General features: G+C 38.3%; 4 protein-coding genes and 1 pseudogene across 4 annotated transcripts; 4 read left to right on the forward strand and 1 right to left on the reverse strand.

Moving 5' to 3' along the window:
* Positions 1-955: 955 nt before the first annotated feature.
* LOC100663014 (olfactory receptor 52E8) lies at positions 956-2,131 on the forward strand. Its single transcript, XM_003423393.4, has one exon. The coding sequence runs from the start codon at positions 1,067-1,069 to the stop codon at positions 2,129-2,131; it is 1,065 nt and encodes a 354-aa protein (XP_003423441.4). The 5' UTR covers positions 956-1,066.
* Positions 2,132-12,157: 10,026 nt separating this feature from the next.
* LOC100662453 (olfactory receptor 52E8-like) lies at positions 12,158-13,239 on the forward strand (annotated as a pseudogene).
* Positions 13,240-20,908: 7,669 nt separating this feature from the next.
* LOC100662728 (olfactory receptor 52E8-like) lies at positions 20,909-22,054 on the forward strand. Its single transcript, XM_010602492.3, has one exon. It carries the CDS (start codon positions 21,113-21,115, stop codon positions 22,052-22,054), a length of 942 nt encoding a protein of 313 aa, XP_010600794.2. The 5' UTR covers positions 20,909-21,112.
* Positions 22,055-49,056: 27,002 nt separating this feature from the next.
* LOC135231984 (olfactory receptor 52E8-like) lies at positions 49,057-50,569 on the forward strand. Its single transcript, XM_064289230.1, has one exon. The coding sequence runs from the start codon at positions 49,152-49,154 to the stop codon at positions 50,142-50,144; it is 993 nt and encodes a 330-aa protein (XP_064145300.1). The 5' UTR covers positions 49,057-49,151; the 3' UTR covers positions 50,145-50,569.
* A 20,098-nt stretch (positions 50,570-70,667) lies between these two features.
* LOC135231985 (olfactory receptor 52E5-like) lies at positions 70,668-71,486 on the reverse strand. Its single transcript, XM_064289231.1, has one exon. The coding sequence runs from the start codon at positions 71,428-71,430 to the stop codon at positions 70,669-70,671; it is 762 nt and encodes a 253-aa protein (XP_064145301.1). The 5' UTR covers positions 71,431-71,486; the 3' UTR covers position 70,668.
* Positions 71,487-72,089: the final 603 nt, after the last annotated feature.

Raw genomic sequence — 72,089 nt, forward strand, 5'->3', positions numbered from 1 at the left:
AATTTGAATCAAACTGTGCAGCTGCACACATCACATTTGACCACTTTTATATTTTCTGTAGAACTAGTTTTACCCACAAAGTTTCCCAGTAATGATTTCTCCGAAGTTTGTTTCTAATTTACTGTAAATTCAGAATTTCCATAGAGTCTGGATAAGTGCTGTAAAACAAAATCACTTAATAGTTCTTTCTGTGTTGCTAAAGAGGGAGCATCCATAAAGACACTAAGATCTGGGATAGAGTCTTTGTAGGAAGTAAATTGTAGGGTATCTAAAGTGCTTCCTCCTCTCATCATACAAGGCTAACATACTATTTGAAAATTATCTAGCTCAGAAAATTTAACCCCTCCCTCTGTAGCTTGTCCTTCTTTGGACACTATCTTTACTAGATGTATTTCCTGTGGCGTGTCTAAGAGATAGACTTATCTAGATTAAAATAATCTCTCAACATATGTTTCATCATAACAGCAAAATACTCTTTGTCAAGCATCTCACTTTCCTTGTCTTTATCCATTTTTCAAATCTAATGGATATGATTTTTTTTTTTCAAAAACCAGTTGTGATGAGACCTAAATTGTTTAATGTCTGAAACACTACTTTGAAATTAGTTGTTGTCTTGCCTTCTCTTACTGAAATCCTGTATTTATGGAACTTTTAAAATTGAGAACATTTATGTGGTATTCAATAACACACACACAATAAGCACATACAGAAAGTGTTAAACACATTAAATTTTTAGGATTTTACATTCTCAAATAGAGGGATCATTGGCATTATAAATACCCAAGAAATTATCATGCTTATTAACCAAAAATGTGTTTAAAAATACCAAAAATACAGACTCTGTATCTTTATTTCCCATTTATTTCTGGATACACTCCTGACTGTAAATTTCCATCTGGCTGATAGATATTCTTCTCTGGTCTCTTTTTCATGCCCAATCTTGCTGGTAGGGAAAGTGGCAGTAGAGTGAGGCTGACTCTATTCTTGGTGTTGACTAATGATCAGGTGGGTCTAGCATAATTTAACAAGAGTGTTTTAACTCCTTTTTGAATGGGAATGATGGAAGATGACCATGTTATTTTGTATTTTAAAAGGAATCTGGAAAAAAGAAGGAAGTGGAGCAAGAATCACTAATTGGAAGCCAAGAACTGTCTCTGGCATGCCAGAACATCTAATTTGGGCAGGAAGAATGTCAGTGCTTAATGACACCCAGTTTTATCCTCCTTCATTCCTCCTAGTGGGGATCCCAGGGCTAGAAGACGTGCACATCTGGATTGGATTTCCATTTTTATTTGTGTATCTCGTTGGGCTCCTGGGGAATGCTGTTGTTCTGTTTGTGATCCAGACTGAGAACAGCCTCCATGAGCCCATGTACTACTTCCTGGCCATGTTGGACTCCATTGACCTGGGCCTCTCCACAGCCACCATCCCCAAAATGCTGGGCATCTTCTGGTTTAGCCTCAGGGATATATCTTTTGGATGTTGCCTTTCCCAGATGTTCTTCATCCACTTCTTCACTGCCATGGAAAGCATTGTGCTTGTAGCTATGGCCTTTGACCGCTACATTGCCATTTGTAAACCTCTTCGGTACACCATGATCCTCACCAGCAAAATCATCAGCATCTTTGCAGGCATTGCTATCCTGAGAAGCCTGTACATGGTGCTTCCACTAGTGTTTCTCCTCCTTAGGCTGCCCTTCTGTGGGCACCATATCATCCCTCATAGCTACTGTGAGCACATGGGCATTGCCCATCTGGCCTGTGCCAGCATCAAAATGAACATTATGTTTGGCCTAGGCAACATTACCCTCTTAATATTGGATGTGCTTCTTATTGTCCTGTCCTATGTCAGGATCCTCTATGCTGTTTTCCACTTGTCTTCTTGGGAAGCCAGGCTTAAAGCTCTTAATACCTGTGGCTCGCATATTGTTGTTATCTTAGCCTTTTTTATGCCAGCATTTTTCTCTTTTTTAACACATCGTTTTGGTCACAATGTTCCCCAATATATCCACGTCTTCTCAGCCAGTTTGTATGTGGTTGTGCCCCCAGCCCTCAACCCTGTAATCTATGGGGTCAGGACTAAACAGATTAGGAAACGAGTGCTCCGGATTTTCTTCAAGAAAGAGAGCTAACCAGACAACGCAATGGAGGGTCTATCTTAGAACTCATATTTCTTCCATTATTAAAGGTAGAATTATCTACTGCATAAGCTGTGGCTGCTAACCAAAAGGTCGGCAGTTCAAATCCACCAGGTGCTCCTGGGAAACTCTATGGGGCAGTTCTGCTCTCTCCTATGGAGGTCACTGAGTCAGAATCCATGCGATGGCAACGGGTTTGGTTTTTTTTTTTTTTTGGAACGTATTAAAAAGTAGGAAGACAAAGGGGAATAATGGGACTAATAATATTATTTATCCATCAATTTAAACTTTTGTCTTTAAGTTTAATAACAAGAATATTAGTGTTGATTTTTTTCTTTTTTATACTATACTTTAGATGCATATTTACAGAGCAAACTAGCATCTCATTAACAATTAATACATATCTTTTTTGTGACAAGGGTTGCCAACCCTACGACATGTCAGCACCGTCCTCTTCTCTACCTTCAGTTCCCCACTACCAGTTTTCTGTGCCTTTCTGCCTTCTCGTCCTCGTCCCCTGGGCTGGTTAGTGTTGATTTTATAATTTATCTTAAAAAAAGACACTGTTTTTACAAGCACTATAGTTCTATGAAGTATACACTATTTTCCCCACTTTTTAGATATATGTATGTCTATATATATTCATATTTAGACAAGTTAAATTATTTCTTCAAATTCCATTATTAGTAACAAAGGGAAATTTAAGCCAAATATTAAATTTCTTTGCTGTTATGTGTGTGTACACATATATGAGTTTCTAATTGAGTAGATTCCCTAAAGTGGAAATTAGGTCATGTACTATGCATGAGCTCATCTTTGGTAGATACTGTAAAATGGTGTTCCAAGTTGTTTATCTCAATTTATACTGCCATCAGCAGGTGTGACAGTTCTAGTTGCTTCATAATCTCACCAACACTTGTATTATTATTCTATTTAATTTGGAAAGTCTTGGAGTGTGTGCATGTGTGGGTATGTGTATAGTAGTAGTAATAGTAGCTCATGGTTTTAATTTGCATTTTCCTGATAAACAAAGAAATTTAATACCATTTCATATGCCTATTGGCAATGGGGTTGTTCTTTTTTTTCCTTTTGAAGGGCTTATTCAATATTGTGTTTTTTCTATTGATTTTTAGGAATTTGAAAGTTGTATATATATGTTTATTTGAATAGATGTATGGATACACACACACAATATGTATGTATTCCCCCACTATAAACTTGACTTTTTACTCTCTTTGTGCTGTCTTTTCATGAACAGTAGTGTGTTATTTTAACATTTATTTATTTTTTGGTTAATTGCTTTTTCATCCTGTTTAAGAAATCTGTGCCTATTTCCAATATACATATACAATATACCTGTAATAGATATTTTGGATAAGGTGGACAGTAGAAGTCATGATTTAAATGTTAAATTATCCCAGCATTTATTGGAAAGAGCTTCCTTATACAAATGCACTGCTGTGGCACTTTCATAATAAGTCAACTGACCTTTTATGAAAAGGTCTGTTCCTTGATTCTCTAGTCGTTTATATTATTTGCCTACTCAGCAACACTATACAATTAGAAATTGTGTACCTTTACAATATGTGTTGACATATGATCATGTAAATCCTACAATCTTTCTTTTCTTTTTCAATATTATCTTTACTGGATCTTCTTAGTTCTTTGATTTTCTAAGTACGAATTATAGAGTCAGCTCGACAGGGCATACATAGTGCATATACACACACATGCACACAGCTTGCTGATATTTTGATAGGGTTTGTTTGAACCTATTGATATAATTAACCTTCATACTATGTTTAGCTTTCAAATCCCTAAATAAGGAAAATCTTTATTTCATTAAGTCTCCTTTAAAAAGGATTAATAAATCACCTGATATTTGAAAAGGGAGCAAAGATAAGCCAATGGAGCAAGGATAGTCTTTTCAACAAATGGTTTTGAAAAAACTGGACATCAACATGCACGAAAACTAAATGTAGACACTGACTTTTATACCTCTCACAAAAATTAATTCAAAATGGATTATGATGTAAATGTAAAATGCAAAACTATGCAACTTCTAGAAGATAGGACAAAATCTGAGTGATCTTGGTTTGATGATAACTTTTAAGATACAACCCTAAAGCACAATTCATGAGAAGAATAAAAAAATTGATAAGTTGTACTTCATTAAGATTAAAACCTTCTGTTCTGTAAAAGACACTGTTAAGAGAGTGAAAAAACAAATCACAGACTGAGACAAAATATTTGCAAGACACATATCTGATAAAGGACTTGTATCCAAAAAAAGAACAAGAAAAAAATACTTATGTATGAGCTCTTAAACAATTAAAAAGTGGGCAAAAGATCTGAATAGGCAGATCTATAGAGAGTAAATAAACATGTTAAAAGAAGGTGTATAGATGGTAAATAAACATATCAAAAGACGCTCAACATCATAAGTCCTTAAACCAAGAACAAACAAACAAGAAAAAAACAAACCCATTGCCGTAGAGACCATTTCAACTCATAGGGACCCTATAGGAAAGAGTAGAACAGCCCCATAGAGTTTCCAAGGAGCTCCTGGTGGATTGGAACTGCCAACCTTTTGGCTAGCAGCCATAGCTCTTAACTACTACTCCACCGGGGTTTCCCATAAGTCCTTGGGAATTGTGAATTAAAACAACGATGAGATACCACTACACACCTATTACCAAAATAACAGCAATAACAAGAATCCAAACCCATTGCCATTGAGTCGATTCCAACTAATGGCTAAAATCCAAAATGCTGATAACACCAAATGCCGGTGAGGATGTGGAGGAATAGGAAGTCTCATTCATTGTTGGTGAGATTGCAAAATGGTACAGCCACTTGGAAGGCAGCCTGGCAATTTCTTACAAAGCTAAACATAGGCTTACCATACATGCAACAATTGCGCTACTAGGTATTTACCCCCAACAAGTTGAAAAAGTTGGTTCATGAATGTATATGCAAGCTTTATTAGTAATTGCCAAAAATTGGAAGCAACTAAGATGCCCTTCAATAGGTAAATGAATAAACACATTGTGGTACACCCATTCAATGGAATACCATTCAGTGATAAATAAGAGATGAGACATCAAGCATCAAAAACAGATGAAGACCTTTATTGCTAAGTGAAAGAAGCCAGTTGAGAAGGCTACATACTGTTATGATTCCAACTATATGACATCTTGGAAAAGGCAAAAATATACAGAGAGTAAAAAGATCAGTGGTTTCCAGGGGATTCTGGGGGAGGGAGGAAAAACGAATAGGTGGAGCACAAGGGATTTTAAGACAGCGAAACTGTTCTGTATGATTATGCACCTGTCAAAATCCATAGGACTGGACAACAGAGTGAACACTAATGTAAACTATAGACCTTAGTTAATAAGAATTTATCGGCACTGGTTCATCTATTTATAAAATTAACCACACTGACCCAAGATGTACAGGGGAAACTGTAGTGGGAGAAAGGGTATACGGGAACTCTCTATACTTTCTCCTCGGTTTTTCTGTAAACCAAAACTGTTCTAAAAAATGAGGCTATTATTTAAAAAGAAAAATATATATATATACACATACACATTTTTTAAAGGCAAAGAAAAAATGCAGTGTAGTAGAGTTTTGATGTTACTTGGAGCTCTTGCATATTTCCTTTAGATATTTGATGTTTTTCTCTTTATTCTAAATTGTATCATTTGAAAATGTTTATATTCTAATTTTTTATTTCTACATAGAAATTCAATGGATTCTTGTATTTTGACTTTATATGTAGGGACCTTACAAATTCTAATAATTTCTCTGCTAATTATATATATTAATTACCTCCTATGTGAAAAATGACAGTATTATTTCCTCCTTTCAAATCTTTATTCCTCTTACTTTTTGATGTATTCCTCTTGTCTTTAAAAAGAGCTATGATGTCTAGTAAAATTAAGAATGCAAATGGTTGTTGTAATTACTGTCTGTATCTCATTTCTCCTCTTCAGAGAGAATATTTCAAAGAATTAGCAGCCATGATGCTTGCTGTAGCTGTTTTAGGGGCATTGGTCCTACACAGGTTTTCTGTTTCTTCCTGTGTCATTTGGTTGAGCTCACTTCCCTAAAAATTAGTTGTTTTATGTCAAATTGCAAATACACTTAAAATCAGTGATTTGTAGAAACTTACTATTTTTTAATGTATGATAGCATTAATTATTCATCTCTTCAGGATTGATATTGCTAAGTTTTAAAAAGTTTTTCTGGAACCTGATACTGTTTCTCGTTGAGTATTTCTATTACGTTTGCTCTTTACTTCATTAAGCAATTTGATTCTCTTTGTTATTCTTACTACCTTTTGTGTTTCAGTTTACTGTTTTTTCCTATTAACTAGAACGGCTACTTAGATAACTTATTTTCATCATTTTTTCTATCCTAATGTTTGCACTGAAAGGTATACTATTTTTTTTTTTTTTAATATATGAATAGCTGTGGCTGTATCACGCAAGATTTTTGGGACAAATACTTTCTGAATACCTTATACTTGAACTCTCACCAGTGAGGTATAAGTAAACTTTTCTTTCACATAAACCTGATGAGGACACCATGTTAAGAAGGGGATAGTGATTAATATTGTGATGTCCAAGAAAAAGTGAAAAAAACTTCTTTAAAGAGTCAGTGTGTATTGAGTTATGAAAACATATGGCCCATAAATAGGTATTGAGGAGAGAGCAGGTGGTAAGAAATATTTTCTATTGTGGTTAGATCCCTCCCTCTGGATTTATTTTACTATTTATTCATTAAAGAAATATTAATCATGCAATTGTTATTTTTCAGACTGTTCTAACAACTGGGAATACAACCTTGAAAAAGGTAGTCACAGTCCCTGCTCCCATGCACCTAATATGCACATAGAAATGAGAGAAAAAAGAAATGAATACAGATATAATTTTAGGTAGGTGGGAATGTTATGAAGCAAAATAAAGCTGGCTAAGGGAAGAGAGTTGGGAGGATGACCATTTTAAATGGAGAGGTCAGGGAAGGTTTCTTTGCAGCAGAGGAATTTGAGGAGGACCTGAATAAAGTGAGGGAGCGAGGCTTTAGCATGAATTGGGCAATTGTGTTCTAGGTGTGTGACTGGCAAAAACATAATCCCTGGGACAAGAATGAGTTTAAAATATTTGAGAAAGAACCCCAAATATCATGTGCCTGGAGTGGAATAAGTGATGAAGTAAGTGGCAAGAAATATCTTTGAAGACTACTTCAAGGGCAAGCAAACCATCTTAAGAAGTTTGGACTGGATAACGTGCAGATTAAGTGAAAGGGGTAAATACATGAGTGGAGATTGAGTCCACTGAATAACTGTATTAGAGATTCTGTTTAAATTGTAAACTTGAATGTCCTAAATATTTGCAAGGATTAAGAACAGGGTCTGTAATGGTCTATAAAAGTAGATAAATACTTTAAGATATGGGACTGAAAGTGAGAGAGGGAGGGAAAGAGGGAGAAAGAGAGAGATTGTGGAGGTGGGGGGAAAGAGAGGGACATTGCTTGGATAAAGGTAATGAAGAAGATGGGATAGGTTAGGATCAAAGCCAATACATCAGGTGTTCACCAGAAATTTTGAAATTTCACTTGGAAAACAGAAATCATAAAATTCTATTAGTGTTGATAAAGGAATGGATTATGTGTACAAAATAATCAATAAAATATTCTTGCCCAGTAGTCTCAATGCAGAGAGAGAGATTTCTAAAGAGAATTCTCCAGTGCCAATTAATGGAACTATCAAGGGCTCAAAGACATTATTGTCTCCCACCCCAGGGGAAGTAAGGCTTTAGCAAAAGTATAAATACATTCTCTTCAGCATATTAAATGGTGTGCTGGAGAGAGAAGCTAAGCCATGTTTTCAAAGCGCTACTTTCCAGAGATTTAGAGATGAACGTAAGTCATATTGAGGGTAAGCTGTGGAAAACAGCAGGAGTGATTGGGAAAGGGCTTATGACAAGCTAGTATGAAGAAAAAGAGAGGACAATTCAAAGTATGAAGAGGGAGGAAGGAGATGAACCAACTGATCCTCTATCAATCAGTTAAGATACTTTTCTAAGCCTGTATACATATTTCTAAACCTTGTAAATGGGTGAATAGCAAAATGACTGCCTTCTCCAATTTTCTAGAACTGTACCAGGTACAGTAAAGATGATCAATAAATATGTTTTTAAATGAATAAATTTGTCAATAAATGAATCATGGAAAATGGCCTGGAGGGATAGGCTTTTGTAAAAATAGGACCCAGGACTAGGGTGATGAAGCAGCTAACAAAGGAAGTGAGAATAACAGACTGGCCATGAGATTGGTGATTAGGCAGAGGTGAGATGAGAAGGGGCATATTATATTTTCTCCTTACCTTCATCAGATACAGGATATGCGATGAGCTGTGTATGTATGTTCTGTTGAAGTGGTTAGACTTAAGTAGAGACAGAGAATGCCAATTTGAGAAAATAGCTGCTGGATATGTCTGTTTAGGGCTTATTTATGGGCTGGGAGGAGCTGGGACTCAGTCATATCTCCAAATCCAGCACATGCTGGAGGACATATGAATACATGTTGCAATAAGTGCTTGTCTGCTAACCATAGATCATGGGTTCTAACCCATCAGCCGCTCTGTGGGAGAATAATGTGGCAGTCTGTGTCTGTAAAGATTACAGTCTTGGAAACCCTGTGGGGCAGTCCTACTATAGAGTAGCTATGAATTGGAATCCACTTGATGACAATGGGTTTGTTTTTTTTTTAAACACATATTTAGACTACCCTTGGTAATACATGGTTAATCACTGGACTGATAACTAAAGACAGAGGATCTATCTCACAGGAGAAATATACACAATTTGTTTCTGGAAAATTCTACAGCCTTGGAAACACTGTGGGACAGTTCTAATCTGTCCTATAGGGTTGCTATGAGTCAGAATTGACTGGAAGGCAACGGGATACATATACAAGTCCCTGGGTGGTGCAAATGGTTAATGAACTCGGCTGCTAACCCGAAACATTGGAGCTTCAAGTCCACCCAGAGGCACCTCAGAAGAAAGGCCTGGCAATCCATTTCTGAAAAATCCAACTATTAAAAACCTTATGGAGCACAGCTCTACTTTGATACACATGGGGTTTTGGTAAGTCAGAATTGACTTGATGACAACTGATGGTGGTAATGGTACAGACATATAGAATGATTGAGTGGCTGGTTGCTTTGAGCAGTGTGTATGGACTCGGAAATTATGTTGTTCTAGAGAGGAGGAAAATCCCACTTTTGAAAACCCTCCTGGTAAATTCTCAAGGATAAGTGGGAGAAATTGATTTTCTTGTGATGTAGACATGTGTTCTTTTTCTGACTTTATGCTGTATGCAGCCGCTAAGAGTGACTGAAATACCAGACACTTAAGAATCTGTTCATGAACCTATTGACACTGGAAAAGGTCACAGAACAGACAACAGTTCCAGAATTCTGTCCCGGCTGCCCAGTGTGGTTCCTTTTCTCACTTTTGCCTTGCTCCTCTCTCCACCTTGAATAAAATTCCTTTTCTTCTTTTTCTAAATAATTGCTTGTCTAACCTCCTCCATGGAATTTATCTTGACCCATCTCTACCCTTACATAATTTCATGCAAGGTAGTATTCAGATTTCTTCTTTGCAACTTCATCTCCCTCACTACACAGTGGTCTTCTTGAGGATAGGACAGGTCTTATGCAAATTTGTATTCAGATTGCCTAATCACGGCTGTCACATGAACAACCAAACCAGTAGCTGTTGAGTGGATTCCGACTCCTATAAAACCCATGTGTGCACAATAGAACCCTGTTCCATAGGGTTTTTGAGGCTGTGACCTTTTATAAGCAGATTGCCAGGCCTTTCTTCCAAGCTACCTCTGGGTGGGTTTGGACCACCAACCTTTTGGTTAGTAACCAACCACTTAGTTGTTTGCACTACCTAGGGACTTCTTACATGGAAACCAAAAAAAAAAAAAAAAAACCCAAACCCAGTGCCGCCAAGTCAATTCCAACTCATAGCGACCCTATAAGACAGAGTAGAACTGCCCCATAGAGTTTCCAAGGAGCGCCTGGAGGATTCGAACTGCCGATCCTTTGGTTAGCAGCCGTAGCACTTAACTACTATGCCACCAGTGTTGCTCTTAAATATTCAATAATATGAATTGTGAAAGGGAAACCTCCGCATCCCTTGTGTATTCTTCGCTAATCAAACGATCTACAGAATTTAACCCAAATTATGGAGCCCTGGTGGTACAGTGGTTCAGAGCTCAGCTGCTAACCAAAAGATCAGCGGTTCCAATCTACCAGCTGCTCTTTGGAAAACCTGTGAGGAAGTTCTACTCTGTTCTACAGTGTGGCTATGAGTCATAATCAAGTGGATGCCAATAAAAAAAAAAAAAGTTATATAAATGTGTATGAATATGTATATATTTTTATCCATTCTGAGAGAATGTCCCAAATTATCTTTCATTTTTGTTACCCTCCCAAGTGCTAAAATGAGTACAGTTGTTTGCCAGGCACTTGCCTTGATTTTAAGGTAGAGTATACTCACCTTCATATACATTTGTCTCTGATGGGTGCCGCCTAAGTCTGTTGAGACATCCAAGTGTTCCTAAATTTAAAGCTTTTGAACAATTGCAAAGATCACATTCAATCACTTCTACCTTTTCTGTAGAATTAGTTTTACCCCAAATTGCCCAGTAATAAAAAAAAATAAGTAAATAAATTCACTCTAAACAAATTCAGAAATTTCTATAGCTCAGATGAGTGCTATAAAATAAAATCACTTAACAATACTTTTTTCTGTGTTACTGAAGGAAAGATATTCATAAATACCATTTCAAAATCCATTGCCATCAAACCAATTTCAATTCATAGCCACTCTATAGGACAGAGTAGAACTGCCCCATAGGTCTTCCAAGGAGTGGCTGGTGAATTGGAACTGCCGACCTTTTGGTTAGCAGTCTTAGCTCTTAACCACTGTGCCAGTAGCCCAGGAAATAATCTTAGTAAGAACTAAACTGTAGAGTATCTAAAGTGCTTCTGCCTTCTACCCATCATGTGAGGCTAAGATAATATTTAAAAATTGTCTAGCTCAGAAAATGTAGTACTTCCCTCCTCCTTAGCTGGACCATCCCTGGACAGTTTCTCTACTGGAGGTGTTTCCTTATGGGGCATATAAAACCTAGGCTTGTACAGAGTAAACTAATTTCTCAACCCATGTCCCTTCATAACTTTAAAATATTCTTTGTCAAACGTCTCACTCTCCTTGTCTTTATTTTTCATATCTAATTGATAAATTTGCTTTTTTTGCCTTTTTTTTTCTGAACCCTGACTTTGAAATTAATTGCTGTCCTGCCTCTTCCTACATATTAATTTAATGAACTTTTAAAAAGTTGAGAACATTTATGTGGTAGACCCTTTTCAAGCATATGAATAAACAAAGATTTAGGTGTCTTTGCACTTAGAATCAGACTATCTAGTATTCAGTTACACACACTCAAAATACACGCACATGCACACACACACAAAGTGTTAAACACATCACATTTCAAGGTTATCAGGTACTCAAAGAGGTGAATGTAAATGTCCAAGATATCACCATTCACATTAGCAAAAATGACTTCAAAGTTACTAGATACACAGATTCTAGACATTTATTTTCCCCATTTATTTCTGGTTACACTCCTGGTTATGAATTTAAATCTGGAAGACATACCTTTGTCTCCACTCCTTTTTTCATGTCCAATCTTTCCAAGAAGAGAAAACACCAGACGGAGGCTGATTCTATCCCTGGTACCGTTTGAAGCTTAGGTAAGACTAGCAGAACTTAAGGAGACTATTTTAACTCTTTCCTGAATGGAAACAAAGGACGATTATAATGTTATGTCTCATTTTACCAGGAATCTGGATGAAGGGAAAAATGGAGCAAGAATTACTACTGAGAAGTCAGTAACTAGCTCTGGCACATGAAACTTCTAATTTTGACAGGAAGAATGTCAATGCCTAATGACACCCAGTTCCATCCTTCTTCATTCATCCTAGTGGGCATCCCAGGGCTAGAAGACGTGCACATCTGGATTGGGGTCCCCTTTTTATTTGTGTATCTTGTTGCGCTCCTGGGGAATGCTGTTGTTCTGTTTGTGATCCAGACTGAGAACAGTCTCCATGAGCCCATGTACTATTTCCTGGCCATGTTGGACTCCATCGACCTGGGCCTTTCCACAACCACCATCCCCAAAATGCTGGGCATCTTCTGGTTTAGCCTCAGGGATACATCTTTTAGAGGCTGTCTTTCCCAGATGTTCTTCATCTACTTTTTTACAGTTATGGAGAGTGTTGTTCTTGTGGCTATGGCTTTTGACCGCTACATTGCCATTTGCAAACCCCTTCGGAACACCATGATCCTCACCAGCAAAATCATCAGCATCACTGCAGGCGTTGCTATCCTGAGGAGCCTGTACATGGTGCTTCCAATAGTGTTTCTCCTCCTTAGGCTGCCCTTCTGTGGGCACCATATCATCCCTCATAGCTACTGTGAGCACATGGGCATTGCCCGTCTGGCCTGTACCAGCATCAAAGTGAATATTGCATTTGGCCTTGGCAACATTTCTCTCCTATTATTGGATGTGTTCCTTATTGCTCTGTCCTATGTCAAGATTCTGCATGTTGTTTTCCACCTGCCATCCTGGGAGTCTCGGCTCAAGGCTCTTAACACCTGTGGCTCTCACATTGGTGTTATCTTAGCGTTTTTCACACCAGCATTTTTCTCTTTTTTGACACACCATTTTGGCCACAATGTCTCCTGATACATCCATATTTTCTTGGCCAACTTGTACGTGGTTGTACCCCCAGCCCTCAATCCTATAATCTATGGGGTCAGGACCAAGCAGATTCGAGAGCGAATGCTAAGGATTTTCTTTAAAAAAGACTGATAAATAGTCAGAGGCCATGGATGGGTCTGTATTAAAATTCATGTTTTTTTTTTTTTTTTCTACATGTTAAAAGTGATGTTTTCTACTCTGTAACACAAAGGAAAATAGGAAAGCATTGAAGAATACTGAGACTAATAACATTTTTTCTTGCTTTTTGGGAGCTGGCATAGTGAGATATCCACATTTAAAAAGATAAATTTAAATCCTTACCTCATGCTGTATAGAAAATTTAACTCCAAATGTATCAGAGACCCAAATATAAGAAAAAATTTTGAAGGAAAACATAGGAGAAAATATTCATAACCTTTGATCAGGCAAAGATTTCATAGATACAATAACAACTGCAAGGAAATTAAAGAGAAATCATAAAATAGACTTTATCAAAATTAAAAACTATTGTGTTTCAAAACACTACTTTAAGCAAATGGAAAAAGTAATATTCGGACTGAGAGAACACATTCACAAGTCCTCTAAATGATAAAGGACTTGTATCCACAATATATAAAGTCTTACAACTCAGTTATAAGTGACACATTACCTGACTGAAAAATGGACAAAATGTTTGTATATTCATGTCGTCAAAGAGGATATACATCTAGTCGAAGAACACATAAAATGATACTCCACACAATTAGTCTTTAGGGAAATGTATATTAAAATCACAATAAGAAACTTTTTTACACCCACTAGAAGCCCTGGTAGTGCAACAGTAAAGTGCTGAATCAACTCAACAGTACCCAACAACAACAACAGGAATACTATAACCAAAATAGAACAAGTGTTAGTGTGGATGTGAAGTATCTGGAACCCTCATACAGTGCTGCTTTGGAAAACATTTTTGAAGTTTTTCAAAAGTCAAACATAAATTACTGTATGGCCCAACAATCCCATTCCTAGCTATTTTCCTATAAGAAATGAAAATATATGTCCACCCAAAGACTTGTCATGAATGTCATAGGAGCATTATTTTTAGTAGCCAAAAAGTGTAATCAATCCAAATGTCCATCAACTGGTGAATAAATAGACATATAATGGAATAATTTACAGCAATAAAAAGGAATAAACTACTGTTACATGCTACACAATGATTGCGCTTCAGAAACATTATTCATGTGAAAGATGCTGAACATAAAGACCACATGTTGTATCTTTTCCTTTTTATAAAATATTTCCAAATGCAAATCTATAGAGATAGTAAGTCAGTGGTTGCCGGAGGCTTGGGGTGGATGGAATTAAGAATAGACTGCAAGTGGAGACCACAGATACCTTGGGATGATTAAATTGTTCTAAAATTCGATTCTGGCAATGATTTCTTAAACCTTTAATTTTACTAAAAATCATTGAATTGCACCATTAAAATAGCTGAATTTTATGGTATATGAATTTTACCTCAATAAAACTGTTAAAAATAGATGATCAGGAAGATGAGTTCTGCTCTCTCTATGAAATGTCATGATTCCTTGCTCAGTTTCTCTATCTAAGCCAGTTTTTAGCTTTAAAACCCATTGGTTAAGGAAAAGTCCGGATCCTTATGTGAACGGACCCTGCCACCCTACGGCAAATATATTCAGTAATGATTTTCCCAGTCTTTCTCTAAAGAAACCTACCACCATTTTTTTGGTTAATCATGCATTAAGGAACAAGGAATAGAAGGAACTTTTGAAGAATTTTGGACACAAGGTGTAAACTGATGTTACTACTGAATGTATTAACTCTCTCTCTTCCACATGAGAGTAAAGGGTGTATAAAGAAACCAAAACAAAACTCATTGCTGTCGAGCCATTTTCAACTCATAGTGGCCCTGTGTGTTACAGAGTAGAACTGCATCATGAGTTTTCTTGGCTGTAATCGTTATGGAAGCAGATTTCCAGGCTTTTCTTTCATGGTGCCTATGGATGGGTTCAAACCACCAAAAATTACTAATCAAGAGCACCACTCAGGAACCAAGGGGTATATAAAATCAAAAAACCATTGCTAGTGAGACGATTCTGACTCATAGCAACCCTATAGGACAGAGTTGAATTAATTATCCCATTGAGTTTCCGAGGCTGTAATCTTTACAGGAACAAACTGCCACATCATTCTTCTGTGGAGTGGCTGGTGGATTCGAATCACCCACCTTTAGGTTAGCAGCCCAGTGCTTTAACCACTATGCCACCAGGGCTCCTTTAGGGGTATGTAACTCATTGCCATTGAGTCGGTTCCAATTTATAGTGACGGGGCCTAGGAAATACATGAAGGTCTGGCCCTGATTCAGCTCAGAGAGGATACAATAGATCTGGGGACAAGTCTGATAATAATTTTCAAATTTGACATTTCAAATTTATTATTGGGATAAATATATTGGTAGCTGGTGAAACCTTCATATGATTTCCTGAATTGTGGTGGATTGTCTTAAGCAAGACCAGGTAGACGCCTCTGACAGTGCACCTTCTCTTGTCCCATTCAAAGTAGTAAATCAAAGCAATACTACATTGTAGGGGTGGTGGTTCCCGTCATATGCCCATTTAATTCACCAGTCTGACCTTAAAAAGTCTAAATGGGTATTGATCAGTTACAGAAGACTTCTGAAAATCTAACCAAATAACTTCAATTGTGGAAAGACAAATGGTTGTATTTAATGATGCATATGAACTCATGTACAGGAAAGAATTGCCTGATTGTTTGATAAAGGCTTCAAAGGAGAAATATTAGTCAAGATCTGGGCAAGAACGTCTGGTGAAGAGTCATATGGATAGACCTACAGGAGCGGACATTAAATCTCGAGGTCTTTGTTTTGCAACTTGCCAGTAACAAAGACAATGAGCTTGCAATATGTCACCATCATGCAAAGAAACTTATCATCCGCCTCCACCCTGGGAGAAAAGGAAACAGTTAATCTTTTGTGTATGTAGTTTTAAGATATTTTCTTAGCGGTTACCTGGGACTCACAATAATATCCTAAATCTACAACAATTTAGTTGGAATTGATACCAGTTTAGTTTCAATATCATATAAAATCTCTGCTCCTACATAACTCCGTCTCCCCCCTTTATGTTGTTCCTGTCACAGAGTACACACACCACACACACACATTGTATACCCATTAACATAGATTTATAATCTTTGTTGTATGCATTTGTCTTTTGAATTATGTGGGAAAAAAAGAGTTAGAAAACAAAATAAAATAATACTGACTTTTATATTTACCTATATATCCACTTTTACTGAAGTTTTTTGTTTCTTTATATGGTTTTGGGTTACTGTGTAATGTCCTCTCATTTCATCCTCTCATTTCACTCCCTTTAGCATTTCTTATGGAGGCATATCTATTAGCAAAGAACTTCCTCTACCTTTTTTATTTGGAAATACCATAACTTCTCCTTGATTTTTTGAAAGATAGTTTTGCTGGGTATAGCATTCTGGCTTGATTTTTTTTTTTTTTTTTTCTTTTTCTTCCAGCACTTTAAAAATATCCCACTCCCTTCTGGCCTCCATAGTTTCTGATGAAAAATCTATTGTTAATGTAACTTTCCAAGGGTTTTTATTATGCTCCATCCTCCTTGGTATGTCCTGAACACTAATCTTTGTCTTGTTAGCACCTTAAGACAGCCATCACTAAAATGCTCTGTTTTTTGTCTGCTTTCTCCACTTGCCCTATACAGATTAAGAATTAGGAAATGGCTCTAGGAGAAGAGTGGTATAGATGTTTGGTTTCACTTCTTTGTGCCTGTTTTCACTCTGGGATCTTGGTTCTTCAAGTACAGGCTAAAAAAGCCCCTAAGTGCATTTTTTTCCATCTAGCACTGATAATTTGACAAAACTCTGCACGTTTCCCTGCTTCTGAGTGATTTACCACTGCCCTGGTCCTCAGCTTTTTTCTCTGTTCTTACAGTCATTAAATATCTGGGGGTAAAATGGGAAGTATAAAATTAGGCTTCTCTTAGTGAGTTTCCTTCTCTCTAGGAGGTTGGCCCCTCCCATCTTTGTTGCTTTAGCAAATCTTTCACCTAAATAGTTCAAAAGCAATAGGGCAAAAGGATTATAGATATATCAAGATTTAAGCTATGACAGAGATGATTTATTAAAAAAATAGGAAGGGAAGATTGATACAGCAGGTCATTGAAGAAGATGGCAGAGAACTATCTTAACAGCCCAGGTGTTAACCAGGATCGTAGGCTTTTAATCTGGAAAGCAGAAAATGCACAGTCTCTTTTTGGGTGGGAAAGAGTAGATGATTCTTGCCTTTTAGCTCCAGTGTATGATGGGAAGTTTCTTAGGAGAACTCTCCAGTGAATATCAGTCTTTGCCAGAAACCCAGGGAGACCATAGTCCCCATCCTAGTGGTTGCAGGGCTGCAGGACCAATATAAATGCCTATTCCTCGGTTAAGAAAGAAAGTGTAATCCCAGAGAGATTCCAGATGATGTTTTCAAAGCCCAACCTCTCAGAGAAATTTGGAAATCAAGGTAAGGCTGTGTTATTCTGGTTGAGTGGTGGGAGATAGCTTGGAGATGGAGAACGAGTTCACACTAAGCTAGAATAGAGAGAAGGTGGACAAGTAAGTGTATAATTGAGATTTGGGGGGGAAAAAGGAAGAGCACAGGCAAGATTTAAGCATGGCAAATTTTATACCCACAGACTACCATAGCTACATAAAAGTTTCTACCTATGCATGTATTTCTTTGTGTCCATAATCCCACACATGCAGCCATAGGTGAGATGCAGAAGAAAATTATGTACAAATCAGGTATTTTTTCTCTTCTTATACCAAACTCAGTGCCATTGAATTGATTTTGATTCAGAGTGACCCTATATATACTAGAGGCTAAATGTGACCATTGAGAGATCAAAGACTATGTTTCCTCTGTACTTAGCACATTGCCTGGCCTAATATATGAGATCAACAAGTATGTTTTTAAATAAAGGAATTCATGAATGAATGAATTGTGGAGGATGTTCATGAATGTTCGTAGTGGTTTTTTTTTTTTTTTGCTTTTGCTGCTTGTTTTTAATAGAAGCAAATACAAAGGTGAGAAGCAAACACTAAGGTGAGGAGGCAGCTGAGAAATGGAATAATGTGCAAGAGTTAAGATAGTTTCATAGCAGCATCTATCATGAGACTAGGAATTAGAAAGATGTCAGATATAAAGGTGTATAACAGGGTTTTTCAACCTTGGCATGGCACTACGGACATTTTTGGGCCAGATAGTTCTTTGTCCTGGATGGCTATCCTATGAATTGTAGGATGTTTAGCAGCATCCCTGGCCTCTGCCCAGTAGATTCTAGCAGCACTTTCCCCCAGTTTTGACAACTAAAAATATCCCCAGGCATTGCCAAATGTCCCCCGGGGGAAAAATTGCTCTGGTTGAAATTCTCTTCTTATCTTCATCATTTACAGCACATAAGATGGTGTTTTGCACTTAGGTCAAAGGGTGTGTGTGGTGGGATGCTGCAGAATATGGTAGAGTAACAAGATGAAGAATTGAAAAAATGACTATTTGGAGTAAGTTATTTTCAGGACTTTAGGACATTGGAAGTTGTGGTCTCATGGAGAAGAAGCTATGTCTCAGGCTCATCACTATACCTGGCAGAGACTGGAGGATACATGAATATATGTTGCTAGAATAGATGTGTATATACTTTTGGAATGAATAAATAATTGGCTGCTTCGCACACTGTTGATCAAGTGGGAAATATGGCTATTTTGGTACTCAGAAGGGAACCAATTCTGGGGACCCCTCCTAGAAAATCATCAGGTAGAATAGGACGGTCTTCTTTGTTTTGGAATTTTAGAAAAAAATATATATTTCTATGACCTCAGGTGCTAGGCAGGTATTGAGGGTGATCTAGATACTCTTCAATATCCAGAATCTGGAGAAGGTTGTATAGAGGGCCATAGAGTTCAGGTCCTAGATGGCAAAACAATGAGCTTACCCTACAAAGTAAAGCCACTGATAATTTTTCTTCCTATTCTCCATTCATACGTGCTCTTCTCTCCACCTTGAATAAACTTCTCATACTTCTTTCTCTAGAAAAACTATAGTTAAATCTTTGATTTATTTTACCTCCTCCATGAAGCTTTTTGTTTTTGTCCTAACTCCATACCCACAATTTTTTCTGTATTTTTTTTATCATAACACAATATTTTATTCAAATTAACTTGTGAGAATATGAGCAAAGTCTTATTTAAATTTTCTATTCAAATTCCTTAAGTGAAGGCCTAGTACATATCAAGAAGTAAATAAATATTTGCTAAAATGAACTGTGAATGGTCCTTCCCCACCTCTCTTATTGATCCTTTTATATCTGACAGTTTTCTGGTACAGAACTGAGAAAAGAAATCAATTTTTCCTATAATATCTCTTTCTCTGCCTCAGCAACTGCTTTACTGTTTTTGATATACTGTCCCAAATTATTTCTCATTTCTGCCATGCTTCATAGGCCCCAGATACACCACATTCTTTGCTAGAGGTTGATCTTATCTGGAGTTAAAGAAAGGCATGATGCCATTTCTATGTATCCATCTCCAATGGGTGGCATTCAAATATGAACTACCCTAATTTCCAGGGATCTTCAGAGCCTATCACTTCTACACAGTTTGCAAAATCAATTCAACTAAGGCATAGCTACCCAATAATGAAAGCCTCAAGATATTAATTCACAATAAATATATTCCACATTTGACACTCAAGCTAGTTGCCGTATAAAAAAAATCAGTTAACACATTCCTATTTATTTAGTATCAAAGAGAGAATATCCAGAAAGACACAAAGATCTGGGCGAGAGGGCTACTTTGTTGGACTCTAATCTTAAGAGAACCTCGAAATGATACCCCTTTCCCATATACAAGTAGGGTTAGTTTAGGTAGGATTTAAACAGGGTAAGTTGTTGTTATTAGGTTCCTACTTATAGCGATCCTGTGTACCACAGAACAAAACATTGCCCAGTCCTGTGCTATGCTCACAATCCTTGTTATGCTTGAGCCCATTGTGGCAGCCACTGTGTCAATTCATCTCATTGAGGGGCTTCCTCTTTTCCACTGACCCATTTTACCAAGCATGATATTCTTCTCCAGGGGTTGATCCCTCTTGACAACATGTCCAAAATATGTAAGACGCAGTCTCACCGTTCTTGCCCCCGCAGTACGACAAGTTGACAGACACGTGGGGTTTACAAGGTGTAGCTCAGGAAATTGGAAACTTTCTAAGTATCCCTAATTGATTCCTCAAAGACAGCTTTTTAAATGAATTTGAGATTTTGTGGATTCAATGAATTATAGGACCATTACCATCTCAATTTAAAATAGTTCATAAGCACAAGTTGCAGCCTAACTTTAAAAGTCCTGTTTAAAATATTTCTATATCCTTGTCTTTTTTCAAGATCCAAAATATTCCAGATGAAGATGGCTTTTGGAAGACCTAGTTAAGATGAAAATATGAAAATTTTTTGTTAATCATCTGAGGCATAACTGGTTGTTCTTCTGCCTTCCCTCTATCACTGATTAATTTAACAAACATTTTATTTGAGAGTTTGTATATGTCAAAGTATTGACATGAATAAACAAAAGTGAATTTGTGATCTCTGCTTTCAGAATCAGATAGAAGAATACACACACACACAAACATATATATTTTAAAGGTCCTTAAGTAGCCCCCTAAGAGAATGGGTGGCGTTACATGCACTCTTCACGTATGTTAAATGCACTGTATATAACAACAACAGATGCATAGAACAAAGACCTTTGTTATTCTCATTTGTTTTATTCTTGATTCCTTACCACTCATTTCTTGTTCAACCTTTTATGGGTGGAAATGATCTGGGGAAGAGTGAGGCTTGCTCTATTCCTGGAGCCATCTTATGCTCGGGTAAAGATGGCAGAAAAGTTTGGATAACACTGAACAGGAAAAAAGGAATATTAAAATCTTATTTTGCATTTTATCAGGAATCTGGAAAAGGAAGGAAGTGGAGCAAGAATTCCTAATGAGAAGTCAACATCTAACTCTGGTATGCACAGGAGCTAACAGTGGCAGGAAGAATGTCTATTCCTAATGACACCCAGTTCCAACCTTCTTCATTCCTCCTAGTGGGCATCCCAGGCCTAGAAGATGTGCACATCTGGATTGGATTTCCATTTTTATTTGTGTATTTTGTTGCACTCCTGGGGAATGCTATTGTCCTGTTTGTGATCCAGGCTGAGAACAGTCTCCATGAGCCCATGTACTACTTCCTGGCCATGTTGGACTCCATTGACCTGGGCCTCTCCACAGTCACCATCCCCAAAATGCTGGGCATCTTCTGGTTTAGCCTCAGGGATATATCTTTTGGAGGCTGCCTTTCCCAGATGTTCTTCATCCACTTTTTTACAGTTATGGAGAGCATCGTTCTTGTGGCTATGGCCTTTGACCGCTACATTGCCATTTGTAAACCCCTTCGGTACACCATGATCCTCACCAGCAAAATTATTGGCATCATTGCAGGCATAGCTATCCTGCGGAGCCTGTGTATGGTTGTTCCACTGCTGTTTCTCTTGCTGAGGCTGCCCTTCTGTGGGCACCATATCATCCCTCATAGCTACTGTGAGCACATGGGCATTGCCCGCCTGGCCTGTGCAAGCATCACAGTCAACATAATGTTTGGCCTTGGAGGTATGTCTATTTTATTATTGGATGTGCTCCTTATTGTTCTGTCCTATGTCAGGATTCTCCATGCCATTTTCCGCCTGCCCTCCTGGGAGGCCCGACTCAAAGCTCTCAACACTTGTGGCTCTCACATTGGTGTTATCTTAGCTTTTTTCACACCAGCATTTTTCTCTTTTTTGACACACCGTTTTGGCCACAATGTCCCCAGATATATCCATATCTTTGTGGCCAATTTGTATGTGGTTGTGCCCCCAGCCCTCAATCCTGTAATCTATGGGGTCAGGACCAAGCAAATTAGGGAGCAAATTTTGAGGATTTTCTTCAAGAGAGGAAACTAAGCAGTCAAGACCATGGAGGGTCTGTCTTAGAATTCATATTTCCTTCATACACTCATAAGAATGCGTTTACTGTCTAGACAAAATCAGCGGAGCAAAGGTGAGTATGACAAATTGAAGCCTTGGAGTTTAAGGATATTAATGAGTGTTTTGGATTCTGTAAGGATTGAATGTTTACAAAATCTGCTCACGTGCATTGTTTAATCATCAAAGTAGCCCTACAGAGACTAGTTTCTCTAGTTTTCAGATGAATAGTTTGATATGTAGAATTCTTAAATGCCTCATCTCAAAATTGCAAGTAACTAAGCCAGATCATTTTTAAATTGTAGCAGTTTCTGGGGCATCATAGGGAATATGAAAGCGACAGAATGAAACTTGCTCAGAGATTATAGACAGTTTTGAAGACAAGATTTTAGAAATAAAATAATGATAGTATATAACTGTTTTTAGTATTTGCTGCTCTAAACAATGAACTTATATTAACACATGTATTTCTTACCAGGATGTTATGATGTAGTTGCAATTATAGTTTCTATTTCCACTTGAGTAAACTCTGGTTCAGAAAATTCTCCATAACAGATTGTAAATGAAAGTTTAGAACCTAGAACCCAGGGGAAGAGAAGAAGACATGCATTTAGAAATGGAATACAGAAAGCAGAGAATAATGGTGCCTGACTACCGAAGACATATTCATTAAATTAATATTTATGAACATCTACAGGTGGCTATTTAGTGACAGAAAAATGAAAGGACAGAATCCTATGTCCTAAGAAATCAATGGTTGGTGATATAGGTTACTAAGGTTACAAATTTTATGCTATGGGATTACATATTAATTCATATGGGGTATTAGAAACTTTGGAATAATATAAGGTAAATATTCCAGAAGCTGGGGACAAGATATTGAAGACAGTCACACAAAACTACTTTGCCATGTGATTATTGTAAGAGTGGAAAGACGCAACTTATTTCTACTGTTGTAATAATCATAGGGCTAAGTATTGACCTGTAAAGAAAGGAGTCATTTAAAAATACACTCAAGGGGGGGCCAAGATGGCTGACTAGGTAGACGCTACCTCAGATCCCTCTTGCAACAAAGACTCGGAAAAACAAGTGAATCAATCACATACATGACAATCTACTAACCCTGAACTACAAACACAGATTTAAAGAGTTGACCTGAGTGAGAGAGACGGAGAACAAACAACTACGGGGAAGCAGCGACTGTTTTCGGAACCTGGAGCCAGCGTTCCAGTCAGGTAACCTTGGCGCTGGGCTTAGGACTGGGCGCAGGGGAGCTGAACACGACATCTGTGATGGCGCAAACACGAGGCACAGCCCTAGCCCCTGAACTGACCCCGGGAGGGGGCTCAGCCGGTCCGCACGGGTGGCACGGCCACACGGCTGGTGGAAGGAGAAGTCCCTGGGAGGCAGTGACTGGTTTTGGAGCCAGAAGTGCAGCCTCCCAGCCAGGGAACCTTGGCACCGGGCTTTGGATTGGGCGCAGGGGAGGTGAATGAGGAATCTGGTCATGGTGCAAACACGGGGTGCAGCCCTACTCCCCTGAACTAACCCCTGGAGGGGTCCCAGCTGGTCCGCCGGGGCGGCGCGGCGATGCAGCTGGTGGGACGAGAAGTCCCTGGGAAGCAGCAACTGATTTTGGAGCCGGGAGTGCAGCATCCCAGCAGGGGAACCTTGATGCTGGGCTTTGGATTGGCAGCGGAGGATATGACCGCGGCTTAGCGGGCCAGACCCTTGGGTACAATCTCCACACAGCCAGCACACATAGGCAACACGCCCCTCAGGAATCTCAGATAAAATAGTCACCCCGAGCAAGATAAGCAACTTTGGCTATATTCTGAGGTGCTACTCTCTGCTGTTTTTCTGAACCCTCCCCTCCCCTCCCCTTCCCAGGCAGCTTCATTAACATTGGAATTTCCTGAGTCAAAGGGAGAACGGCTCCTGGCTCCGCAGCTTTGCTTTTCCTTTTTTTTTTTTGGTCTTTTCCTAACCCATTCTTCCGGCCTGAGAGAAGCAACCACAAAAAACCCAGGGACCAAAAATCCTTCCCTAATTGGACTAAAGACACAGAACCAGCTCCAGCCAAGCATATATGATCCAAATCTCGGGCTTTCATCCTTACAGGGAACAAGGTGGCTGTTATAATGCAAAAGTAGCTCTGATAGGGATCTGACTGCATTTTTTTTAGCGGATTTACTGGAAAAACAAGTTCCCCAGGTCTAATATCTCTGCTTATTCAACAGAGCCCTACTAAGTTGCAAGAATCCATAGAGAGACAGCATTCAGAAATCCAAAAGATTAACAATAAAAGTACAGAATTAGACAATGCAGTAGGAAGTCAGAAGAGCAGACTCGAGCAATTAGAATGCAGAGTGGGAAATCTGGAGGACCAGGGAATTAACATCAACATAGCCGAAAAAAAATCGGATAAAAGAATTTAAAAAAAAGAAGAAACCCTAAGAATCATGTGGGACTCTATCAAGAAGGATAACTTGCAGGTGATTAGAGTCCCAGAACAGGGAGGGAGGACAGAAAATACAGAGAGAATAGTTGAAGATCTGTTGACAGAAAACTTCCTTGACATCATGAAGGACCAAAGGATATCTATCCAAGATGCTCATTGAACCCCATTTAACATTGATCCAAAAAGGAAAACATCAAGACATATTATCATCAAACTTGCCAAAACCAAAGATAAAGAGAAAATTTTAAAAGCAGCCAGGGATAAAAGAAAGGTCTCCTTCAAGGAAGAACCAATAAGAAAAAGTTCAGACTACTCAGCAGAAACCATGCAGGCAAGAAGACGATGGGATGACATATACAGAGCACTGAAGGAGAAAAACTGCCAGCCAAGGATCATATATCCAGCAAAACTCTCTCTGAAATATGAAGGTGAAATTAAGATATTTACAGATAAACACAAGCTTAGAGAATTTGCAACCCCCCCCCCCAAAAAAAAAAGCTACAAGAAATACTAAAGGAAATTGTTTGGTCAAAAAACCAATAATATCAGATACCAGCACAACACAAGGTCACAGAACAGAACATCCTGATATCAACTCAAATAGGGAAATCACAAAAACAAATTAAGATTAATTAAAAAAAAAATGCTCCTAACAGGGAATCATTGAAGTCAATATGTAAAAGATAACAATAATCAAAAAGAGGGACTAAATACAGGTGGCATAGAACTGCCATATGGAGAGGGATACAAGGCGATATAGGACAATACAAGTTAGGTTTTTACTTAGAAAAATAGGGGTAAATATTAAGGTAACCACAAAGAGGTAGAACAACTCCATAACTCAAAATAAAAGCCAAGAAAAACGTAACCACTCAACAAACATAAAGTCAAATACTATGAAAATGAGGATCTCACAATTTACAAAGAAAAACATCTCAGCACAAAAAAGTAAGTGGAAAAATGAAATTGTCAACAACACACATAAAAAGGCATCAAAATGACAACACTAAACACTTACTTATCAATTATTACGCTGAATGTAAATGGACTAAATGCACCAATAAAGAGACAGAGAGTCTCGGACTGGAAAAAGAAACACAATCCGTCTATATGCTGCCTACAAGAGACACACCTTAGACTTAGAGACACTAACAAACTAAAACTCAAAAGATGGAAAAAAATATATTAAGCAAACAATAAGCAAAAAAGTAGTAGCAATATTAATTTCTGACAAAATAGACTTTAAACTTAAATCCACCACAAAGGATAAAGAGGGACACTACGTAATGATAAAAGGGACAACTGATCAGGAAGATATAACCATATTAAATATATATGCACCCAGTGACAGGGCTGCAAGATACATAAATCAAATTTTAACAGAACTGAAAAGTGAGATAGACACCTCCACAATTATGGTAGGAGACTTCAACACATCACTTTCGGAGAAGGACAGGACATCCAGTAAGAAGCTCAATAGAGACACGGAAGACCTAATTACAACAATCAACCAACTTGACCTCATTGACTTATACAGAACTCTACACCCAAGTGCTGCAAAGTATACCTTTTTTTCTAGCGCACATGGAACATTCTCTAAAATAGACCACATATTAGGTCATAAAACAAACCTTTGCAGAGTCCAAAACATCGAAATATTCCAAAGCATCTTCTCAGACCACAAGGCAATGAAACTAGAAATCAATAACAGAAAAACTAGGGAAAAGAAATCAAATACTTAGAAACTGAGCAATACCCTCCTGAAAAAAGACTGGGTTATAGAAGACATTAAGGAGGAAATAAGGAAATTCATAGAATGCAAGGAGAATGAAAATACTTCCTATCAAAACCTCTGGGACACAGCAAAAGCAGTGCTCAGAGGCCAATTTATATCAATAAATGCACACATACAAAAAGAAGAAAGAGCCAAAATCAGAGAACTGTCCCTACAACTTGAACAAATAGAAAGTGAGCAACAAAAGAATCCATCAGGCACCAGAAGAAAACAAATAATAAAAATTAGAGCTGAACTAAATGAATTAGAGAACAGAAAAACAATTGAAAGAATTAACAAAGCCAAAAGCTGGTTCTTCAAAAAAATTAACAAAATTGATAAACCATTGGCTAGACTGACTAAAGAAATCCAGGAAAGGAAACAAATAACCCGAATAAGAAACGAGATGGGCGACATCACAACAGACCCAACTGAAATTAAAAGAATCATATCAGATTATTATGAAAAATTGTACTCTAACAAATTTGCAAACCTAGAAGAAATGGATGAATTCCTGGAAAAACACTACCTACCTAAACTAACACATTCAGAAGTAGAACAACTAAATAGACCCATAACAAAAAAAGAGATTGAAACGGTAATCAAAAAACTCCCAACAAAAAAAAAGCCCTGGCCCGGATGGCTATACTGCAGAGCTCTACCCAACTTTCAGAGAAGAGATAACACCACTACTACTAAAGGTATTTCAGAGCATAGAAAATGACAGAATACTACCCAATTCATTCTATGAAGCCACCATCTCCCTGATACCAAAACCAGGTAAAGACATTACAAAAAAAGAAAATTATAGACCTATATCCCTCATGAACATTGATGCAAAAATCCTCAACAAAATTCCGGCCAATAAAATTCAACAACGTATCAAAAAAATAATTCACCACGACCAAGTGGGATTTATACCAGGTATGCAAGACTGGTTTAATATCAGAAAAACCATTAATGCAATCCACCATACAAATAAAACAAAAGACAAAAACCACATGATCTTATCAATTACTGCAGAAAAGGCATTTGACAAAGTCCAACACCCATTTATGATAAAAACTCTCACCAAAATAGGAATTGAAGGGAAATTCCTCAACATAATAAAGGGCATCTATGCAAAGCCAACAGCCAATATCACTCTAAATGGAGAGAACCTGAAAGCATTTCCCTTGAGAACGGGAACCAGACAAGGATGCCCTTTATCACGGCTCTTATTCAACATCGTACTTGAAGTCCTAGCCAGGGCAATTAGGCTAGACAAAGAAATAAAGGGTACCCGGATTGGCAAGGAGGAAGTAAAGTTATCCCTATTTGCAGATGACATGATCTTATACACAGAAAACCCTAAGGAATCCTCCAGAAAACTACTGAAACTAATAGAAGAGTTTGGCAGAGTCTCAGGTTATAAAATAAACATACAAAAATCACTTGGATTCCTCTACATCAACAAAAAGAACACCGAAGAGGAAATAACCAAATCAATACCATTCACAGTAGTCCCCAAGAAGATAAAATACTTAGGAATAAATCTTACCAAGGATGTAAAAGACCTATACAAAGAAAACTACAAAGCTCTACTACAAGAAATTCAAAAGGACATACTTAAGTGGAAAAACATACCTTGCTCATGGATAGGAAGACTTAACATAGTAAAAATGTCTATTCTACCAAAAGCCATCTATACATATAACACACTTCTGATCCAAATTACAATGTCATATTTTAAGGTGATAGAGAAACAATCACCAATTTCATATGGAAGGGAAAGAAGCTCCGGATAAGCAAAGCACTACTGAAAAAGAAGAAGAAAGTGGGAGGCCTCACTCTACCTGATTTCAGAACCTATTATACAGCCACAGTAGTCAAAAGAGCCTGGTATTGGTACAACAACAGACACATAGACCAATGGGACAGAATTGAGAACCCAGATATAAATCCATCCATGTATGAGCAGCTGATATTTGACAAAGGCCCAGTGTCAGTTAATTGGGAAAAAGATAGTCTTTTTAACAAATGGTGCTGGCATAACTGGATATCCATTTGCAAAAAAATGAAACAGGACCCAGACCTCACACCATGCACAAAAACTAACACCAAGTGGATCAAAGACCTAAACATAAAGACTAAAACGATAAAGATCATGGAAGAAAAAATAGGGACAACCCTAGGAGCCCTAATACAAGGTATAAACAGAATACAAAACATTACCAAAAATGACGAAGAGAAACCCGATAACTGGGAGCTCCTAAAAATCAAACACCTATGCTCATCTAAAGACTTCACCAAAAGAGTAAAAAGACCACCTACAGACTGGGAAAGAATTTTCAGCTATGACATCTCCAACCAGAGCCTGATCTCTAAATTCTATATGATTCTGTCAAAACTCAACCACAAAAAGACAAACAACCCTATCAAGAAGTGGGCAAAGGATATGAACACACACTTCACTAAAGAAGATATTCAGGCAGCTAACAGACACATGAGAAAATGCTCTCGATCATTAGCCATTAGAGAAATGCAAATTAAAACTATGATGAGATTCCATCTCACACCAACAAGGCTGGCATTAATCCAAAAAACACAAAAGAATAAATGTTGGAGAGGCTGCGAAGAGATTGGAACTCTTATACACTGCTGGTGGGAATGTAAAATGGTACAACCAGTTTGGAAATCTATCTGGCAGTATCTTAAACAGTTAGAAATAGAACTACCATACAACCCAGAAATCCCACTCCTTGGAATATACCCTAGAGAAATAAGAGCCTTCACACAAACAGATATATGCACACCCATGTTTATTGCAGCTCTGTTTATAACAAAAAGCTGGAAGCAACCAAGGTGTCCATCAACGGATGAATGGTTAAATAAATTGTGATATATTCACACAATGGAATACTACGCATGGATAAAGAACAGTGACTAATCTGTGAAACATTTCATAACATGGAGGAACCTGGAAGGCATTATGCTGAGCGAAATTAGAGGCAGAAGGACAAATATTGTATTTTTTTTTTTTAAATACAATATTTGTCCTAAGACCACTATTATAAGATCTTGAGAAATAGTATAAACTGAGAAGAACACATACTTTGGTGGTTATGAGGGGGGGAGGGAGGGAGGGTGGGAGAGGTTTTTTTACTGATTAATTAGTAGATAAGAACTGCTTTAGATGAAGGGAAGGACAGTACTCAATACATGGAAGGTCAGCTCCACTGGACTGGACCAAAAGCAAAGAAGTTTCCAGGATAAACCGAATGCTTCAAAGGTCAGCGGAGCAAGGGCGGGGTTTGGGGACCATGGTTTAAGTGGACTTCTAAGTCAATTGGCAAAATAATTCTATTATGAATACATTCTGCATCCCACTTTGAAATGTGGCATCTGGGGTCTCAAATGATAACAAGCGGCCAACTAAGCTGCATCAATTGGTCTCAACTCACCTGGATCAAAGGAGAATGAAGAACACCAAGGTCACACGATAACTAAGAGCCCAAGAGACAGAAAGGGCCACATGAGCCAGAGACCTACATCATCCTGAGACCAGAAGAACTAGTTGGTGCCCGGCCACAATCGATGACTGCCCTGACAGGGAGCACAGCAGAGGACCCCTGAGGGAACAGGAGATCAGTGGGATACAGACCCCAAATTCTCATAAAAAGACCAAACTTAATGGTCTGACTGAGACTAGAGGAATCCCGGCGGTCATGGTCCCCAAACCTTCTGTTGGCACAGGACAGGAACCGTTCCTGAAGACAACTCATCAGACATGAAAGGGACTGGACAGTGGGTAGGAGAGAGATGCTGATGAAGAGTGAGCTAATTATATCAGGTGGACACTTGAGACTGTGTTGGCATCTCCTGTCTGGAGGGGGGATGGGAGGATAGAGAGAGTTGGAAGCTGGCAAAATTGTCACGAAAGGAGAGACTGGAAGGGCTGACTCATTAGGGGGAGAGCAAGTGGGAGTACTGAGTAAGGTGTATGTAAACTTATATGTGACAGTCTGACTTGATTTGTAACGTTCATTTGAAGCTCAATAAAAGTTAATAAAAAAAAAATACATTCAAGTGAGTCTGCCAGAGTTATATTCTCTCTCTTACTTTAATTAAAACTGGTTCATTATCAATTCATATGTGTAGAACTTCTATTGCATGACCAAAATAGATCAGAGAGAAATACAGAATTTGCTTCTAAATTTGGTAGTTAATTCTCTCAAAAATGTTGTAAACAGGGTAACATATAGATGTTTATGTACCATATTTGTTAAAAGAATATCCAAAGGCTACAGTTATTTTTGTTTGTTTGTTTAGAAGATCCCAGATCAGCTGAATAAACGGATGTCAGAAAAATTAATTAAGTCAAGCTGGTCTGTATATTCAGAAAATTCTGACCCAGGAAAGCTAAGAAAGCTTTAGCTACCCAGGTAGACAGAACAGGAGCTTATAGATTAGTACATTAAGAAATTAAAATAATATTACTCCCTTCACATATAAAGAAATACAAAAATTAATAACTGCTTCTACAGCAACTTGAATCTTTGGAAAAATAATTACAGGAAGAAAAAGAATTTTTCTGAAGATTTTTCAAAGGAAGTACAGCTTGAAAATATGTTTTTCAGTAATTAGAAAATAAAAACTAGAAATATCTGCTTATTATTCTTGGGGTAGTAATTACTGCATTTACCAATATTTCCAATTCTTTTCTTCTTCCAAGAATATGGAAGGACCACACATGTCCAGTCTTGTGAAGTTAGACTTGACCATATGACTTGCTTTGGCAAGTCTAATATTTGTAGAAGTGACCTGTGTCAATTAAGGGAGAAAATAATTAAGAGTGATTAAGAGCTTCTCCATGTTCTCTCCTCCTCCTTTTTTGTACCCTGAAGATTTTTGTTAGGCTACCATCTCATAAAATGCTAGTGCGTTCATCAGAATAGGCCCCTGATTGACTGCGATACAGTGTTTCTTCACCCCAAGAGCCTGCATAGTTACATAGTCTGAACAAGAAGTAAACCTTTGATTCTTTAGCACGCTGAGATATAGGAGTGGGGGTGTGTTACCTCAGCACACCTTAGCCTATCCTGACTGATAGTATTATCGCTGGATTCTGTAAAACAGGAGTAGGAACTGAGAAAGAACTGGCTAAGGTAATGACACAAACTCACACAAAGCTGGCTGAAATACAATATGCACATAAACGAAAAGTACATTGGCAGAATCAAATTCAAGAAAATTATGGTAGATCTAACATTGACAAAATTGTATCAGTGCTGTAGAGTTACTGTTATTATCTGGGAGAAGGAGGCATTTGGTCTTTTTGTCTTTTTGTGTCTGTTCAGACATTGTCATGGATTGAATTATGTCCCCCCCCAAAATTAGTGTATCAACTTGATAAGGCCATGATTCCCAGTATTCTGTGGTTGTCCTCTATTTTGTGATTGTAATTTTATGTTAAAGAGGCTTAGGATGGGATTGTAACACCCTTACTAAGGTCACATCACTGATTCAATGTAAAGGGAGTTTCCCTGTGTATGGCGTGCACCACCTTTTATCTTAAGAGAGATAAAAAGAAAGAGAAGCAAGCAGCGAGTTGGGGACCTCATACCACCAAGAAAGAAGTACCAGCAGTCGAGCGCATCCTTTAGACCCAGGGTCCTGTGCAGAGAAGCTCCTCAACCAGGGGAAGATTGAAGAGAAAGACCTTCCTCCACAGCCAATAGAGAGAGAAAGTTTTCCCTGAAGCTGACACCCTGAATTTGGACTTCTATCTTACTAGACTGTGAGAAAATAAATTTGTCTTTGTTAAAGCCACCCACTTTCTGTTATAGCAGCACTAGATAATTAATACAGACATAATTATAGAACACTCTTATTTTCATCTCTGATGTTGATGTTTTGTGAAATTGCTTATGTTACGTGGCTATCAGTATGACCAGCCACGACCAAACAGCTGTTAGGGCTGCTTTTTGTTTTCTCAGAAGAAAGTCAATCTTCCATCAATTCTTTATTTCTTCAGTCTAGACACACTATAAAATCTCCCCGAGTCCTCATATAATATCTGTTTCTATTTTACTTTGTAATTTTCGTTGTCTCAGCTTCAAACTTTCTTTTCTAAAGGAAACTGAGTTAGAAAGAGTAGGCGATTTCACATTTCTCTGAATCTTCGTAGCTCTGTAGATAGCAACATACAACTTAACATTTAATTCTTTGCATATTTATAAGTGGTTAATGTTATCTATACGACTAGAATATAAGCCTCTTGGGGGAAAGAATAAAGGATACAAGACATATCCAAGTACACATTTAATCTTCAGTAATGATTCAATGGCTTAACTGATTTCTAGATCAAGTAAGTGTTGTTTGTTGAACAAAGTCACTGGAGAAAATGACAGCCTTGGGTAACAAGATGTGAAATTACAGGGTGCCTCAGATATCATTCCTGCAGATCTGATGGCAAGACAGCAGTTAGAAATAATACGACAGTTCGAGAATAAGAACTTCTTATAAGTTGGGGACATACGGCAGAAACTGGAAAATTCCAAGGGATTCCTTTGCAAATGTGTTTTTTGTGCCCATAAACTTGTGGTTACAACCTGTTGATGCTTTGTTTCTCGTGCTGTCACGCCATGGAGTCCCAGAAGAGCAACTATTCCTGTTCAGGGAGAGGATTTTCAATCTAACTACAGATTGCCCTCCCTGGATCACAGTTAATGGAGCTGAGACACTTTAAGCAGGTATTAGTCAGGATTGCAGGTTCCCTCAGTAGTGGCTGTACCTGAGGCTGGTGAGTTGGGTAGAGGCTGGGCTGTTACGTGTGTTTGACCATAAATATTGGAAAGGTCTGGACTTCAACTTATTGATTTAATCCCCTCATTCACTCTATTTATGATACAAATATTAATTTGGAAGAATAAACCAAAATATTTTACAAATGTGTTTCTAGCATGTAGAATTACAGGCGATTCTGCATACCTTTGTATTTTATCTTTTTTTTTTTTATATAAGAATGCCTGCATTTTATGATAAGGAGGAAAAAAAATCACCAGCTAAACAGACATCTATCTGTCTTTCTCCCCTAACTTCCTCATTTAGCTTAATTTATGGAACTGTACAATGTTCTGGTTATTTAGGAATTTTTAAAAATTATTATCCAAAAAATGACATCCTCAAAATTTTTCCAAATCAAAAATTTTTCTATTTTTATTTCACGGTCAGTAATAACAAAGAGCAGCAGTATTTGAATACTTCCAGATTCCAAACAGTTGCATATAGCTACTTAATCGCACACGATTTTTTCCATTCTGATGTGTGTATTTACAGCTTCATGTTTACATGCACACTTACTATTGCTTTACAGCCTTCCATGGTATCAAGTTATTTTAGCACCAAATGTATATGCTTCAGAGAAAAAACATGCAGAAGCTGAAAAATAATATTTTATGACATCCCTTTCCTTTCATTATAAAAATTCCTGTTATTAGCCGAACTCACTCATTCACTTACTCATTCAAGCTCCCAGTCTATTTTTTACTGTATATATATATATATATATATTAATATTAGGGCTTCATTTGGAAAAGGTAAGATGATTCTCTCTCCCTTTTCTGTCATGAGACTTTATAAATTATTTATTATTGTTTATAAATAATACTATTCACCTATCTCCACCACCTGTCTGTCAGTTTATGATCCTGTGGTGGCTTGCATTTTGCTGTGATGCTGGAAGCTATACCATCAGCACTTCAAATTCCAGCAGGGTCACCAATGGTTGACAGGTTTTAATAGAGCTTCCAGGCTAAGACAGACTAGGAAGAAAGGCCTGGTGATTTACTTCCAAAAAATGGCCAGTGGAAATCTTATGGATTACAACAGGATATTATCTGACTCACTTGCTTTGGACACATCATAGAGCAGGGATCAGTCACTAGAGGACATTGCGTTTGTTTAATTAGAGGGCCAGCAAGGGTGAGGGAGAACTTGGTGAGATGGATTGGCATGATAGACTCAACGATGGACTCGAATATTCGAATATGCCAGTGATCATGAAGATGACATAGGACTGGGCAAAGTTCCTTTCCATTTTACCGATGCCCTGAATTTGGACTTGTAGCCTACTATGCTGTGAGAAAATAAATTTCTCTTTGTTAAAGCCGTCCACTTGTGATATTTCTGTTATAGCAGCACTAGATGACTAAGACACCCTCCCTCAGACAGAGACAGACTCCTGAGAGATAAGCAGTTGTTCCTGAGCTAGGCCTACTTAGTGTCTTGCAGAGGAATGATTCTGGTCTCAGAGAGAAGCTCCCTTTTATCCATCACTACGGTATTGCTGACAGACATATTTCTGGCTGTCATGCAGTTTTTGAGTGTTTGTTGTTCATCCTATAGAAGGACAAGTATTTCCTAGGTCTCCTAGGTGGTGGCATAGTAGTGGTTAAGAGCTATGGCTGCTAACCAAAAAGTCAGCAGTTCTAATCCACCAGGCACTCCTTTGAAACTCTGTGGGGCAGTTCTACTCTGTCCTATAGGGTCTCTATGAGTCAGAACGGACTTGACAGCAACAAGTTTGGTTTGTTTGTTTGTTTGTTTTAGGTGTATTTTGCAGAATGAGGCTGTTTTACAGCAACTCCTTTCCTAGTCTATTCCTCTAATTCTCTCAAAAGGCTAAGGCTTTTATTACAGACTTTATAAGTCTCTGTCACCATCCTTTAACCCTTGCTTAGGCATTCTAATATACAGTGAATAATTATTTTATATGCTGAAAATATGTGGATATTATAAAAAGTTAAATAACTCAGATTTTGGAAAATAAACTACCATGAAGCTATTTTATTGAGGTTTCATGAATGCTATAAAGCAGCACAATAGGCAGGATTTTTAATGGAAAGAATGTTGTACATAAGTAAATCCATCAATTATTTTAGTTCCCATTTCTTATCGATTGTCACATCATTTACTTTTTTTTGAACTCTTCTCAGAATGTCTGCCCCTTATTCTCTCTTTATTACATCACAAGACCATTGATAACTCCTTTGTTAGGAAAGCGTCTGATCTAAGCATTATCTTTCTTATATACCCAAACTATCCTCTTATGGGAATTATGGCTTTCCTTCTCATTTATCCAACTTTTATACTCGGGAATGTTTTGTGATTACTATTCCCATCCCTCCTAACATCGGATCTTGTGACTAGGAATTCAACTTAATAACCATCTGTTTATTTGCTATTCATTAACAAATACGTTTTAAGTAGTAGCTGTCTGCCAGACGCTGTAGTAGATAAATAACGAAGAACAAAACCACCCACCCTCATGAAGCTTACAAATTAATGGGAACGCTCAGACACTGATTAAATAAGTACACATATAAAGGTGTATCCACCATTTTGATTAGAGCAACGTCATGGAATAATGGGTCCCTGAGAGAGAATATTAGAAGCAATTGCACTGACATGAGCAAATGCCTTTCTGAGACTACGTCATTAACGTGCAGCCCTAGAGGCTCAAAAGGAAAACGATGCTGGTTCTTCTTTTCTTCTGCTCACACTTATCTTGGGGGATCTCTTGTATGTTATGCTTCCATATTTTAAGATTTTATCTCCTCTGTTTTCTCTCACAGATCTCTTTGTTACAGAGTTGTGCTTCTGTTATTGCTGAAATCTTCTGCTTTGGTTTCCTAAAACCTCCAGTACAGTGTATTGCGTAAGATCCTGACTTCCTTGGTTCCTAGGAAAAGGCCATGTCTCCCATTTTAAAGACGATTTCATCCATCTTCAGAAGGTTATTTCTTGTAATTAAGAGCATACTCAACCTTTGTCCCTCTTCTATAGAAACATGTCTTTTGGGCTGACTAGGTTAGTCAAGTAGGTAAGGGGGACTAGAGAATAAGGAAGAGTAAATTGGAAAGAAACCAGGGTTTGCCAATCGGGATGGGTAATGTGGTTCAAAGAGCTAAATGAAGGATTCAGTGCTTGAGAGTAAACAAAAGTCCTATGAATAAGGGATACTTTTGGAAAGAGTCTTAGGAATACTAAGTGGTGAGAGGAATGAATGCCCATGACAGAGTAGCTTTCTTCTGAGTATGGATGTATGCATCTGTGATCCAGATATTAAAAGAAGAAATTCATTTATTCAGAAATCAGAATCTTTCCAGTTTTTCTCGTGTGGCTGATGTGAATAGCAAGTGACAATATAGCTGATATATCCTTGTAAAATTAATATTAAACAATTACATGGCAACATTATTTTTATAGTTATTCTCTTGCTTCTAATAGCAATGATAGTAATAATAACAATAACCATGATTCCCATTTAGGAATGAGGTTGTTCAAAGGCCCAGCATACGGAGATTCTAAATCAGAAGGCTTGATATTGAGACAAAACTTATCATGGTCAGAAGCAAGTGGAAAGCAATTACTGTAATGAGCAGCAAGACCAGATGGCATCTAGGAGGGCCCAATCTAAAGAGAGCTATACAGAAGGTTGACAGAATGTGGTATTGCGTTTATAGAGAGAAGGTAGTGGCACAGCCAACATGAGTATTTCTCAGTTTTTACAATCAAAAAAGCAACCAACTATTGGGAGGCAAGACCAAGATGGCAGACTAGCCAGATGCTTCCCGTGATCCATCTTATAACAAAGACCTGAAAAAACAAGTGAAACAATTATATTTATGACAAGCTAGGAGCCCTGAACATCAAAGACAAAGTTAGAAACCAGACTGAGCAGCAGCGGGGAGGGAGAGATGGTTCAGAAGTGGACAGAAGTTAGCAGAGCTGAATCACTGGGATCCCTTAGGCCCCATTCCTGGGAGCACCTTCGGCAGGCTGGTGGTAGTGTTTGGTCTCAGTTTCCTCAGGGAGAAGCAGCCAACTGCACAGCCTACTCACACCTCCAAAACCAGAGAAGAACGGTGCTCTCAGCAAAAGCTAAGTGCTTGTGTATATTTTATTGTGCCCCAGGCCCCAAGCTGGCTTTAGTGACTGTTGAGTCCCCTGAGCCTGAGATAGGCTCTGTTTAGCGCCATAAACCATTCTTCTGGCCTTGGAGTAGGAAAAAATTCACAACTGTGGGAAAAGATAATTTGCCGGCTCCACTAACTGGAGGAAGCTCAGGACAGAAGTGCCTCCTGTCCAGGCATAAATGGTCCATGGACTTTGAATACGTTTCCCCGCTGCATGGACCTGTGTGGGCCTATTTCAGGAGAATAGGACCTTGTTGGCAGACTGCAATGATTTCAGCTGTGCGGTGGAGAGGTGGGTGTTTGCTATTTGACACTGCTTTGAATATGAAATAGAGTCCTCACCTCCCCACATCAGGGGCCTAAGGACTGGTGGCTCCACTCAGGTCACCCAGCCACTCATCACAGGGGTCCAAGGATAACTGGTACCTCCCAGTCCTTAAAACCAAAAGCATTGGGTGTGCATGGTCTGTCTGCAGGGCCCACCCACCTGTGCACTCTAGGTAACAGGGACATGCTTTCCTCACAGATATTTGGGGGATGGTTGTCAGCTCCCTGCCTTGTTTAGAGCATGACCCCCTGCTGCAACCAAATACTGGTACCTACACCAATCACCCTTGCCCCTCTAAGACTGGAGGAGAGAACCTGTATCACACACTTGAAGATCAGCTACCTGGACTCCTGAGCTGAAGTCATACAAGAAAAGCAAATGGACTTTGAGACTGATATGCCTGATAATAGCCCTAACCATCTGGTGACAGGATGTCAGAGCTTCTAAGGCAAAATTAATCAAGCTAGCTCACTCAAGCAACCCATTTAGGCATATTAAAACAAAACAAAGCAAGAAGCTAGGATACAGTAAGCAAATATAAAATAAACTAATACGATAACTTATAGATGGCTTGGAGACAACAGTCAATATCAAGTCACATAAGGAAACAGACCATGATCTCCTCAACAAGCTCTCAAAACAAAGAATTAATGGATCTTCTGCATGAAGGTGCCTTCCTGGAAATACCAGATGCACAATACAAAAGATTAATATATAGAACTCTTCAAGACATCAGGAACAAGATTAGGAAGGAAATCAGGCAATAGACAGAACAAGCCAAGGAACACACAGATAAAGTAGTTGAAAAAGTTGCAAAGGTTATTGAAGAACATAATGAAAAATTTAGTAAGCTGTAAGAATCCATAGAGAGAGAACAATCAGAAGTTCAGAAGATTAACAATAAAATTACAGAATTAGACAACCCAATAGAAAGTCAGAGGAGTAGAATTGAGCAAGTGGAAGGCAGAATTGGGGTGATTGAAGCTAAAGCATGTGGCACCAATATATTTGAAGAAAAATCAGAAAAAAAGAATTAAAAAAAATGAAGCAACCTTAAGAATCATGTGGGACTCTAACAAGAAAAATAACCTACGAGTGATTGGAGAACCAGAACAGGGAGGGAAAACAGAAAATACAGAGAGAATTGTTGAAGATTTCTTGACAGAAAACTTCCCTAATATCGTGAAAGGTGAGAAGACATCTATCCAAGATGCCCATCAAAATCCACATAAGGTAGAATTTAGAAGAAAGTCACCAAAACATATTATAATCAAAGTTGCCAAAACCAAAGATAAAGAGAGAATTTTAAGAGTAGCTAGGGATAAACAAAGAGTCACGTACAAGGGAGAGTCAATAAGAGTAAGCTCGGACTACTCAATAGAAATCGTGCAGGCAAGAAGGCAATGGGGTGACATATAAAGCATTGAAGGAAAAAAAAAAAAAACTGCCAGCCAAGAATCATATACCCAGCAAAACTGTCTCTCAAATATGCAGGTGAAATTAGGATATTTCCAGATAAATTGAAGTTTAGAGAATTCATAAAAACCAAATCAAAAGTACAAGAAATACCAAAGGGAATTCTTTGGTTAGAAGGTCAATAATATTAGGTATAAACTCAAGACTAGAACACTGGACAGAGCAATCAGATGTCAACCCAGATAGGGAAATCACAAAAATAAGTTAAGATTAAAACAATGCTCAAAACAGGGACACAGTGTTGTCATTATAGAAAAGAAGACAACATTAAAACAACAAAGAGGGACTAAGAAATGTAATCATAGATCTTCCATATGGAGAGGAAGACAAGGCAATATAAAGAAATAAAAGTTAGATTTAAACTTAGAAAAATAGGGGTAAATATTAAGGTAACCACAAAAGAGACTATCCTACTCATCAAAATAAAATACCAGAAAAAAAAAGAGAGACTCAGCAGAAACAAAATCAACAACAACGAATAAGAGGAAGAGACAATATATAAACTACTCAGGACAAAAAATTAAGTGGGAAAAAGAAACTGTTAGCAATACACACAAAAAAGACATAAAAATGACAGCACTAAACTCATACCTATCTATAATTACACTGAATGTAAATGGACTGAAAGCACCAATAAAGAGACAGACAGTGGCAGAATGGATAAAAAAAACATGATCTGCCTATATGCTGCCTAAACAGACATACCTTAGACTTAAAAAAAAACAAACTTAGAGACACAAAAAAACTAAAACTCAAAGGATGGAAAAAAATGTATCAAGCAAACAACAATTAAAAAAGAGCAGGAGTGGCTGTATTAATTTCCGACAAAATAGACTTTAAAGTTAAAACCACTACAAAGGATAAGGAAGGTCACTATATAATGATTAAAGGGACAATATACCAGGAAGGTATAACAATACTAAATATTTATGGTCCTAGCGACAGGGCTGTAAGATGCATAAAACAAGCTCTAACAGCACTGAAAAGTGAGATAGACAGCTCCACAATTATAGTAGGATATTTCAACACAGCACTGTCGGTGAAGGACAGGACATCTAGAAAGAAGCTCAATAAAGACACGGAAGATCTAAATGCCAAAATCAACCAACTTGACTTTATAGACATGTGTACAGAACACTCCACCCAGCAGCAACCAAGTATACTTTCTTTTCTAGTGCACGTGGAACATTCTCTAGAATAGACCACATATTAGGTCATAAAGCAAGCCTTAGCAGAATCCGAAACATTGAAATATTACAAAGCATCTTCTCTGACCACAGGGCTATAAAAGAAGAAATCAATAGCAGAAAAAGCAGGGGAAAGAAATCAATACCCTGCTCAAAAGCAACTGGATTATAGACTACATTAAGGATGCAATAAGGAAATTCCTAGAATTCAATGAGAATGGAAACACTTCCTCTCAGGACTTTGGGACACAGTGAAAGCAGTGCTCAGAGGTCAATTTATATCAATAAATGCACACATACAAAAAAGAAGAAAGGGCCCAAATCAAAGAATTATCCCTACAACTTGAACAAATAGAAACAGAGCAACAAAAGAAACCCTCAGGCACCAGGAAAAAGCAAATAATAAAAATTAGAGCAGAATTAAATGAAACAGGAAAACAATTGAAAGAGTTAAGAACACCAAAAGCTGATTCTTTGAAAAAATTAACAAAATTGATAAACCACTGGACAAACTGACAAAGGAAAAACAGGACAGGAAACAAATAACCCGAATAAGAAGTGAGTTGGGAGATATTACAATAGACCCAGCTGAAATTAAAAGAATCATATCAGATTACTAAGAAAAATTGTACTCTAATTTGAAAACCTAGAAGAAATGAATGAGTTTCTAGAAACACACTACTTACTTAAACTAACACAAACAGAGGTAGAACAACTAAACAGACCCATAACAAAAGAAGAGATTGAAAAGGTAATCAAAAACTCCCAACAAAAAAAAACCCTGTCCCGGATGGCTTCACTGCAGAGTTCTACCCAACTTTCATAGAAGAGTTAACACCACTAATACTAAAGGTATACCAGAGCATAGAAAAGGATGGAATAATCCCAAACTCATTCTATGAAGCCAGCATATCCCTGACATCAAAACCAGGTAAAGACTCCAAAAAAAAAGAAAATTAGAGATCTATATCCCTCAAGTAAAAATCCTCAATAAAATTCTAACCAATAGAATTCAACAACATATCCAAAAAATAATTCCCCATGACCAAGTGGGATTCATACCAGGTATGCAGTGATGAAAAACAATTAATGTAATCCATCATACAAATAAAACAAATGACAAGAACCACAGGGTTTTATCAATTGATGCAGAAAAGACATTTGACAAAGTTCAACAGCCATTCATGAGAAAAAAACTCTTAGCAAAATAGGAATGGAAGGAACGTTCCTCAACATAATAAAGGGCATTTATACAAAGCCAACAGCCAACATCATCCTAAATGGAGAGTCTGAAAGCATTCCCCTTGAGATCAGGAACCAGACAAGCATGCCCTTTATCACCAACCTTATTCAACATTTTGCTGGAGGTCCTAGCCAGAGCAATTAGGCTAGATAAAGAAATAAAGGGCATTCAGATTGGTAGGAAGAAGTAAAAGTATCTCTATTTGCATATGACGTGACACAAGGTAATTATGAGCCCAATAGACAGGAAAAGCCCATAAACCAGAGACTACCTCAGCCTGAGAGCAGAAGAACTAGATGGTGCCTGGCTACAAGTGATGACTGCCCTGCCAGGGAACACAACAGAGAACCCCTGAGGGAGAAGGGGAGCAGTGGGATGCTCAAATTCTCATAAAAAGACCACACTTAATGGTCTGACCGAGACTAGAAGGACCATGGAGGTCATGGCCCCCAGACCTTCTGTTAGCCCAAGACTGGAAACATTCCCAAAGTCAACTCTTCAGACAGGGATTGGACTGGACAAAGGGATAGAAAATGATACTGGTGAAGAATGAGCTTCTTGCATCAAGTAGACACATGAGACTATGTGGGAAGCTCCTGTCTGGAGAGGAGATGAGAGGGCAAAGGGGTCAGAAGCTGGCTGAATGGACACAGAAGTAGAGAGTGGAGGGAAGGAGTGTGCTGTCTCATTAGAGGGAGATCAACTACTAGCATATAGCAAAGTGTATACAAATTTTTGTATGAGACTGACGTGATTTGTAAAGTTTCACTTAATGCACAATAAAAATTAAAAAAAAAAAAGAGGTAGCTTTATTAGACACCTGAGAATCTTCCAGCATGCAGGTAATTTTCCGCTCATGGTATTTGTGTAATTTCGCTCTGTGCAAGAGTCAGATTAAATTGTATGTTAAATCCACTGAAAAGCAGAGCAGAACTTTCAGACATGCCATGTGTCAAAGATTAGAGTGTGCCCATCAGAGGGAGGGCCACAGTGAAAACAGGCTCTCTGTTGAAAACCCTGATGGGAGAGGGGTGATCTAGACATACAGTGTATCTTATGTAGACTGCAACCCTAAATGGGTTGAAGTGGTCAGCTACGACTCTACCAGGAAGAAGATAACCTTATCTGGAGCTTGCGGTTCCTTTTTTTTTTTTTTTACTCCAACTGTCTGGCAATAAAATTAGACAAAAGACTAAATATAAGACCCCAACAACCCAAGAAACAATGGAATACTATGCATTGATAAAGAACAGTGACGAATCTGTGAAACATTTCATAACATGGAGGAACCTGGAAGGCATTATGCTGAGTGAAATTAGTCAGATGCAAAAGGACAAATATTGTATAAGACCACTATTATAAGATCTTGAGAAATAGTATAAACTGAGAAGAACACATTCTTTTGTGGTTACAAGAGGGGGAGGGAGGGAGGGTGGGAGAGGGTTATTTACTGATTAGTTAGTAGATAAGAACTATTTTAGGTCAAGGGAAGGACAATACTCAACACAGGGAAGGTCAGCTCAACTGGACTGGACCAAAAGCAAAGAAGTTTCCGGGATAAACTGAATGCTTCAAAAGTCAGCAGAGCAAGGGAGGGGGTTTGGGGTCTATGGCTGAAGGGGACTTCTAAGTCAATTGGCAAAATAAATTCTATTAAGAAAACATTCTGCATCCCACATTGAAGTGTGGCGTCTGGGTCTAAAACGCTAACAAACGGCCATCTAAGATGCATCAATTGGTCTCAACCCACCTGGATCAAAGGTGAATGAAGAACACCAAGATCACACGATAACTATGAGCCCAAGAGACAGAAAGGGCCACAGGAACTAGAGATTTACATCATCCTGAGACCAGAAGAACTAGATGGTGCCCAGCCACAACCGATGACTGCCCTGACAGGGAGCACCACAGAGAACCCCTGAGGGAACAGAAGAACAGTGGGATGTAGACCCCAAATTCTCATAAAAAGACCAGACTTAATGGTCTGACTTAGACTAGAAGAATCCCGGCAGTCATGGTCCCCAAACCTTCTGCTGGCCCAGGACAGGAACCGTTGCCGAAGACAACTCATGGGACATGGAAGGGACTGGACAATGGGTTGGAGAGAGATGCTGATGAAGAGTGAGCTACTTGTTTCAGGTGGACACTTGAGACTGTGTTGGCATCTCCTGTCTGGAGGGGAGATGGGAGGGTAGAGATGGTTAGAAACTGGCAAAACTGTCATGAAAGGAGAGACTGGAAGGAGGGAGCAGGCTGACTCATTGGGGGAGAGTAAGTGGGAGTATGGTGTAAGGTGTATATAAGCTTATATGTGACAGACTAACTCTTGCATCTTAGGGTGTACTTGTTCTCTGTGATTTCTTAGGCCAGACACGGTATATTATTTCTCTGTGATATACTCAAGTATATCTTATTTCCTTTTCCTTGAACTTTTTATTAGACCTCCTCCAACCCCTTACTACTAGAAACAGTGGTTAGAAACCCTAGAAGATTTTATGCTTCTCTGAATGTCTGTCCCTTTGTAGTTAGCACCGTGTAACTTAAAACTTAATTATTTGTGTATCATAAGTGGTTAATATTATCTATGCAATTCAAATATAATCTTCTTGGGCAAAAAATCATGGATACAGAACAGAACTGAGAACACAATAAGCCTCCAGTAAGTGCTCAGTGGTTTAAGTGATTTCTAGATCAAGTAACTGATATTTGCTGAAAAAAAGTGGCATTGTCATTAAGGAAAACAACATGCCTGGTGAAGCAGAAACTTACACTATGACTTCCGTCCCGTGGGACAGAAGGCAAGGGAGTAATCAGAAATAGTAGGGCAGTTACAGGGGGGAAACCTAACAGTGGGGGAATCTATGTGGAGGAACATGAATGTCACAGGGGGTTCACTTGAATGTGTACCTTTTGAGAGGCTCATAAAACTGTAGTCAGAACTCGTGAATTCTTTGTTTCTCACATTCTGGTCCTGTGAAGCCCCAGTACAGCAGGTACTCATAATCAGGGGAAATATTTTCAGTCCCAGGTAAACCTTCCTCCTCGGACCACAGTTACGGAGTTAACACTTGGGGAAGTCATTAATCAGGGATTTCAGATTCCCTCAATAATGGCTGTACTGCAGGCTGGTAAGTGGGTATTAGCTCAGCTGCACTATATGTTATAACAGTTATTGGGGAGACACCATCGCTGGGAGCATGAGGACTTGACAGTATTTTAATCCTTCATTAACTTCATCTATTATAGAAATATTAACTAGGAGAACATATAGCAAAGCATTTAATGGTAAATAGCAACAATAGTTAAAAACATCCAGCACCCAAATATTTTTATGTATCTTCTTAATAACACACAACGAAATTTTTTACATTCTGAAGTGTGCGAGTATAGCCACCTGTTTTCATACACATTTACAATCTTTGATAGGATCAAGATGCTTTAACATTAAGTATATAAACTGTGGGTAAAACCATGCATCAACTTAAAAAAGTATATGAGTTTTGTAAAATGACATACCCTTTCCTTCATTATAATAATTTCAATTCTTATCAGAAGAAATCTCTTAGTCTGTCATTTATTTGCTCTCCTGGCCAATTGTTCTTTTAGTACCCTGCTAATATCAGGGCCTTTTTTGGAAAAAGAAAGATAATCTTCTATTTTTCTCTATTCCAGAATGTAAGAGTTTCTCTTCCTCTCTTTCTCCACCTCTTTTTTTTCTCTATGGTATAGGTTGAGAGAGTGAATCTTAAAGGAGCTGCTATATTCCAGCATATAATTCTCACAGTGATAACTCTCTTGAATAACATGTAACCTGTGTATTTTTAACATACTCTCTCCAAAATTTTCCGGGAGAGAGACAAATGAGTCTATGAAAGAAATATGCATCTGTTCCTGAACTAGGCTTGCTCAGAGTTGTGGAAAGATAATTTTAGTCTCATTGAGAGGCCCTACTTTGCTAAGTATTTCTGAATATAAAATGAATAGCATTTCTGGCTCCAAAACAGTTGTTGTTCATTTTATATAAGGATGAGAATCTTCTAGATGACATAATACAGAATGAGGTTGTTTTGCAGCAATTCTTATCCTACTTGCTCATGTTCTTGAAAACCCAAACCAAACCAAACCCATTGCAGTCGAGTTGATTGTGACTCATAGCGACCCTATAGGGCAGAGTAGAACTGCCCCATAGAGTTTCCAAGGAGCGCCTGGTGGATTCGAACTGACGTCCTTTTGGTTAGCAGCCATAGGACTTAACCACTACTCCACCAGGGTTGAAGACCTCCTGAATTAATTCTGCAGCCTAAGGCTTTGATTACAGATTTCAGAGTTTCTGTCACAATTATTCTGTCTCATGCACAATTCTATTTAGTTAGGCGTTTTAGTATATGTATAGATATTAATTCTATTTATATACTGAAATCAAGGTCACCTTATAAAAGATTGAATTACTTAGACTTTGGCAAATGGATCAACAACAGGAAAATTTATGCCTATATCATTGATGCCAAGGGGCAGTCTGGTAGGCAGGTTGTTCTATCAAAAGAGTAAGTTATACATAAATAAATACAGCTATCATTTTACTTCTCTCTTCTGATTGGTTGTAATAGTCACCTACTTTTACTAAAATCATTTCAAAATACCTGCCCTTTATTCTCCCTTTATTACATCACAGACCCACTCATAGTCCACCTTGACAGGAAAGTCTCTGATCAAAGAGTCATCTTTGGATATATAAGAATTATGGATACCCTGCTCATTTCTCCATTATTTATACCCAGAAATATTGTGTGATTTCTGTTTCCTTCTCTTCTTAAGATCTTCTGAGCAGGAGATCGAACTAATAATTACCTAATTATTAATCTGTCGTTAACACATATGTTTTAAGTGGCAACTACCTGCCAGATGCTATACTGGAGAAATAATGCTGAAAAAAATAAGCCCCATATCAAGCTTAGAATTAAATAGGAACTCAAATACTGATTAAACAAACACACATATGAAGGTGTACCCACCACCTTGATTAGAGTTAGTAGAATAATAGAGTCCTGAGAGAGAATATTATAAGCCATTGTACTGAGATCAGTAAAGGCCTTACTGAGAGTGTTTCGTTAAAGGCAGACTTGGAGGCCCAATAGGAGGATGATGATGACTCTTTTTTTTTTTTTTTGCTCACACCTCTTTTGGGAGGTATTTCCAACAGGTGCATTTCCATATTTAGAGATTTCATCAAATATCCATTCTATATTCTCTCACAGATCACATGGTCACAGAGTTATGCTTCTCTTGTTCCTAAAATTGGTCTGGAGTGCACTGTGTTATGCAGAGTCCTGGTTTCCTTGGCTCCTAGGAAGAGAACATGTCTCCCATTTTAAATCCTATTTCATCATCTTAAAAAGGTTAGTCTTTGTGGATTGTGATTAAAAACATACTCATTCTTGGTTCTCTCTTCTTCAGATATGTGAATTTAGATCCAATAGGTTACTAAAATATGCAAGAGAAAATAGAAAATAAGACACAATAAATTGAGAGGAAACATACAGATGCTGATCATGATGAGTAATGCAGCTCAAGGAACTGAATAAAAGGCTGAACACTTGAGATCATGCAGAAGTCCAGTGAATAAAGGATGTTGCATTTGGACAGAATCCTAGGGATATCAGATGGTCAGAGAACTGGACTACTGACAGGGCAGCTTCATTTTGAGGATGGAGACATGCACCTGTGATCCAGGCATATGAAACTTATTTAGGAATCAGAATCTGTCCTATTTTCTCATGGTGTTTATGTGAGTTGCAAGATGTATAATAGCTCTGACATTTCCTTGTAAGATAAATAATATTTAAAATTATATGGTTCTATTATTTCTTTTAAAGTTGTTCTCTTCTATGTGACAAGGAAGCAGCAGTCAAGAAATCAAACAACGTAATACATTGGGCAAATCTGCTGCAAAAGACCTCTTTAGGGTGTTAAAAAGCAAAGATGTCACTTTAAGGACTAAGGTGAACCTGACCAAAGCCATGATGTTTTCAATCACCTCATATGCATGTGACAGCTAGACAATGAATAAGGAAGACCAAAGAAGAATTGAAACCTTTGAGCTACTTTGTTGGTGAAGAATAGTGAATATACAATGGACTGCCAGAAGAACAAATCTGTCTGAAAGAAGTACAGCCAGAATGCCCATTAGAAGCAAGAATGGCAAGACTTTGCCTCACATCCTTTGGACATGTTATCAGGAGGAACCTGTCCCTGGAGAAGGACATCATGTTTGGTAAAGTGGAGGGTCAGTGAAAAAGAGGAAGATCCTCAATGAGGTGGATTGACACAGGGGCTGCAACAATGGGCTCAAGCATAACAATGATTATGAGTATGGTGTAGGACCGGACATCATTTCATTCTGTTGTATCTAGTGTCACAAAGAGTTGGAACTGAATCTACGGTATCTAACAACAGCAACAAGTAACAAGAATGATAGTAGAAGAAATCATAATAACCATGATTTTCAGATTAGTCACAAAGTGCTAAGTAATTTGAATTGTTTAAAAATAAAATGGTCTACACAGTGTCTGTTGCAGGAATATCCATTGCTGTCTAGTCAATTCTGGTTCATAGCAATCCCATAGGACAGGGTAGAACTGCCCCACAGGGTTTCCAAAGCTGTTATCTTTATGGAAGCAGAATGTCAAAACCACTGATCTTTTGGTTAACAGCAAGGGCTCCTTGTTGCCAGGAATAGGGAGAAAAAATGTGGAGCCTGAAGGATTCCATCAGCTCTTTAGGATTCTGTCATTCCTTTAAGTGTTTGGCAGTGTATTTGAATAGTGGGCATTCCTGAGCTAAGATAGACTACATTGTATTGAATTTGTGAATTCAATGGTTTGATAGAGGATGAGTTCTTACCTCAAAGGAAAAGGCACATATCTTAACTTATTGATGAAAAGCATACAAAAACATAAAAATTAAGGCAAAAGAACAAAACAGATTTATAAAATTATGAGGCATTAACGAGTAGGTGAAAGAAAGGGATAGGCGATACGGAGCAATACAATAAAAGGTCTACTCGACATAAGTGGAAATGCTCAGAGACATATAATTAACTCATATTTCTTGTCAAATACATAACCTTTAAAGGGTTCTTCTGAAATATACAATATGTGATTAAGATCCCAGCCTCTAATCATCTATCAGTGCGATACCAATGTCTGCATTTTCTCCTAATTTATAATTAAAAATTTCAAAAATTAGCGGCTGACATAGAATGCTATATCAAACTCTTGGCCTATGTTTTCATTAAAGTTAACTTAGGTAACCTGGTCCGATGTTCAAGAATATCTTCAAGCTGTTGGCAGCAAAACTCCAAACTCCCAGTAACTTATTGCAGAGATAAACTAAAAAATTTCCCCCTTCCAGTACTTCTATATCAGCCTTTCTATGGACCCTTTGATTCAGAATCAAAGCTCATTAATATGGTCTCTTAAGGAATATTCTCCTTCATTTGCCATGTATATCAATGAGAAGTATAAGAGAAAAATTGAAGTGGGAGGAAATCTCATCTCTCTTCTGGACTCTAAGAAAAATACACTAATTATATCTTTTTTGTTCTTATTCTATATTGACAGGATTGATTAGGTATTGGGGAGCCTTATATGAAACCGCACATTGCTTCAAATGAGTGTGATCAAGTGAGACTTGCCAGAATGTCCCCAGTCAATAGCTCATGGATTCACCCCTCATCGTTCCTGCTATTGGGAATCCCAGGACTGGAAAACATACAGCTCTGGCTTGGTCTCCCATTTGGTGCAGTGTATCTGATTGCCCTTCTGGGGAATATTATCATCCTGTTTGTGATCCAGACTGAGCAGAGCCTCCACCAGCCCATGTTCTATCTATTGGCCATGTTGGCTATGACTGACCTGGGCCTGTCCACTGCCACCATTCCCAAAATGCTGGGCATCTTCTGGTTTGGCCTCAGCAAGATTGCCTTTGGTGGCTGCTTAGCTCAAATGTTCTTTATACACATGTTTACAGGCACTGAAGCATTCATGCTTGTGGCCATGTCTTTTGACCGCTATATGGCCATCTGCCACCCTCTCCGGTACAACGCAATTCTCACCAGCAAAAGGATTGGTATCATTGGTGTAGCAGGGATTCTGACAAATGTCGTTTTGCTTATTCCACTAGTATTTCTCCTTCTGAGGCTTTCATTCTGTGGACATTATATTATCCCCCACACCTATTGTGAACACATGGGCATTGCCCGTTTGGCTTGTGTCAGTATAAGAATCAACATATTATTTGGATTAATTCTTATTTCTATGATTCTTTTTTGTGTTATTTTGATTGCTATCTCCTACGTGAAGATTCTGCATATTGTTTTCAAGCTCCCTTCCTTGGATGCCAGGCATAAGGCTCTCAATACTTGTGGGTCCCATGTGTGTGTCATTTTAGCTTTCTTCACTCCAGCATTTTTCTCCTTTATGACCCATAGATTTGGTCACAATGTCCCCCATTATATCCACATCCTCCTGGCTAATTTATATGTGATCGTTCCGCCTTCTCTTAACCCCATTATTTATGGAGTGAGAACCAAGCAGATCCGAGATCGGGTGGTGATGATCTTCCTTTCTAAAGAAATCTGATTCTAAGTACTTGATTTGGAGAAATTCTTTAAGTTTTACTCTTTATTTCTTGTCTTCCTTCAAAATGGGGAATTTAAGAGCCATCAAGTTTTTCTGGCCTAAATGCTTTGTATGCTATGTTGTTAAACACAATGTTTCCTTTCTGGCGTGCAATATAACATTGAAGATAAATTTGCATAGGAAATACTTGTATTTAGACTAAACATAAATAACATTCTTAAATAAATAGGTGTCATTTATTTTTGTGAAAGGTATTAAAATATTCTTTCTGTAAAAAATATTAAAATCAGTATTTGGGGATAAAGTCTTAATGCAACTCATAGTCTCTTTAAACAGAATTCATTTCTTATGATTGAAGGATGCTATGGTGTCAAGAACTATCCTAATTTTAATGGGATAAATAGATAATGCTGCAGGAGTGGGGATTCCAGGAACACTAATTAAAGGAATCAAGCACAGCTTTTATCTCTTCCAGGGTAAAAATACCTAATAACCCATGACAGACAGGGCTGGTTCTTATAATTGTGTAATCACAGAAAAGAAAATAATCAATAAAATATCCTTGGCCTTGCATACTGAGATACTAAATTAGACAGTCTGGTATTAAGACTTTTCTTCTCATAACTAGTAATCTAGGATAGGAGCCTGGTAGTGCATTGGTTAAGAGTGCGGCTGCTAATTGAAATGCTGGTTGTTCAAACTCACCAGCCGCCTCACAGGAAAATGATGTGGCAGTTCACTTCCGTAAAGATTTACAGCCTTGGAAACCCTATGAGGCAGTTGTACTTTGTCCCACAGGGTCACTATGAGTCAGAATCAACTTGGTGGCAATTGATTTGGTTTCTTTGTTTTTAGTAATTTGGGTAAATTTGATGAAGACAATCCTTGGAAAAATATTTGAGAAATTTTATTCTAGGAATTCATTTCTACTAATCCTCCCATTTCTTGAGTTGAGGAACCCAAAAGAGTATCTTCAAGCTGTTAGTAGCAATACTCCAAACTCCCAGTAATTTATTGCAGAGATGAATTTAGAATTTCCTCCCTTCCAGTTCTTCTATGCCAGCCTTTCTATGGACCCTTTTATTCAGAATCAAAGCTCATTAATATGGTCTATTAAATAAAGAATAATTTACTATGGTTCCTAATTTAGCAGTAGAAGAGACATAAAAAATTTTGACAATCCAGATTTTTGTTAACAATTTCTTAAATAACAGGTAAATATTTAATGAAGACTCTGGGTTAAAAGCACTTGTAGTCTTTCTCTCCCATTACCAGTCCCTGTAAGACGTGTGTGTGTGTGTGTGTGTGTGTGTGTGTGTGTCCGGAGCGGGGGTAGGAGGGGAGGAAGAGGTCACTGTAGTAGATATACGGTTTTTTGTCTAGCATCCCTCTTGGACAAAGCACAGTAATGGTATTCAATTTGATCCTGGTTAGGATGTTAATCAGAGAATCTCACCCCATCTCTTTCTCCTATTAAGAGTTGAAATATTATCCAAGTTAGACACAGTCTGACCTTAGATTTGATTTTTGGACCTTGGTAACATACCGTATGACACCCATTGTCATTGAGTCAATTCCAACTCATAGCAACCCTACAGAACAGAGTGGAACTGTCCCATAGGGTTTCCTAAGCTGTAATCTTTATGGATGCAGACTGCTACATCTTTCTCTCATGGAGCAGCTGGTGGGTTAGAACTACCGACTTTCCAGTTAGCAGCCAAGAGCTTAACCAGAGAGCCACCAAGGCTCCTTTAGACCCTTGGTAGACAGAGTTTTTGGATCATAAGTTGTAAGATTTGGTAATGCTAACATCTCACTGTCACAAGTAAAGAGATTTTTCCTGAGGAATTAATCCAGTGTAGAGAGGGAAACAAAGCTTATAGAAGGAGAAAAGGTCAGGAGCATGACAATACTTTTGAATCACAGCATCTAGTCATATCTATTCCCTGACCTGTGAAGTCACATAAAGAAACATATTACCGCTGTTTTAAACTAGTTAAAATTGGGTTGTTAACCATCAAAACCAAAATATCTCTAACAAACAAAAAGTCAGTAAAGAGCTACAAGACCCATGTCATAGTATATTACAGAGCAAAAAAAGAAGAGAAAGAGCTTTAAACTTCCATTTAAATTGAGTTGATTTTCCACTCATAGTGACTCCATGTAACAAAGTAGACCTGACGTATAGGGTTTAATACAATAAAAGAGATAATATTTTTCCCCTGAGAATTGGGCAGAATTGCAACTAATGACTACGTCAAAAGAGTGGATAAGGAAATAAAACTTATGGCCAACCTACATGTAGTGCCTTGAAATAGAGAAAAGATACTGGCTTGGAACTTATCATACGATTCATTACCTATCTGCAACTATCTTTATCTTTCTACTATACAATTATTGCTTTCTAACATAGAAATATATTTTATCTCCCTCTCATTGATATTTGCACCTTCTTTAAACATTACTTGGGTTATGGCAGCAATCAGAACATAATGTGACAGGAAGAAAAGGGAAAGTTTTGGTACAAATCAGACTATAGGAAGCGTATTTCTCCCAAATAGGTTTTTATTGAGGAGTGCTGAGAAATAAAGTGCCCTGATACCTATGCATAAAGATGTTCTCAAGTACTTCATGTATTAAAAATGTCAAGGAACAAGGAAACGGTGTTAAAAATCCTTACTTCTTACCTCATTTTCAACAAAAGAAATTCAATGAGGAGAGTGTTTTCAAGAGAAGGTGCTAAAATAACTGAACATCAACTGAAACATTAAATCTTACTTCACACCATGTTGTTGTTAGGTGCTGCTGAGTTGATTTTTGACCCATGTGACCTAGTAGAGCTCTGTCCCAAAAGGTTTTCTAGGCTGTAATTTTTTAATCTTTTATGTGAACAGATTGACAGGTCTTTCTTCTGGGGAGTGGCTGAGTGGGTTTGAACCACCCACCTTTCAGTTAGCAGGAAAGTGCTTAACAGTTGTGCCACCAGGGCTCCTACTTCACACCATACCAAATAAATCAATAAATAAAAAGAAGCAGCAGAAGAAGAAGACAAATGAACTCAGAATGATTGGTCAGAGTCCTAAACATAAGATCTAAAACTATAAAATCTCTAGAAGAAACTTATTCTAACCCTGGAGAAGGAGTTATTGTTTAGATAGTATGCAAAAAAACAAAAAACACGAACTGCATTAAAATATATATATATATAAAATGGACTAAAAAATAAAAGCACTTATAACCAAATATTTATATAAAACTTTGGCAACTTACCAACAGAAATACAAAATAACCGAATTAAAAAACAGCAAAGGAACTGAATAGACATTTTACCAAAGAGGGCATTCAAATGGCCACCAAACACAATAAAAAGATGTAAAATAGAACACAATGAGATGCCATTTCTCTCCCACTGGGATGTTGTTGTCGTTGTTATTAGGTGCCATCGAATAGGTTCGAACTCATAGCGACCCTATGCACAACAGAAGGAAACACTGCCGGGTCCTGTGCCATCCTTACTATCGTTGTTATGCTTGAGCTCATTGTTGCAGCCACTGCATCAGTCCACCTCGTTGAGGGTCTTCCTCCTTTCCACTGACTTTGTACTCTGCCAAGCATGATGTCCTTCTCCAGGGACGGATCCCTCCTGACAACATGTCCAAAGTATGTAAAAAGCAGCCTTGCCATCTTGCTTCTAAGGAGCATTCTGGTTGTACTTCTTCCAAGACAGATTTGTTCGTTCTTTTGGCTAAATAAAATAAAATTGGCAGTCCATGGTATATTCAATATTCTTCACCAACACCACAGCTGAAAGGCATCAATTTTTCTTTGGTCTCTTTATTCATTGTCCAGCTTTCACATGCATATGATGCGATTGAAAATACCATGGCTTCAGTCAGGTAAGTTTTAGTCTTCAAGGTGACATCTTTGCTCTTTAACACTTTAAAGAAGTCCTTTGCAGCAGATTTACCCAATGCAATGCATCTTTTGATTTCTTGACTGCTGCTTCCAGGGGTGTTGATTGTAGATCCAACTGGGATAGTTAAAATTAAAATAATAATAATAATAACAAATGTTGGTGGGGATATGGGGACACTGGGGCATTGTTCTTTGCTGGTGGGAAGGCAAAATAGTATAGCCCTTGTGGAAAACAGTGTGGTGGTTCTTCAAACATATAAAAATAGAACTACTGCATGACCCAGCAATTTCACTGCTAGTACTATACCCAAGGGACTTGAAAGCAGTGGTGCAAACAGACATATGCATGCCAGTGTTCATTACAGCATAATTCATGATAGCAAAATGTGGAAACAACCTAAATGCCAATCGACGCATAAATGGATGAACAAAATGTAATACGTACGTACACTGGAATACTACTCAGCCAGTGAGGAAATGAAGTCTTGGTACGTGCTACAGTATGGCTGTAGCTTGAAGAAATTATGCTGCTTGAAATAAATCAATCTCAAAAGGACGAATATTGTATGGCATCACTTATATAAAAAGACAAGAACAGGCAAATGTATAAAGAACAAAATTTATTAATGTTTACTGGGGTGGAAAAAGTAGGATTATTGCTTTTGGAGCAATGAGTTTCAGTGTATGGTGATGGAAAAATTGCACTGATTGAGGGTAGGGTTGCACAGGTGATTAATACAATTGCTGTCAATAAGTGTGTACCTATAAAGAGTTGAACTGGCAAAAGTTGTGTGATAGATATATTTACAACAACAAAAAAACAGCTGCTGAGGCTGCTTGAGCACAACCAAACACCTCATGGGTTCCTTGATTTGGAGGTTTAGTTTTTTGGTTTCATGGGACGTCCCAGTTACTTAGCCTAATGCCATGTTTAGTGGTTCTGTTCTACCTCCTAGTTTGTTTCACAGTGCCTGGGGTCTTAAAAGCTTGCAAGCAGCCATCCAAGGTACAACAATTGGTCTCTATTTGCTGGAACAACAGAGGAAGGAGAGTCAGGAATAGGAGGAGGATATGGAATGTGTGGCTAATTTTCTCCAGAAACAACTGCCTCCTTTTCCGTTAGACCAGAAGAATTGGATGGTGCCCAGCTAACATTACTGAGTATTTTGATCAAAGATTTTATGGAAGAATCCTGAACAAAAGGGAGAAAATGCAGAACGGAATTTCAAACTCTCATGGAATCCAAATTTTCTGGAGCCATGGAGGGCTGAATAAACTCCTGAAACTATTGCTCTGAGATAATTTTTAAATCTTAAACCAAAAATAATCCCTGAAGTCTTCTTTAAATCAAACAATAGTTTAGCTTAACTAGTAAAAAAATGTCTGCCTTGACCACTCTACTCTTTTAAGAACTATCTATAGGGAATCAAATTGACAACAGCAATTTGAAAGATTCCATAGGAAACTTAGAGGATAGGGAGTTTATGTTGATGGGAGAGGAAGAGTTCAGATAAAGAGAGTGAGAATGGTTGCACAACTTAAAGAATGTTATCAATGTCACTGAAGTGTACATGTAGAAAGTCTTGAACTGGTGCATGTTCTGCTGTGTATATTCTCAGCAACAACAAAAAATAAAATAAATTATAAAATAAAATAAAAAAATTTTGCTTTTCAAAAGGGACTAATGAAAAATGATAAAAATGCAAGTCATAGTCTCTAAGGAAATGTTTGTAGCACAAATATTTGACAATGAATTTTTATCCAGAATAAACCTTTTACAAGTCAATAATAAAAGGACAAAAAACTCAAATAAAAAGTGGAGAAAATATTTAAAGAGAGATTGTGGGAGCCAACACAGTGCTATAGACAGAAGCACCACACCACCCTCTGCAGCAAAGACCCAAAAAACTAAGTAAAACAGAGACTAACATTGATTCTGGAACCCTAAGCATCCAATGATGGGATAAAGAACTCAGCCAAGCACTGAATGCAATAAGAAACTGACAGAGAACAGAGAGTGAGGAGAAATATGGAGTGGAGGTTCCCTATCAGCTAACATGGCACTTATTCACCATCTTGGACTCTTCAGCCACCAAGAACAGTGGACAGAGACTACAGGAAGGCAGCTTCATGGAGCTACCTGCAGAGACAGAGCACACAGTAACCAGTGATACATGCTTTCCCACCTCCCACCATTCTTTCTTGCCACTTAGATTCACCCTGCCCACATCAGCTGGCTCCTTCAGCGCCATTTTTTTTTTCCCTGCAGTTGTTTTTTTTTTGGCTTTTGTTTGTTTCTTCTCTCTCTCTCATCTTCTTCTTTTCCATTCTTTTGAACATCTGGCTCTGTGTGCCATCTCCACTACTTCTTAACAAGCTGTGAATCACCACTCAGGTTGGAACCACTTCCCCAGTCCAAGCTGCCATGCTGGTGGTCTCCCTGGGGACACTTTTTTTTTCTTTTTTCCTTTTTGTTTTTCTTCATTTCTCTTCTCTCTCTACTTTCCTTCTTTTCCTGTCTCCTGAATACCTGGCACCGTGTGCCATCTCTGCTTCCTCTAGACAGGATGTGCAGTATCTCAGGGCTGGGAAGCCACTTCCCTGGTCTGTGCCACCACACTTGTTGACTCCCTTGGGGCTTTTTGTTTCTTTTCTTTTCTTGGTTTCTTGTCTCTTTCTACCTTCTTTCCTTACCCTTCCCCCAAACACTTGGTGCTGTGTGATGTCTGCACTCCTTCTTGACCAGCTGTGCAGTGCCACTCAGCTAGGAACCCATTTCAGGTGGGCTCCCTTGGGGCATTTTTTCTCTTCTTTTTTTTCCTCTCAGTTTCTTGTCTCTTTCTATCTTCTTTCATTTCCTTCCACCCAACCACATGGCATCTTTTTTTTTTTTTTTTTTTCTCTTTCTTAGCTTCTTGTCTCTCTACATTTCTTCCAATCCTTTTTCCTGACCACCTGGTTGTGTGTGTCTTTCTATCTTTTCTTAATATAGTTTCTTATCTCCCTCTCCCTTCCTTCCTTTCCTTTCTCACCTCACTGAGCTGTGTGTGCCATACCTGGCCCTTCTTGACTGGCTGTGCCTCACCACCCAGCTAGAAAGCCACCAGAACATGACTTCCCCAGGTCTGTGCCACTTCAACTGCAGGCTTCCTAAGAAATTTCTTTTTTTTTAGCCCCTGTTTCTCTCTCCTCTTTCTCTTCTTTCCTACACACACTTAGCTCCATACATCACAACCTCCCCCTTCCTGCCCATTGGCATCAACTGGATTCCTATACACCAAAAAAGAGAATAACAAAAAGGAAATCAAGAAAACAATACCATTTATAATTGCTCCCCCAAAATAAAGTACTTAGGAATAAAACTTACCAGGGATGTAAAACCCCCTTACAAAGAAAACTACAAGACACTACTGCAAGAGACTAAATCTACATTAAGGGAAAAAAACATACCATGCTCATGGGTAGGTAGAGTCAACATTGTGAAAATTTCAATTATACCAAAAGTGATCTACAGATACAGCACATCCCCGATCCAAATACCAACAATATTCTTTAAAGAGATGGAAAAACTAATCATTAACTTTATATGGAAAGGGAAGAGGCCTCACACAAGTAAAGCACTACTGAAGAAGGATAAAGAAGGAGGACTTACACTACTTGACCTCGAAACCTACTACACAGCTGTGGTAATCAAAATAGCCTGGTACTGATACAATGATGGATACATTGTCCAGTGGAACAGAATTGAGAACTCAGGTATAAATCCACCCACCTACAGTCACCTGATCTTCCACAAGTGCCTAAAGTCCATCAAGCGGGGAAAAGACAGTCTTTTTAACAAATGGTTCTGTCAAAACTGGATGTCCATTTGCAAAAAAAATAAAAAAGGAACAGGGCCCGTACCTCTCACCATACACAAAAACTAATTCAAAATGGATCAAAGACCTAAATATAAAGTCAAAAACTCTAAAGATCATGGAAGAAAAAATATGATCAATGCTAGCGGCCCTAATATACGACACTAACAGGATACAAACCATAACTAATAACACACAAACTCCAGAAGATAAGCTAGATAACTGGGACCTTTTAAAAATTAAACACATGCTCATCAAAATACTTCACCAAAAGAGTAAAAAGAGAAACTACAGACTGGGAAACAATTTTTGGCTATGACAAAGGCCTAATCTCTAAAATTTACAGGAAAATCCAACACCTCTACAACAAAAAGACAAATAATCCAATTAAAAAATGGGACAAGAATATGAACAGAAACTTCACCAAAGAAGACATTCAAGCAGCCAACAGACACATGAGGAAATTCTCTTGATCACTAGCCATTACAGAAATGCAAGTCAAAACCACAATGAGATACCATCTCGCCCTGGCATTACTGACACACACACACACGCACAAAAACAAAACAAAACCCCAGGAAATAGCAAATGTTGGAGAGGCTGCCGGGAGATCAGAACTTTTATGCTCTGCTGGAGGGAATGCAAACGGTACAACCATTTTGGAAAATGATATGGTGCTTCCTTAAAGAGTTAGAAATACCATATGATCCAGCAATTCTACTCCTAGAAATATATCCTAGAGAAATAAAAGCTGTCACACAAATAGACATATGCACATCCACGCTCATTGCAGCATTATGCACAATAGCAAAAAGATGGAAACAACCTAGGTGCCCATCAGCAGATAAATGGATAAACAAACTATGCTACATACTTACAATGGAATACTATGCAACGATAAAGAACAATGATGAATCTGCAAAGCATCTCAGATCTTGGATGTATCTGGAGGGCATTATGCTGAGTGAAAAAAGTCAATCACAAAAGGACACCGTATGGACTCCACTACTATAAAAATTCATGAAAGGATTTACACACAAATAGAAACCACCTTTGATGGTTACAAGGGAGGGAAGAGGTGGAGATGGAAAAACACTAAACAGACAATAGATTAGTGATAACTTTGGTGAAGGGTAAGACAGTACACAGCACTGTGGAAGCCAGCAAAACTTGATGAAGACAAAGTCATGGAAGCTTCATAGATACATCCAAACTCCCTGTGGGACTGAATTACTGGGCTGAAGGCTGTGGGGGCCATGGTCTCAGGTAACATCTAGCTCAGTTGGCATAACAATTTATAAAGAAAATGCTCTATATTCTGCTTTGGTGAGTAGCATCTGGGATCTTACAAACTTGTGAGTGGCCATCTAAGATACTTCACTGGCATCACCCCACCCACAGCAAGGAAGAATGAAGAAAATCAAAGACACCAAGGAAAGATTAATCCAAAGGACTAATGGATCACAACTACCACAGCTTCTACCAGACTGGGTCCAGCACAGCTAGATGCTGCCCAGCTACTGAAGCAGGCAGTCATGAAAGGGTTATGAACCATGCCATAATAGTTGTTTTCAGAAAATCCACTCTTGCTACATTTTTGTTAAAACTTTTGTTACAGCCTTTTGCCATGATTGGTCAAATCCTCAGGTTTCTTCTCTTCTCCTGGCAGAAGGCTGAGGTGCATCCATACTGACTCTGAATTTATCCACTATATGACCTTCCTCGGGTGGTAGTAGCAAGCTGTAGCCATTTTTTTAGGGCTAAAATTATGCAGACTATGTGTGCATCACAAGACTAAAGATCCTCTCCTCACTGTTCATGCATATGTACTTCACTCCCTAAAAAAGGAGCAAATTTGCCCTGGTTCAGGGAGCTGGCAGCCTTAGGTCACAAGACCCTGCCTGTCTCCCAGTTTGCAAACTGTGAATAAACCTTTCTCCTCTTCCAACCCTGCATCTGGCAGACTTCAGTTTGCCAGCCTGCTTGGCAAGAACCTGTTAGTTGACGGCTTCACTGGCACCACTGACTTCTCTGACAGGGATCACAATCGACGGTCCTGGACAGAGCTGGAGAAAATGTAGAATAAAATTCTAACTCAAAAAAAAAAAAAAAAAAGACCAGACTTACTGGTCTGACAGAGACAGGAGAAATCCCAAGAGTATGGCCCCCGGACACCATTTTTTTTTTTTTTTTTAATGAAATCACTCCTGACATTCATCCTTCAGTCAAAGATTAGACAGGCCTATAAAACAAAATGAGACTAAATGGGCACACGAGCCCAAGGGCAAGGGCGAGAAGGCAGAAGGGGACAGGAAAGCTGATAATGGATAATCTAAATTTGAGAAGGGGAGAGTGTTGATGTGTTGAGGGATTAGCAACGAATGTCACAAAACTATATGTGTATTAATTATTTAATGAAAAGCTAGTTTTCTCTGTAAACCTTCATCTAAAGTACAATAAAAAAAAAAGAGATTTAAATGGATACTTCACAAAGAAAGACAAATGGCCAATAAACTTGTGAAAATGTGTTTGATATCACTAGCCATCAGGGAAACGCAAACTGAAACCACAATTAGATAGAAATACATGCTCTTTAAAATTGGTTAAGCTAACAAGATTAGCCATATTAAGTGTTACAAAGATGTGGAGAAACTGTACTCTCAAACATTGCTAGTAAAAAAAAAAAAAAAAACTAGTAGAAAGGCAAAATGACACAAAGATTTTGGGGAATGGTTTGGCAGTTTCTTAAAAATTTAAATATACATTTGTCCTATGACCCAACCAGTGCAGTTCTAAGTATTTACCCAAAAGAAATGAAAAACCCTTTTCATACAAAGACTTGTACATGGGTATTCGTAGAAGGTTTATGCGTAATAGGCCCAAACTAGAAATAACCTGAATGCTTACCAGAAGGTGAACAGCTAAAAAAAAAAAAAATTGTGGTATATACATACAATTTCAGAACATTCAGCCATAAAATAAAACAATCTATTGATATACAGAAAGGGAGGAATCTTAAGATAATTGTGCTAAGTAAAAAGACTCGAAACAATTTATACTCCGTGACTTCATTTGTACAAAATTCTATAAAAGGCAAATCAACCTCCAAAGTCAGAAAGAAGACCAGTGGTTGCCTTTGGTCAGGGTTGAGGGAGGGAGGGGTTACAAAAAGTCATTAAGGAACTTTTTGTGGGGTAGAAATGTTCATTATCCTGATTATGGTAACAGTTTCAGAGTTGTCTTGGTTATCTAGTACTGCTGTAACAGAAATAGCACAAGTGGGTGGCTTTAAGGAAGAGAAATTTATTCTCTCACAGTTAGGAGGCTGGAAATTCAAACTAGAGGGCAGGCTCCAGGGGAAGGGTTTCTCTCTCTGTGATTCCTGGAGGAAGGACCTTGTCAGCAATCTTCCCCTGCTCTAGGAAGTTCTCATCGCAGGGACCCCAAAGGACATGTGCTCCTGGCTCTACTTTCTTGGTGGTATGAGGTCCCCACGTCTCTCTGCTTGTTTGTCTTTTCTGTATCTCAAAAGGGATTGATTTAAGGTGCAAACTAATCTTATAGATTGAGTCCTGTGTCATTAACGTAACTGTTGCTAATTCCACTTCATTACCATCACAGAGGTAGGACTTACAATGCTTAGGGAAATCACATCAGATACCAAAATGGTGAATAGTCATGCAATACTGGGAATCATGGACTCTTGAAGTTGACACACATTTTGGGGGTCACAATTCAATCCATGCGAATGTGTATATCCCAAACTCACAAACTGTATGCCCTAAATATGTGTACTCTATTATTGGTAATATGTGCTTATTTCTTTTGAGTATGTGTGTGTATACATATATATAAACAAAGTAGCTGCCTTCGAGTTGATTTCAACTCATAGCAACCCTTTAGGACAGAGTGGAACTACCCCATAGGGCTTCCCAGGAGTGGCTGGTGGATTCGAACGGCTGACATTTTGGATAGTAGCTGAATTCTTAACCACTAAGGCTGAACGCTGTGTCAACAAGTTGACATAAGTCACCTTTGCCTATGTGCTGGCATGTGTGGTTACTTTCAGTTGAACATCTGACTTTGTTTATTCAAATTTTAGAATTCTTCCTACATAGAGGTATTACAGTTTTACACTTCCCTCTGCTATTCAGATGAAGTGGGAATTGATCACCTTTTTTTTTTTTTTTTTTTTTATGGAACTTGGGTTGATGAAAACTCAAATCTTGGTTTCAGTTTTGAAAGAATTTGTTTCCCTCCAATCTCTTCCCATGGCTAATGTTTAGTATTATAGAACTTTCAACTAAAACCCAGGTGTGATCATTAGGATTCCTTCATGGCACATCCATAACTCTAATGCTTGTCCCTTTAGTACTTCCAGACTGCTGAGAACTAGCAGCTGATTTTCAGAGGGTTTTTGCTTATTGTTTTACTCTGGTGTCCCACACAGGTACAAAAGTAAAAGAGAAATAAATTGGAAGAAAGGAAAAACAGTCATATTTACTGCTTTCCTCATTTCAACAGTATCTTGACATATAAGATTGAAACTCTGTTGGTTTCCAGTTTCTTCATCCTCTTATAGCAGCCATGCACTCAGGCAAAACTTGGATTCTAACTACTTTGTTGAAGTTTCAAATCAACAATGCCATCTGGTAACAATTCAATAGGTTAAGTATCCCTATGTGGTATAATATTGCCTTTCAAGTCTTTGGTGCTTCAGCAACTTTGGGATGCATCAAAACGATTATTTTTTACATTATATTCAAGCTTTCTAGCTATTTTGAATGGATCTGCCATAAACTGTTGTGGTTACGTGCCAAAGTGTTGGTTCTAACTCATGACCACCTAATGTACAACAAAACAAAACACTGCCCATTTTTGCACCATCCTCACAATCCTTGCTGTGTTTGAGCCCATAGATATAGCCATTGTGTCAATTCATCTCTTTGAAGGTCTTCCTCTTTTTTGCTGACCCTCCACTTTACTAAGCATGATGTCCTTCTCCAGAGACTAGTCCCTCCTGATAAAACGTCCAAAGTACTGAGATGAAGTCTCGCCATACTTGATTCTAATGAGCATTCTGGCTGCACTTATTTCTCTAGGATATACACTTTCAAAGTCCTGGAGTTCAAATACCAAAAGGAAAGAACATGCTCAGTATTCTCAAGCTAAAGAACTGAAGAAAAAATTCAAGCCTCAAGTTGTAATATTGAAGAATTCTGTGGGGAAAATATTAAATGACACAGGAAGCATCAAAAGAAGATGGGAAGAATACACTATACAAAAATAATTGGTTGATATTCAGTCATTTCAGGAGGTAGCATAAGACCAGGAACAGATGTTGGTGAAGGAAGAGGTCCAAGCCGCACTGAACCCCTTGTTGAAAAACAAGGCTCCAGGAATTGACAGAATACCAAATGAGATGTTTCAACAAATGGATGCAGCACTGGAAGGCCTCACTCATCTATGCTAAGAAATTTGAAAGACAGCTACCTGGCCAACTGACTGGAAGAGATCTATATTTATGCCTATTCCAAAGATGGTGAACCAACCGAATTTGGAAATTATCCAACACGATCATTAATATCACACAAAAGTAAAATTTTGCTAAAGATCATTCAAAAGTGACCCCAGTAGTACATAGACAAGGAATTGGAAGAAATTCAAGCCAGATTCAGAAGAGGACGTGAAACAAAGAATATCATTGCCAATGTCAGATGGATCCTTGCTGAAAGCAGAGAATACCAGAAAGATGTTTATCTGTGTTAATTGACTATGCAAAGGCATTCAACTGTGTGGATCATAACAAATAATGAATAACATTGTGAAGAATTGGGAATCCAGAACACTTAATTGTGCTCATGAGGAACAGGTGCATACATCAAGAGGCAGTCATTCAGTCAGAAAAAGGGGATACTGCATGGTTTAAAATCAGGGAAGGTGTGTGTCAGGGTTGTATCCTTTCACCATACTTATTCAATCTCTATGATGAGCAAATTATCCATGAAGCAGGACTATATGAAGAAGAACAGGGCATGAGGATTGGAGGAAGGTTCATTAACAGCTTGCATTATGCAGGTGACACAACCTTTCTTGCTGAAAGTGAAGAGGACTCGAAGCACTTACTGAAAAAGGTCGAAGACCACAGCCTTCAGTATGGATTGCCCCTCAACATAAAGAAAAAAAAAATCCTCACAACTGGACCAATAAGCAAAATCATGACAAACGGAGAAAAGACTAAAGTTATCAAGGATTGCATTTTACTTGGATCTATAATCAACACCCACAGAAGCAGCAGTCAAGAAATCAAATGATGCATTGCATTGGGCAAATCTGCACAGAATACCTCTTAAAGTGTTAAAAAGCAAAGATGACACCTTAAAGACTAAGGTGCACCTGACCCAAGCCATGGTGTTCTCAGTCACCTCAAATGCATTCAAAGACTGGCAAATGATTAAGGAAAACTGAAGAACTGATGCCTTTGAATGATGGTGTTGGTGAAGAATATTGAGTATAACAAAGGAACAAACAAGTCTGTCTTGGAAGAAGTACAGCCAGAATGTTCCTTAGAAGCCAGGATGGTGAGATTACATCTCACACACTTTGGACAGGTTATCAGGACAGATCAGCCTTTGGAGAAGGACATCATGCTTACTAAAGAAGTGGGTGTGTGAAAAAGGGGAAGGCCCTCAACAAGATGGATTGACACAGTGGCTGAAACAGTGGGTTCAAGTATAACAACGATTGTGGGCAGTGTTTCATTCTGTTGTGCAGACTCAAGGGCACCTGTCAACTAACAACATATTCCTAGGATTGGGATTGCTGGCTCATATGGTATTTCTATTTCTAGGTTTTCAAGGAAGCCCTGTATCATTTTCCAAAATGGTTGTACTGCCAGCTGTGCATAAGAGTTTCAGTCTCTCCAAAGCCTCTCCAGCTTTTGTCGTTTTCTGTTATTTTGGTTCTTGCCAGTAACGTCAGGGTGAGATGGTATCTCGTTGTGGTTTTGATTTGTATCTTTCTAATGGCTACCGATCTCAAGCATTTCCTCGTGTGTCTATTAGTCTCCTGAATGTTTTCTTTGGTGAAGTGTCTGTTCATATCCTTTGTCCATTTTTTAATTGGATTATTTGTCTTTTTCTTGTAGAGGTGTTGGATTTTTGTATGTATTTTAGGTATTAGGCTTTTGTGGGATTATCATAGCCAAATTTTTTTTTCCCAATCTGTAGGTTCTGTTTTTACTCTTTTGGTGAAGTCATTTGACGAGAATAAGTGTTTAATTTTTAGAAGATCCAGGATATCAAGCTTAACTTCTGGTGTTTTGTATTGCTAGTTATGATTTGTATTCTATTTATACCATGTATTAGGGCCTGTAACATTGATCCTATTTTTTCTCCTCTGATCTTTATTGGTTTTGATTTTATATTTAGGTCTGATCCATTTTGAGTTAGTTTTTGCACATGGTGTGAAGTATGGGCCCTGTTTCATTTTTTTGCAGATGGACGTCTGGTTTTGCCAGGACCATTTGTTTAAAAAGACTGTGTTTTCTCCACTTAATGGGCCTTGGGCACTTATGGCAGATCAGGTGACCATAGGTGGATGGGTTACATCTGGGTTTTCAACTCTGTTTCATTAGTCAATGTGTCTGTCATTGCATCAATCCCTGGCTGTTTTGACTACAGTGGCTGTATAGAAGGCTCTATGGTGAGGTAGTGCAAGTCCTCCTACTCTATTTTTCTTCAGTAGTGCTTTATTTATCTGAAGCCTTTTTCCTTTCCTTCCGCTAATGATTAGTTAATGATTAGTTTTTCCATCTCTTTAAAGAATGTCATTGGTATTTGGATTGGGATGTGTTTTATTTGTATATTGCTTTAGGTAGAATTGATATTTTCACAATGTTGTGCCACTCAGGGGTGCACTAACTTCTGGTGCAGTATGTGATGTCTGGACTTAAGTGCATGTGGGAAAGAAGAGAGAGCAGAATCCAAAAACAAAAAAGAAAAGAAAAAATAAATAAAATAATTTAGAAAATGCCTCAAGGGAACATAGTGGCCTGGACTGGGGAAGCCATATTCCAGTGGCTCCCTGGCTGAAGGGTGGTCACAGCCTGTCAAAAAGCAGTGGGTGGCACATGCAGCCAAGTGGTCAGGAGGAAAAAATGGAAGGAAGGTAGAGAGAGACAAGAAAATGAGAAAGAAAAAAATTATATATATATATATATATATATATATATATATATATATATATATATATATATATATATATATATATATATATATATATATAAACTTCCAGTGAGAGCCCACCAACATGGCTGCACATATGGGGAAAGGGCTGCTCAGCCAAGTGGCCCAGCACAGCCAGTCAAAATGCTACAGAAATGGAACACAGCACCAGCTAGTTGAGAGAGAGAAAGACAAAACAAAAATAAGCAAACAATAACGAAATGGCACTGAATTAAACTGCTGGTGGGGGCAAGGTGAATCCAAGTGGCAAACAGCCAGAAAGTGGCAGAGGCAGTGCAGAGAGTAGCAGTGTGGGGGGTGAAAAAGCATGTACCCTTGGTTAACGGGTGCTCCGTCTCATGCTGAGAGCTCCGTGAAGTTGCCTTCCCCTACCCACTATCCTCAGCTCTTGGTGGCTGAGAGATCCAAGATGGTGTGTCCATGCTTGCCAGCTGGCAGGGGACATCCACTTTGCAGCTTTTCTCATTCTCTGTCAGCCTTCTATTCCATTCAGTGCTTGGTTGAATTCTTTATTCCCTCATTTGCAACTTAGGGCTCCAGGATTGATGACTGTAACTGTTTTATTTAGTTTTTAGAGTCTTTGCTATAAAGGAATGGTGTGGTGCTTCTGTCTATAGCAAAATGTTGGCTCTGCCTCCTGGTATATTATTGTTAAATTATGAAAATATCTTGGGTCTAGGAAACTCTCAGGGATGGCTCTTCTCCATCCAGGAGCATGCTGAGACTGGGCCATCTCAGCATGAGTACTCCTTCACAATAATTGCAGGAGTAAAAGTAGTGAGACTCTCAGGATTTTTTCCCTGCTTCTCCATTATCTGAGTTCTTGACTGCTTCCATGGGCACTGATTGTGGACCCAAGTAAAATGAAATCCTTGACAATGTCAATCTTTTCTCCATTTATCATGATGTTGCCTATTGGTCCAGTTGTGAGGATTTTTGTTTTCTTTATGTTAAGATGTAATCCATACTAAAGGCTATAGTCTTTGACTTTCATCAGTAAGTGCTTCAAGTCTTCTTCACTTTCAGCAAGCAAACTTGTGTCATCTGTGTATTGAAGATTGTTAACGATTCTTCCTCCAGTCTTGATGCTGTAATCTTCTTCCTATAATCTAGCTTCTCTGATTATTTGCTCAGCACACAGATTGAGTAAGTATGGTGAAAGAATACAACACCGACACACACCTTTCCTGAATTTAAACCATGCAGTATCTTCTTGTGTTTGCAGCTGCATCTTGGTCTATGTTCACGTTCCACGTGAGCACAATTAAGTGTTCTGGAATACTCATTCTTTGCAAAGGTATCTGTAATTTGCTATGATCCACACAGATGAATCCCTTTTCATAGTCAATAAAACACAGGTAAACATCTTTCTGGTATTCTCTGCTTTCAGCCAAGATCCATCTGACATTGGCAATGACACCCCTCATTTCATGTCCTCTTCTGAATCAAGGTTGAATTTCTGGCAGTTCTCTGTGGAGGCACTGCTGCAACCTTTTTTGAATTATCCTTCTGTGAGATAGATTGACACAATAGCTGTAACATTGGGTGCAAATATACATGGGAAAGCTGAGCAATGAATAAGGAAGACCGAAGAAGAATTGAGGCCTTTGAATTGTGGTGTTCACATAGAGTATTCAATGTACCATGGACTGCCAAAAGAACAAACAAATCTGTCTTGGAAGAAGTACAACCAGAACGCTCTTTAAAGCAAGTATGGTGAGACTGGGCCTTACATACTTTGGACATGTTGTCAGGAGGGGTCAGTCCCTGGAGAAGGACATCACGCTTGGCAAAGGACAAGGTCAGTGGAAAAGAGGAAGACCCTCAACGAGGTGGATTGACACAGTGGCTGCAGCAATGAGCTCAAGGATAACAAGGATTGTAAGGATGGTGCAGTGTTTATTTCTGTTGTGCATAGGGTTGCTATGAGTCGGAAGCAACTCAATGGCACTTCACAAGAACAACAACAACAACTTGACTACAGAAACCAAAGAATCCTTATTGTGTGTAAGACAGTATTAAATTTTGCTCTTTTCCATGTTCAAATATTTGGAGAGCTGCATTGGAACAGATATCACAAAAGTGGATGAACCTCTTTGTGTTCCCAAAGGGTCTTAGCTAACTAATGAAGCAAGAAATGGAGAAAACAGACTATTTCAGAGATGACAAATCAAATGTCTTTGGGGAGTGGTAGATTCTCTATATATTCATGCTCCTACTTGTCCAACTGTATTAAATTCTATTTTAAAATATTAAGTAGTTCAAATAAAATAGTGAAGCAGGTTGGACATTGTCTATGGAATTAGGGTAGATCAATTTCAGAAGGCATTATTTTGCCAAACAAAAGATCTATTACTTTCCGCCCTAAGCTGCAACTATAGGCTGAGATCTGAATAAGCACTCGACATTATCTCCTAAAAAGGAGACTGACTTTATCGGGCCTACACAGTACAAAGAAGACGTAATGATAGCAACCACCTTTCCACTCACATTCCCCAAATCCCTCCCTTAATCTCATGTCTGCGTATTCTCTCTGGGATGGATGTCATTGCGGTGGGGAAGATGGTGATGTCTCCTCTTAGACTATGCCCAAGTACCTCATCCTCAGCAGTTCAGGTGCTTGGCGAATGGAAAATCTGAGAAATCAAACTGAGTCCCAAAGTGTCATGTAAGCAAACAGGACACAATACACAACAATGTCAATCTTCTTATAATCCTTTTCGTGCTCTCCTGCCACTGTGGATGGGCACTTGTTTCTTACTACCTCAGCTCCCCCAAGATTTCTACATCAGAAGTGGGAGTTTATATCTCATTAGCATTCATACCTCTAAAATGAATTTATTTCAGAAGACCTAATTGTTTTGTGTGCTAAAGTAAAATTTAATTTCACTAAGATTTGAACTATTTAGGTGAACATTAGTGATTGAGACAAATTTGTTCATTTCACTTTGTTTTTGCAGTGTTTATTTTCTGTCCATAAACAGTGGCATTTGCTCTTATTTCCTCACTCTTAGCAAGAACAGAACCCAAAATTAACTTTAAGGAATCTCTTATACAAGCTGTTGTCAATCACAATGTTTGAGAAGTGTAAATAAGCCTGCCATCCAAGAGTTAATTAATTCAATGATTGCCATGCTAAACACAGAGATATTCAAAGACACCTAAAAGGGATGTCACAACCCTCAGGTAAAATTGAACTTGACTGAAATTTGATAAAAACTAGCTACAAATAACACACACTCAAATCACACAGAAAAGAGAGCAGCAGATAATATATCAGCTCATACCTGGAATTGGTAGTGAGAAAGTACACTAACACAAGGACTCAGCTTTTCTGGGTTCTCCTACTTTCATGCAATTAAACCCTCAAATAACAAAAACCCTTCCCATTGTTCAGAGATCCAGGTTAGCTAAACAATCATCTGATTGTATTGCGGACTCTCACACAACTTGACACAAGGGAGAGATACTGTTGTGACTGTATCGTCTCCTCAGCAGTTGGGTTTTTAATAGTTAATGAGTAGATTGACAAACTAGCTTTCCACATTTGTTTCTGTAAACTAATTTATTGAAAGTATGCTGAGAAATCGGTCTTTAAGTGTGCTAGTATACCATTCTTGCACATCTGAGTGCTAGATACTGGAGCTCGGTGACAGTTTGTTCAAACAAGGAGACCCATCTGCATTTCTATTTAAAGGCAGCCATTTGAGAGGGTATTTTCTTTGTCCTAAAGACACACTCCATTTAATGCTGATGTGGTTTCTGCTTGTCTATCTATGATCTGAATGAAATTGTTGAATATCTGATTCTCGTTCATAATACTTAGTGAGCATTCAAGTTTTCGCTGAGGAAAATATTCAGCTAGAAACCAAAATGGTGACTAAGTGCAAATCTCCTGCTTTCAGTAGACCTAAAATTTTGACATCATTACCAAGTTAAATCCTTTCAGGTTGGTTTGGTGCTTCACAGACACGGATCTCACCCAAGATGACCTAAAAAGAAGAGCTCATAAATATGTTCCCTCAGTTCATAAATGTTTAAAACTGCTTTTCTCTAACTTGGAGTTTTGATAAGGAACAGTAGATACCGATCCCTGGCTCACACATATTCCCTTGAGTTTCCCGAAAATGCTACTCCACAGTTGCCTGAAAATGCTACTCCACAGTTGCCTTAAAACTTTCTTCAAAGTTATGTCAGTCTAGCTTTCTTCCCCTAATAATTACCTTGTCCTTTTGTACTTGAGGCAATGACAATTTATTTTTATTTTATTTAATCCTAATAGATTTAATAGGATGTGTCTGAGTTTACTGCTCTGGGTTACTTTTTCCAGGTGCATAATGGGTACAGGTCAAGGAGTAGATCTATCCTTTTTCCTGGGGGAAAATTTGAAGTGATTGGCTTATGTGGACATGACAATGTGTCTAGTGAAACCGTTTTCAGCATTTACTTCTGTTTGATCTCATTATTGTCTTACTGAATTATTGTGGGAGATCTCTTACATAAACATCACTGGCTTTTAGGGTTAACCATCCTTAATACACGCTCTCTTATCTGTTTTGTCCTGACCCCATAGATAAGAGGATTAAGGGCAGGGGGAACAACCACATACAAATTGGCCAGAAGGATGTGGATGTAATGAGGGATGTTGTATCCAAAGCGATGTGTCATGAAGGAGAAGAGAGCTGGCAGATAGAAGGCCAATATGACACAGACATGGGAGCCACAGGTACTGAGTGCCTTAAGCCGGGCATCCCAGGATGGAAGATGGAAGATTGCTCTGAGGATTTGGACATAGGAAAATCCAATCACAGAAAGATCAATGTATCCCACTGAGAAGGCAATCAAACCATAGATAACATTGACCTTAATACCGGCACAAGCTAACTTTGCTAAGCCCATGTGTTCACAATAGGTATGGGGGATAATCCGGACACCACAGAAAGGCAACCTCAAGATGAGGAATATGAATGGAGTCGCAAAGACCAAAGTCCTGACAATGATGACTATGCCCAGAATTGCTATCACCTTGTTGGTGAGGATCATGCTATATCTTAGGGGGTTGCAGATGGCAACATAGCGGTCTATGGCCATGACTGTCAGCACCACAGACTCCAGGCCAGTGCATACATGGATGGTGTACATCTGTGTGATGCAGGCACCAAATACAATCTCCCTGAGATTGAACCAGAAAATGCCCAGCATCTTGGGGATGGTGGCTGTGGATAGACCCAGATCAATGCCAGCCAGCATGGACAGGAAGTAAAACATGGGCTGGTGGAGGCTGCTTTCAGTCTGGATCACAAACAGGATAGTGATGTTCCCCAGGAGGGCTGTCAGATACACTGTGAAGAAGGGGAAGCCAATCCAGATATGTGCATCTTCAAGTCCTGGAATTCCCATCAGAAGGAAGGAAGAGGGGTGGAACTGTGTATTGTTGTGATGAAGGATATTGAAGGGAATTGGTTATTGCCACATTTCTTGCAGTAGTTATCTTGCTTCCAGGAACAGACCCCAACCTCTTTCATAACACATTGCCTAATTCTTGGAGAAACATAAAATCCATTCTTTAATTCCATAATACAACAGAAGAGACCTGGAGAGGGAATATGAGGCACAGTTAAAGAGACACTTGGACTTTGAAATCTTTGCCTCACCTATATATATAACTGTGCAGAAAATTTCTAAATAGCAACAGTCATGCACTTCCTATGTTTCTCTTCCCTTCAATCCTTAAAGGCAAACCTGCACATGACATTAAATTAGCAAAAAATTTGTTGAATTAACTTCAACTAGTCCAAAGAGCCACCTTTTGGAAATAGAGCCAGAGTTGCTTTTCCTAAAGATATTTCCTTCTCTAGATTTCTCCTTGAACTACTTTACTCACTTCAGGAAACATTCTTGCAAAATATGACTATAGACATTTTGGT

Source organism: Loxodonta africana, chromosome 7, assembly GCF_030014295.1.
Source record: "Loxodonta africana isolate mLoxAfr1 chromosome 7, mLoxAfr1.hap2, whole genome shotgun sequence".
Classification (NCBI taxonomy): Eukaryota; Metazoa; Chordata; class Mammalia; order Proboscidea; family Elephantidae; genus Loxodonta; species Loxodonta africana.

Coding starts and splice junctions, on each gene's coding strand:
- LOC100663014 (XM_003423393.4), top strand. CDS start 1,067: ATGACCATGTTATTTTGTATTTTAAAAGGAATCTGGAAAAAAGAAGGA.
- LOC100662728 (XM_010602492.3), top strand. CDS start 21,113: ATGTCTATTCCTAATGACACCCAGTTCCAACCTTCTTCATTCCTCCTA.
- LOC135231984 (XM_064289230.1), top strand. CDS start 49,152: ATGAAACCGCACATTGCTTCAAATGAGTGTGATCAAGTGAGACTTGCC.
- LOC135231985 (XM_064289231.1), bottom strand. CDS start 71,430: ATGTTTTACTTCCTGTCCATGCTGGCTGGCATTGATCTGGGTCTATCC.